Source organism: Oncorhynchus masou, chromosome 1 (genome assembly GCF_036934945.1).
Source record: "Oncorhynchus masou masou isolate Uvic2021 chromosome 1, UVic_Omas_1.1, whole genome shotgun sequence".
Lineage (NCBI taxonomy): Eukaryota > Metazoa > Chordata > Actinopteri > Salmoniformes > Salmonidae > Oncorhynchus > Oncorhynchus masou.
In genome coordinates this window covers 65,233,900-65,305,988 of record NC_088212.1, presented here as the reverse complement: position 1 = coordinate 65,305,988, position 72,089 = coordinate 65,233,900, and the positions used below count along the sequence as shown (strand labels likewise).

Below are 72,089 nucleotides of genomic sequence, written 5' to 3'. Positions count from 1 at the left end.
CCACGGGGTGAGATCTTGCGTAGAGCCCCAGATCGTGGGAGATTATCAGTTGTCTTGTATGTCTTCCATTTCCTAATAATTGCTCCCACAGTTGATTTCTTCAAACCAAGCTGCTTACCTACTGCAGTCTACTTCAGTCTTCCCAGCCTGGTGCAGGTCTACAATTTTGTTTCTGGTGTCCTTTGACAGCTCTTTGGTCTTGGCCATAGTGGAGTTTGGAGTGTGACTGTTTGAGGTTGTGGACAGGTGTCTTTTATACTGATAACAAGTTCAAACAGGTGCCATTAATACAGGTAATGAGTGGAGGACAGAAGAGCCTCTTAAAGAAGAAGTTACAGGTCTGGGAGAGCCAGAAATCTTGCTTGTTTGTAGGTGACCAAATACTTATTTTCCACCATAATTTGCAAATATATTAATTAAAAATCCTACAATGTGATTTTCTGGATTTTTCTTTCTCACTTTGTCTGTCATAGTTGAAGTGTACCTGTGATGAACATTACAGGCCTCTCTCATCTTTTTAAGTGGGAGAACTTGCACAATTGGTGGCTGACTAAATACTTTTTGCCCAACTGTATATAATCAATTAATACTATATATGAATTTTTAAAAATGAATTAAATAATATAATTATTAATTTTACCAGTAGATTGCCATCGATTTTCTGTTAATTACCCAAATTACTGAATATTTCTGTGCTAAATTACCGGTAGTTTTGCAATCCTAATCAGATTACATTGCCCATTTGCACATGTTCAACTGCCCTAGCTTCTTGTGATGCTAATAATGCTACATTTCAAATAAATGTAGCATTACTGGCATCACAAAAAAGTTAACATTTGATTGGAAGTTGAGTGGTTGTTTAAACTTCCCCCTAAGTGTAAGATGATTTATTATTAAGAACGTAATTTGTGTTTTAAGAGTTTATACTGTATTTTAGCTTCTGAAGAAAAAATATTCAACCACACAACAAATATTGAATGTGCACAGCAATCCTTTCACCGTTCTTTCTGATCCTTACAAACATGAACAAAAGCTTAGCTTCTTCCCCGTAAACGTGGATGACGACTAGAAGTTTGTCTCTGGTGTAAACACAGCTATAGTTGCCTGTCTTCTCTTGTAACATCCTTCATGGCGAAAATGGTGTCATCTTCACCTTTCTCCAAAAGAGTCATTCTTATCCCAACTCCATTCTTGCAAAGGTAAACCTTGTCCCCGTGTCGTTCCAGGCTGACAGTGCTACATTTAAAATCTATATTACCCCCTTTTCTCACCGTGAATGTTGGTACAAACAGACTTGGATTCAGCCATACTTTTGTAACAAAGCATTCAATCCCTTATATGTTCAGTTTCAAGAGTAGGTGTGTCATCAGAGCAATGAAGAGGTTCTGTTGTATTCATAGCACCATATGGCTAACTGATACAGTTGCACATGTAGCTATACTGTAAATGACAAACGACAAATAAGAGAAGAATTGCGCATGTATCTTTGCATAGACAAAAACTGTGTGAAATAAATGGCTTTTAAAAAGAAACTCCATCTAAAAACTACATTTTGGTATTTGTTTCATTAGTCCATTATTGGCATAGTCCCACAAGGTTTTGCATGTCAGCAATCAAGTTTTCAAGATATGTAACTTTCAAAATACTGAAATCTGACCCTTATCACGCATTTTGTGTTGTGATGCTGTGTTTGGCATTATATGATGCAAAATGCATCATGCCTGTCAGATTTCTGTATTTTGAAAGTTACATATGTTGAAAACTTGATTGATGACATGCAAAACATTTTCAACAATGCACTAATAAAACAAATACCATAAGATAGCTTTTGGGTCAATATCGTGTTCCTTCAATATACAAACAAGGCAAACAAAACAAACTGTCAAAATATTCCGAATGAATTTGTTTACAGTGAACGTCACTTCCCCATAGCGTCAGGTAATGTTACAACAAATGTATAGCAGCTAAAGCTAAAAACAGTACTATAAATAGCCATTGAGCAAAGTAACGGTGGTATTTGATTGTAGGTTGCTCATTAATTTCCTACATTTTCTCAAAAAAAGGCTGGCCCTGTAAAGCTAACTTGCCGCTTAGAGTCACCGTCATATTGTACTAGGTTGGCAGATTACAGTGCATTCTGTAGTGGTCCTTTTTAGCTTCAGTACCTGTGAAAATGAAAGAAAGTACACTTTTCAATATCTCTTGTTGTGCCACATTAGTATGGAGACGATAATAGACTTACTGTGCTTAAATCATGTATGTATCTTGGGCACTCGCTGCTTGGCTGTTTTGTCTAAAATATCTTAAACCATATCTTAGCATGTTAATAACTTTTTGCCAAAAGACAAATAAAAGCCAATTGATCATTTATACCCTACTAACATATAAAAGCATAATCCCTTGTTACAATTGTGCCATGTTTTAGGAGTACAGAAAAACTAGTGTTTACAAGTATTTAATGCTTCATGAATGTAGTTATACTTATGAGCAGTTATTAGTGCCTGAAATAATGTCTTATGCATGTTTCATAAGGTGTTATACACTGAGTATACCAAACATAGGAACACCTTCCTAATATTAAATTGCACCCACCCCTCTCCCCCCATTGCCCTAAGAACAGCCTCAATTAGTTGGGGCAAGCACTCTACAAGGTGTCGAAAGCTTTCCCCTGGGATGCTGGCCCATGTTGACTCAAATGCTTCCCACAGTTGTGTCAAGTTGGCTGGAAGTCCTTTGGGTGGTGGACCATTCTTGATACACATGGGAAACTGTTGAATGTGGAAAACACCAGCAGCGTTGCAGTTCTTGACACCAACCGGAGTGCCTGGCACCTACTAACATACCCTGTTCAAAGGCTCTTAAATCTTTTATCTTTCCCATTCACATCTCCGAATTGCACACATGCACAATCCATGTCTCAATTGTCTCAAGGCTTAAAAATCCTTCTTTAACCTGTCTCCTCCTCTTCTTCTACACTGATTGAAGTGGATTTAACAACTGATGTCAATAAGGTTTCATAGCTTTCACCTAGATTCACCTGGTCAGTCTATGTCATGGAAAGGTGTTCTTAATGTTTTCTATACTCAGTGTACGTATGCTTGTAATGCATTATAAAGAGAGTATTCATAGGAAGGGTTACCAAAAGTTATTGTCTGTCACTACTTCAGAAAACAGACATCATCATAATTACCTCTTTTTGAACAGCATGAACTAACAGCCACTACAGTCAGCAGAAGTATGACCACAACAGCTGAACTTATCAGTCGGATTACATTCACCAGTATCACATGATGCGCAGCCTCTGAAATAGAGACCAAATGTAGATGGATGCATCATCATTTAGACAGAACTTATTCTAAGTGTATCCATGTGGTCAATGCCATGGTATAAACCCTCCACCATCTAACACACCCTTAAACCTCCCCTTTAACATCAACAGGACAAATCTAACTTCAATGGAAGTAGAAAGTATATAATCGGCCAGAGGAATAGTCAATGTTACCAGAGGAAGCTGGTAGGAGAAGGTATAGGAGGACAGGCTCGTCGTAATGGGTGGAATGGAGTCGATGGAACAGAGTCAAACGTGGTTTCCATATGTTAGATGTGTTTAATACCGCTCCATTCATTCCAGCCATTGCAATGAGCCTGTCCTCCTATATCTCCTAATGAACCCCTAGAGCAGCAGGCCTGGACAATTCCAGTCCTCGGGGGCCTGTTTGGTGTCACACTTTTCCTCTATCCCTAGAAAACACACCTAATTTAAACTAAATGCATTTTTAACCGAAGATCATGAAAGTATGACACCAATCAGGCCCCCGAGGACTGGAGTCACCCAGGCCCGCCCTAGAGTCTATTGAAACACCGGTGCATCAATCTAAGTAACATAATAACAAAATCCTCAGCAACATCCGTCAGTTTAAGCGAGAGATAACTGTTTTATTGCACAGGCTGTCTCAATCCACCTCATCCGCCTGTAGCCCTATTCGTACGGGACTAGTATTACTATAGAACGTTGGTTATTATTACACCAGCATATCCGTTTTCCAGTGGAAGATTCGGATGGGATTAGTTTCACTAAACAGCCCGTGTAATTACTATTTTTTGCTCATTCAAAATTCACAGTTTTAATGGAAGCTTGGAGACTCTTCTAGTCATGAAGATATTTCAAATGTCTATGGAGAGCATGATATTGGCTTAATGTCTTTCAGTTCAGAGAAAGTCTAAATAATAATAAGAGACAAGAACTGTAACCTATGCAGATATTTAATTAACTGGCGTGTTTGGCAATTTATTAATTAAGGCACAATATCGTCCACTTCATCTTTTAAAAGGGAAGTATGGCACTAGGAAAGTTTATATGTGTCAAAACAGATGATTCATCTGTAGGCTATGTGCATAGCACTTTGTTTTAAGCATACATTTTCCCCATATTCTTACCCAAACTGGGTACAGCACCTGTTAAACTCTGCAATATCCTTCAAAACACAGGGATGAGGATTAGCTCAGTATAAGTATTATCAGAGGACCTGGCAGTTTGCCAGGGTTTTAGGGCTGGTATGATAACCTTCCGGCCAAGGCAGCAGCCTTGGATCCCCCAGCACCTCCACAGTAACAGCAGTAAAGACAGAGTCAGAAACAGGAGGACCAAGGCTGCTGCCAGTCCTGCTCTGCCTTGTCCTCCCATATTATTTAGTCCCTCTGTGAAGAACATTGACTCTGGTGTACAGTAGACGCTGTTTAACTTGTTGCTGAGTCAGAGTATGTAGCCTTTCATTACAAAGTCATATATTGTCTGAAAGTGTGTCTGAATGACAAGTATTCAACAAATTGGCAAATATACAGTATGGATAGCAATCTTATCATTACAAACATACATTATACACAAATATTGACAGAATCTTACCTTTCCATTCTCCATTGACATGAAAGACTATTACATTCTCCCCTGTTGACTTCAAGTGACTGGGTACAGGTTTATCTCTGGTGTACACACAGCTGTAGTTGCCTGAGTCTTCTCTTGTAACATCCTTCATGGTGAAAATAGCATCATTTTCACCTTTCTCCAGCTTCGCAATTCTTATCCCAACTCCATTCTTGCAAAGGTAAACATTTAACTTGTCCTCAGGTCCTCCGATGCCAGTAATGCTACATTTAAAATGGACATTTACCCCTTCAGTCACATTAGATGGTCCAAAGATCTTTGCTGGGTAGATCTCTGCATAGAAACAAATGCCAATAAGGGGTGAACTTAAGTGGAAGTTAGGATTTCCCCTAAATGTAAGTGTGTTTATTATTAAGAAGGTAATTTGTGTTTTAAAGGTATATACTGTATGTTATACATTGATGTAATTAAGTATTGATGAAACATTAATCAATAATCACTACAAAAATAGATACAGAAATACTTTACTTTTGTCTTCAGATTTTGCATCATCACATTTGACAAGGATGGATGCTGTGGCTGCGTGGAAAAATGTACACACTTAGAGAAAGTATTATGTTCAGGAAATGAACATCAATATTTCTCTGAAAATGTATTGTATTTCTTGAACAGTAGAACTTACTCACCGATCACAAGCCAGAGGAGTCCTACTGCTGCCATGATGTTGGCTGAGACTTCAGTGTGTGGAGTGATGGATTCAGATAATTGCAAGTTGACGTACTGTACCTTACCTTTTCAGACTAGTGATGGTAACCACACATTGAACGAATCGAAACCCGGAACACTGGTCTGTTTGGTGAGCTTTCTCAAATACTTTGGACATATTTAGGCATACTGCCATAACAAAGCCATTTCGTCATTACAGTGTCACACCCTTATGTTGCAGAGGAGAAGGGGCAAGGTACATAAGCTATCAATTGAAATCATCAGCAACATGTAGAACTTCATATCAAATTTGTTTATTTATTAAATATCACATTTTCATTAACATCTACAGGTTTTCCTTACAGAACTGCTAGTGGACTAATCTGCAGTTATGATATATAAACAAATATCTTGCATAAACCTGAACTGTTTACAGATTGGTTTATCAAACTTCCAAACTCCACATCTACAAACAGTATATATTTGGCTAATTATATGTTCAATACAGTTGATATGATTCAATTCTCAGTTTGTATACTTTATTGAACATTCTATCTGTCACCCATCCTACCAGAGCTTCAATTGACTGTGACTGCAACCATTTGATACTTTATGTATCCCACTGTAGAAGTAAGTTCAATTACAATTGTTCCATATGTTGCAAGTACTGTAAAACACATGTATTTTATAACCACATATTTCTTATGAAAAATGATTTATCTGTCAGTGCATTACTTCTGTTTGTCATCCAGAAAGAGACATCATGATTAGCTTACTTTTTGTAGACATCAGTAACTAACAGTCAGTAGAAGCATGACCACAACAACTGAACATATAATCGGATTTAGCATTGCAAAGGGAGGGTATACTACTGATAACTTGACAATTTAACAAGTAAACTACCAGAATTGTATTATCTTTCAAAGATTTTATGGAATCTATAACAAGACATCTAGTGGCCCTTTCCTGTATTTCAGATGATCACAGGTGTCTGTAATAGTCTCTGGACCTCTGTGTGGCCTTATCACATATAAATATGCAAAGTCATTTAATAAGATGACAAAGCTGTTAAACCTTATCCTAAATATAAACCATCAACTTGGTTGATGGTTTAATATGAGGGTTTCAGCATTAAATATCATTTTATATTTATGTATTTATTTGATTATGTCTATATGTATTTGTTGTCAATGTTTTGGCATCAAACTGTTGACAGTTGTGAAAAAAGTAAATAGTTGGAAGCATTGCAGAGTTAATTAAAAATAATGCCATTGTAGATTAATGCTTTTTTCATTAATTAGGCTATTTTCTCTTGAACCATTAGAAACTCATGGACAATATGGACACATACAGTGGGGCATAAAAGTATTTAGTCAGCCACCAATTGTGCAAGTTCTCCCACTTAAAAAGATGAGAGAGGCCTGTAATTTTCATCATAGGTACACTTCAACTATGACAGACAAAATGAGAAAATCACAGAAAATCACATTGTAGGATTTTGAATGAATTGATTTGCAAATTATGGTGGAAAATAAGTATTTGGTTAATAACAAAAGTTTATCTCAATACTTTGTTCTATACCCTTTGTTGGCAAAGACTGTAAGTCTTCACAAGGTTTTCACACACTGTTGCTGGTATTTTGGCCCATTCCTCCATGCAGATCTCCTCTAGAGCAGTGATGTTTTTGGGTTGTTGCTGGGTAACAGTGACTTTCAACTCTCTCCAAAGATATTCCCATAGGGTTGAGATCTGGAGACTGGCTAGGCCACTCCAGGACCTTGAAATCCTTCTTACGAAGCCACTCCTTCGTTGCCCGGGCGGTGTGTTTGGGATCATTGTCATGCTGAAAGACCCAGCCACGTTTCATCTTCAATGCCCTTGCTGTTGGAAGGAGGTTTTCACTCAAAATCTCATGATACATGGCCCCATGTGGTGTATGGTGTTATTTGGATGCAACTCAGCATTCTTTGTCCTCCAAACACGACAAGTTGAGTTTTTACCAAAAAGTTATATTTTGGTTTCATCTGACCATATGACATTCTCCCAATCTTCTTCTGGATCATCCAAATGCTCTCTAGCAAACTTCAGACGGGCCTGGACATGTACTGGCTTAAGCGGGGGGACACGTCTGGCACTGCAGGATTTGAGTCCCTGGCGGCGTAGTGTGTTACTGATGGTAGGCTTTGTTACTTTGGTCCCAGCTCTCTGCAGGTAGGTCCCACTAGGTCACCCCGTGTGGTTCTGGGATTTTTGCTCACCGTTCTTGTGATCATTTTGACCCCACGGGGTGAGATCTTGCGTAGAGCCCCAGATCGTGGGAGATTATCAGTTGTCTTGTATGTCTTCCATTTCCTAATAATTGCTCCCACAGTTGATTTCTTCAAACCAAGCTGCTTACCTACTGCAGTCTACTTCAGTCTTCCCAGCCTGGTGCAGGTCTACAATTTTGTTTCTGGTGTCCTTTGACAGCTCTTTGGTCTTGGCCATAGTGGAGTTTGGAGTGTGACTGTTTGAGGTTGTGGACAGGTGTCTTTTATACTGATAACAAGTTCAAACAGGTGCCATTAATACAGGTAATGAGTGGAGGACAGAAGAGCCTCTTAAAGAAGAAGTTACAGGTCTGGGAGAGCCAGAAATCTTGCTTGTTTGTAGGTGACCAAATACTTATTTTCCACCATAATTTGCAAATATATTAATTAAAAATCCTACAATGTGATTTTCTGGATTTTTCTTTCTCACTTTGTCTGTCATAGTTGAAGTGTACCTGTGATGAACATTACAGGCCTCTCTCATCTTTTTAAGTGGGAGAACTTGCACAATTGGTGGCTGACTAAATACTTTTTTGCCCAACTGTATATAATCAATTAATACTATATATGAATTTTTAAAAATGAATTAAATAATATAATTATTAATTTTACCAGTAGATTGCCATCGATTTTCTGTTAATTACCCAAATTACTGAATATTTCTGTGCTAAATTACCGGTAGTTTTGCAATCCTAATCAGATTACATTGCCCATTTGCACATGTTCAACTGCCCTAGCTTCTTGTGATGCTAATAATGCTACATTTCAAATAAATGTAGCATTACTGGCATCACAAAAAAGTTAACATTTGATTGGAAGTTGAGTGGTTGTTTAAACTTCCCCTAAGTGTAAGATGATTTATTATTAAGAACGTAATTTGTGTTTTAAGAGTTTATACTGTATTTTAGCTTCTGAAGAAAAAATATTCAACCACACAACAAATATTGAATGTGCACAGCAATCCTTTCACCGTTCTTTCTGATCCTTACAAACATGAACAAAAGCTTAGCTTCTTCCCCGTAAACGTGGATGACGACTAGAAGTTTGTCTCTGGTGTAAACACAGCTATAGTTGCCTGTCTTCTCTTGTAACATCCTTCATGGCGAAAATGGTGTCATCTTCACCTTTCTCCAAAAGAGTCATTCTTATCCCAACTCCATTCTTGCAAAGGTAAACCTTGTCCCCGTGTCGTTCCAGGCTGACAGTGCTACATTTAAAATCTATATTACCCCCTTTTCTCACCGTGAATGTTGGTACAAACAGACTTGGATTCAGCCATACTTTTGTAACAAAGCATTCAATCCCTTATATGTTCAGTTTCAAGAGTAGGTGTGTCATCAGAGCAATGAAGAGGTTCTGTTGTATTCATAGCACCATATGGCTAACTGATACAGTTGCACATGTAGCTATACTGTAAATGACAAACGACAAATAAGAGAAGAATTGCGCATGTATCTTTGCATAGACAAAAACTGTGTGAAATAAATGGCTTTTAAAAAGAAACTCCATCTAAAAACTACATTTTGGTATTTGTTTCATTAGTCCATTATTGGCATAGTCCCACAAGGTTTTGCATGTCAGCAATCAAGTTTTCAAGATATGTAACTTTCAAAATACTGAAATCTGACCCTTATCACGCATTTTGTGTTGTGATGCTGTGTTTGGCATTATATGATGCAAAATGCATCATGCCTGTCAGATTTCTGTATTTTGAAAGTTACATATGTTGAAAACTTGATTGATGACATGCAAAACATTTTCAACAATGCACTAATAAAACAAATACCATAAGATAGCTTTTGGGTCAATATCGTGTTCCTTCAATATACAAACAAGGCAAACAAAACAAACTGTCAAAATATTCCGAATGAATTTGTTTACAGTGAACGTCACTTCCCCATAGCGTCAGGTAATGTTACAACAAATGTATAGCAGCTAAAGCTAAAAACAGTACTATAAATAGCCATTGAGCAAAGTAACGGTGGTATTTGATTGTAGGTTGCTCATTAATTTCCTACATTTTCTCAAAAAAAGGCTGGCCCTGTAAAGCTAACTTGCCGCTTAGAGTCACCGTCATATTGTACTAGGTTGGCAGATTACAGTGCATTCTGTAGTGGTCCTTTTTAGCTTCAGTACCTGTGAAAATGAAAGAAAGTACACTTTTCAATATCTCTTGTTGTGCCACATTAGTATGGAGACGATAATAGACTTACTGTGCTTAAATCATGTATGTATCTTGGGCACTCGCTGCTTGGCTGTTTTGTCTAAAATATCTTAAACCATATCTTAGCATGTTAATAACTTTTTGCCAAAAGACAAATAAAAGCTAATTGATCATTTATACCCTACTAACATATAAAAGCATAATCCCTTGTTACAATTGTGCCATGTTTTAGGAGTACAGAAAAACTAGTGTTTACAAGTATTTAATGCTTCATGAATGTAGTTATACTTATGAGCAGTTATTAGTGCCTGAAATAATGTCTTATGCATGTTTCATAAGGTGTTATACACTGAGTATACCAAACATAGGAACACCTTCCTAATATTAAATTGCACCCACCCCTCTCCCCCATTGCCCTAAGAACAGCCTCAATTAGTTGGGGCAAGCACTCTACAAGGTGTCGAAAGCTTTCCCCTGGGATGCTGGCCCATGTTGACTCAAATGCTTCCCACAGTTGTGTCAAGTTGGCTGGAAGTCCTTTGGGTGGTGGACCATTCTTGATACACATGGGAAACTGTTGAATGTGGAAAACACCAGCAGCGTTGCAGTTCTTGACACCAACCGGAGTGCCTGGCACCTACTAACATACCCTGTTCAAAGGCTCTTAAATCTTTTATCTTTCCCATTCACATCTCCGAATTGCACACATGCACAATCCATGTCTCAATTGTCTCAAGGCTTAAAAATCCTTCTTTAACCTGTCTCCTCCTCTTCTTCTACACTGATTGAAGTGGATTTAACAACTGATGTCAATAAGGTTTCATAGCTTTCACCTAGATTCACCTGGTCAGTCTATGTCATGGAAAGGTGTTCTTAATGTTTTCTATACTCAGTGTACGTATGCTTGTAATGCATTATAAAGAGAGTATTCATAGGAAGGGTTACCAAAAGTTATTGTCTGTCACTACTTCAGAAAACAGACATCATCATAATTACCTCTTTTTGAACAGCATGAACTAACAGCCACTACAGTCAGCAGAAGTATGACCACAACAGCTGAACTTATCAGTCGGATTACATTCACCAGTATCACATGATGCGCAGCCTCTGAAATAGAGACCAAATGTAGATGGATGCATCATCATTTAGACAGAACTTATTCTAAGTGTATCCATGTGGTCAATGCCATGGTATAAACCCTCCACCATCTAACACACCCTTAAACCTCCCCTTTAACATCAACAGGACAAATCTAACTTCAATGGAAGTAGAAAGTATATAATCGGCCAGAGGAATAGTCAATGTTACCAGAGGAAGCTGGTAGGAGAAGGTATAGGAGGACAGGCTCGTCGTAATGGGTGGAATGGAGTCGATGGAACAGAGTCAAACGTGGTTTCCATATGTTAGATGTGTTTAATACCGCTCCATTCATTCCAGCCATTGCAATGAGCCTGTCCTCCTATATCTCCTAATGAACCCCTAGAGCAGCAGGCCTGGACAATTCCAGTCCTCGGGGGCCTGTTTGGTGTCACACTTTTCCTCTATCCCTAGAAAACACACCTAATTTAAACTAAATGCATTTTTAACCGAAGATCATGAAAGTATGACACCAATCAGGCCCCCGAGGACTGGAGTCACCCAGGCCCGCCCTAGAGTCTATTGAAACACCGGTGCGTCAATCTAAGTAACATAATAACAAAATCCTCAGCAACATCCGTCAGTTTAAGCGAGAGATAACTGTTTTATTGCACGGGCTGTCTCAATCCACCTCATCCGCCTGTAGCCCTATTCGTACGGGACTAGTATTACTATAGAACGTTGGTTATTATTACACCAGCACATCCGTTTTTCCAGTGGAAGATTCGGATGGGATTAGTTTCACTAAACAGCCCGTGTAATTACTATTTTTTGCTCATTCAAAATTCACAGTTATAATGGAAGCCTGGAGACTCTTCTAGTCATGAAGATATTTCAAATGTCTATGGAGAGCATGATATTGGCTTAATGTCTTTCAGTTCAGAGAAAGTCTAAATAATAATAAGAGACATACATTTACATTTAAGTCATTTACATGAACTGTAACCTATGCAGATATTTAATTAACTGGCGTGTTTGGCAATTTATTAATTAAGGCACAATATCGTCCACTTCATCTTTTAAAAGGGAAGTATGGCACTAGGAAAGTTTATATGTGTCAAAACAGATGATTCATCTGTAGGCTATGTGCATAGCACTTTGTTTTAAGCATACATTTTCCCCATATTCTTACCCAAACTGGGTACAGCACCTGTTAAACTCAGCAATATCCTTCAAAACACAGGGATGAGGATTAGCTCAGTATAAGTATTATCAGAGGACCTGGCAGTTTGCCAGGGTTTTAGGGCTGGTATGATAACCTTCCGGCCAAGGCAGCAGCCTTGGATCCCCCAGCACCTCCACAGTAACAGCAGTAAAGACAGAGTCAGAAACTGTCACGCCCTGGTCTATATTTATTATGTTATCTTCATTTATTGAGTCAGGCCAGGGTGTGACATGGGTTTATTTGTAGTGTGTTTTGTCTTGGGGTTGTGTGGGGTGTACAGATTGGTCTATGGCTGCCTGAGGTGGTTCTCAATCAGAGTCAGGTGATTATCGTTGTCTCTGATTGGGAACCATATTTAGGTAGCCTGGGTTTCACTGTGTGTTTGTGGGTGATTGTTCCTGTCTCTGTGTTTGTTGCACCAGTCAGGGCTGTTTCGGTTTTCGACGTTTGTTGTTTTGTATTGTTCGTGTTTTTTCATCATTAAAGATGTATCGAACGAATCACGTTGCATTTTGGTCCGATCCTTATTCCACCTCTTCGTCAGAGAAGGAGGTAGAAGAAACACGTTACAGAATCACCCACCACAAACGGACCAAGCAACGTGTCAACAGGCAGGAGCCACAGGAGAAGCAACAAAGGCAGCAACAGCGATCACAGGACTTCTGGACTTGGGAGGAGAAATTGTTCAGAGAAGGACCCTGGGATCAGCCTGGAGAATATCGCCGCCCCAAAGAAGAACTGGAGGCGGCGAGAGCTGAGAGGCGCTGGTATGAGGAGGCAGCGCGGCGACGCGGATGGAAGCCCGAGAGTCAGCCCCAAAAATTTCTTGGGGGGGGGGGGCTCAGGGAGAGTGTGGCAGAGACAGGAGTCAGACCTGAGCCCACTCTCCCTGTTTATCGTGAGGAGCCAAGGAGGAGACCAGAACCGGTGTTGGAGGTGAGCAAAGCAGAGACTGTGAAGGAGTTAATGGGAAAATTGGAGGAGAGAGAAATGAGGGAGTTGCTGTGTTGGTGCTTTTTGCATGGAATTCGCCCGACGAACGTGTCAGGGATTTGATGGCACCTGGGTCAGCGCTCCATACTCGTCCTGAGGTGCGTGTTAGTCGGCTGGTGAAGTTGGTGCCAGCCTCACGCACCAGGCCTCCTGTGCACCTCCCTAGCCTTGCACGTCCTGTGCCAACACTGCTCTCAAGATCTCCAGTACGCCTTCACGGTTTAGCCCATCCTGTGCCACCTCCACACACCAGCCCTCCGGTGGCAGCTCCCCGCACCAGGCTTCCTGTGCGTGTCCTCGGCCCAGTACCATCAGTGCCAGCACCACGCATCAGGCCTACAGTGCGCCTCGCCTCTCCTGCGCTGCCGGAGCCTCCCGCCTGTTCAGCGCTGTCGAAGCCTTCCTCCTCTACAGCGCTGCTGGAGTCTCCCGCCTGTTTAGCGCTGCCGGAGCCTTCCTCCTCTCCTGCGCTGCCGGAGTCTCCCGCCTGTTTAGCGCTGCCAGAGCCTTCCGCCTCTACAGCATTGCCGGAGTCTCCTGCCCGTTTAGCGCAGCCAGAGCTGCCACTCTGCATAGAGCAGCCAGAGCTGTCAGTCTGCATAGAGCAGCCAGAGCTGTCAGTCTGCATAGAGCAGCCAGAGCTGTCAGTCTGCATGGAGCAGCCAGAGCTGTCAGTCTGCTTGGAGCAGCCAGAGCTGCTAGTCTGCATGGAGCTGCCAGTCTGCATGGAGCTGCCAGTCTGCAAGGAGCTGCCAGTCTGCAAGGAGCTGCCAGTCTGCAAGGAGCTGCCAGAGCTGCTAGTGTGCAAGAAGCTGCCAGAGCTGCCAGTCTGCATGGAGCAGCCAGAGCTGTCGGTCTGCATAGAGCAGCCAGAGCTGTCAGTCTGCATGGAGCAGCCAGAGCTGTAAGTCTGCTTGGAGCAGCCAGAGCTGCCAGTCTGCATGGAGCTGCCAGTCTGCATGGAGCTGCCAGTCTGCAAGGAGCTGCCAGAGCTGCTAGTCTGCATGGAGCAGCCAGAGCTGTTAGTCTGCAAGAAGCCGCCAGAGCCGCCAGTCAGCATGGAGCAGCCAGAGCCGCCAGTCAGCATGGAGCAGCCAGAGCCGCCAGTCAGCATGGAGCAGCCAGAGCCGCCAGTCAGCATGGAGCAGCCAGAGCCGTCAGTCTGCCAGGATCCGCCAGTCAGCCAGACTCTTCCAGATCTGCCAGTCAGCCTGACTCTTCCAGATCTGCCAGTCAGCCAGACTCTTCCAGATCTGCCAGTCAGCCAGACTCTTCCAGATCCGCCAGTCAGCCAGGCTCTTCCAGATCCGCCAGTCAGCCAGACTCTTCCAGATCCGCCAGTCAGCCAGACTCTTCCAGATCCGCCAGTCAGCCAGACTCTTCCAGATCCGCCAGTCAGCCAGACTCTTCCAGATATGCCAGTCAGCCAGACTCTTCCAGATCTGCCAGTCAGCCAGACTCTTCCAGATATGCCAGTCAACCAGACTCTTCCAGATCTGCTAGTCAACCAGACTCTTCCAGAACTGCCAGCCAGCCAGGATCTGCCGCATTCAACTACCTGGCTGGGCTTCCTCTCAGTGCTGGGCTTCCTCTCAGTGCTGGGCTTCCTCTCAGTGCTGGGCTTCCTCCCAGTGCTGGGCTTCCTCTCAGTGCTGGGCTTCCTCTGTCCCGAGCTGCCCCTCTGTCCCGAGCTGCCCCTCTGTCCCGAGCTGCCCCTCTGTCCCGAGCTGCCCCTCTGTCCCGAGCTGCCCCTCTGTCACGAGCTGCCCCTCTGTCCCGAGCTGCCCTTCTGTCCCGAGCTGCCCCTCTGTCCCGAGCTGCCCCTCTGTCCCGAGCTGCCCCTCAGTCCAGTGGGGTTCTGGGTGAGGACTACTAGGCCATGGTCGGCGGAGAGGGTGGACAATCCTAGGACGCGAGGAGGGGGGACTAAGACATTCATAGAGTGGGTTCCACGTCCCGAGCCGGAGCCTCCACCATGGACAGATGCCCACCCGGACTCTCCCTATTGTTTTGATGTGTGTCCGGGAGTCCGCAACTTAGGGGGGATTCTGTCACGCCCTGGTCTATATTTATTATGTTATCTTCATTTATTGAGTCAGGCCAGGGTGTGACATGGGTTTATTTGTAGTGTGTTTCGTCTTGGGGTTGTGTGGGGTATACAGATTGGTCTATGGCTGCCGGAGGCGGTTCTCAATCAGAGTCAGGTGATTATCGTTGTCTCTGATTGGGAACCATATTTAGGTAGCCTGGGTTTCACTGTGTGTTTGTGGGTGATTGTTCCTGTCTCTGTGTTTGTTGCACCAGTCAGGGCTGTTTCGGTTTTTTACGTTTGTTGTTTTGTATTGTTCGTGTTTTTTCATCATTAAAGATGTATCGAACGAATCATGTTGCATTTTGGTCCGATCCTTATTCCACCTCTTCGTCAGAGAAGGAGGTAGAAGAAACACGTTACAGAAACAGGAGGACCAAGGCTGCTGCCAGTCCTGCTCTGCCTTGTCCTCCCATATTATTTAGTCCCTCTGTGAAGAACATTGACTCTGGTGTACAGTAGACGCTGTTTAACTTGTTGCTGAGTCAGAGTATGTAGCCTTTCATTACAAAGTCATATATTGTCTGAAAGTGTGTCTGAATGACAATTATTCAACAAATTGGCAAATATACAGTACGGATAGCAATCTTATCATTACAAACATACATTATACACAAATATTGACAGAATCTTACCTTTCCATTCTCCATCGACATGAAAGACTATTAAATTCTTCCTTGTTGACTTCAAGTGACTGGGTACAGGTTTATCTCTGGTGTACACACAGCTGTAGTTGCCTGAGTCTTCTCTTGTAACATTCTTCATGGTGAAAATAGCATCATTTTCACCTTTCTCCAGCTACGCAATTCTTATCCCAACTCCATTCTTGCAAAGGTAAACATTTAACTTGTCCTCAGGTCCTTTGATGCCAGTAATGCTACATTTAAAATGGACATTTACCCCTTCAGTCACATTAGACGGTCCAAAGATCTTTGCTGGGTAGATCTCTGCATAGAAACAAATGCCAATAAGGGGTGAACTTAAGTGGAAGTTAGGATTTCCCCTAAATGTAAGTGTGTTTTTTATTAAGAAGGTCATTTGTGGTTTAAAGGTATATACTGTATGTTATACATTGATGTAATTAAGTATTGATGAAACACTATTCAATAATCACTACAAAAAAAAGATACAGAAATACTTTACTTCTGTCTTCAGATTTTGCATCCTCACATTTGACAAGGATGGATGCTGTGGCTGCGTGGAAAAATGTACACACTTAGAGAAAGTATTATGTTCAGGAAATGAACATCAATATTTCTCTGAAAATGTTTGTATTACTTGAAAAGTACAAAATAGTCACCGATCACAAGCCAGAGGAGTCCTACTGCTGCCATGATGTTGGCTGAGACTTCAGTGGTGTGGAGTGATGGATTCATTGGTGTGGAGTGATGGAAATGCATTGTTGACATACTGTACCTTACCTTTTCAGACTAATGATGGTAACCACACATTGAACGAATCGAAACCCGGAACATTGGTCTGTTTGGTGAGCTTTCTCAAATACTTTGGACATTTTTAGGCATACTGTCATAACAACGCCATTTCGTCATTACAGTGTCACACCCTTATGTTGCAGAGGAGAAGGGTCCTGGTACATAAGCTTTCAATTGAAATAGTCAGTCACATGTAGAACCTTATATCAAATTTGTTTATTTATTAAATATCGTACTTTCATTAACATTTACAGGTTTTCCTTACAGAACTGCTTGTGGACTAATCTGCAGTTATAATACTATATAAACAAATGTTTTGCTAAACTTGACTTCACAGATTAGTTCATAATAATGAAAAATTATTCATTCTGAATGGTATATAATATGGCAATTTAAGGGTTTCAATACAGTTGACTGTGACTGCAAACACCATAGTTCTTTTGTGTTTTCCTTTTTTTAGTGTTGGTCAGGATGTGAGCTGGGTGGGCATTCTATGTTGTGTGTCTAGTTTGTCCGTTTCTATGTATGGCCTGATATGGTTCTCAATCAGAGGCAGATGTTAGTCATTGTCTCTGATTGGGAACCATATTTAGGTAGCTTGTTTTGTGTTGGGGTTTGTGGGTGGTTGTGTCCTGTCTTTGTGTCTATGCACCAGATAGGACTGGTTTCGGGTTTCATAGTTGTTGTTTTTGTAATTTGAAGTGTTCAGTTTGGATTTATTATTAAATAAGATGAACACTCAGCACGCTGCGCTTTGGTCCTCTCCTTCCCAGGAAGAAAACTGTTATAGTATGTATCCCACTGTAGAAGTAACTGTTTTAAATACATAACCCTTTATAGGTTCAATTACAATTGTTCCATGTGTTGTAAGTGCTGTAAAACAAATATATATTTTTATGGTATAACCACATACACTAAAATGACAAAAAGTATGTGGACACCTGCTCGTTGAACATCTAATTTCAAAGTCATTGGCATTAAAATGGAGTTGGTCCCCCCTTTGCTGCTGTTACAGCCTCCATTCTTCTGGAGCTAACAGCCTCCATTCTTCAATCACTAGATTTTGGAACATTGCTGAGGGGTCTTGCTTCCATTCAGCCAGAAGAGCATTAGTGAGCTCGGGCACTGATGTTGGGCAATTAGGCCTGGCTCACAGTCGGAGTTCTAATTCATCCCAAAGGTGTTCAATGGGGTTGACGTCAGGGTTCTGTGCAAGCCAGTCATGTTCTTCCACACCGATCACAAAAAAAAACATTTCTGTATGGACCTCGCTTTGTGCACAGGGACAATGTCATGCTGAAACAGGAAATGACCATCCCCAAAACTGTTTCCACAAAGTTGGAAGCACAGAATAGTATAGAGCGCTAGGATTTCCCTTCACTGGAACTAAGGGGCCTAGCCCAAACCATGATGAACAGCCCCAGACCATTATTCCTGCACTATGCATCCAGGCATGTAGCATTCTCCTGGCATCCACCAAACCCAGATTCGTCCGTCAGACTGCCAGATGGTGAACTTGATTCATCACTCCAGAGAACGCATTTTCACTGCTCCAGAGTCAAATGGTGGCGAGCTTTACCCCACTCCAGCCGACGCGTGACATGCACATGGTGATCTTAGGCTGCACTCCTTCTTTGACACAATGCCCACTTAACCCAGAAGCCAGCCACACCAATGTGTCAGAGGAAACACCATACACCTGGTGACCGTGTCAGCGTGCACTGTGCCCAGCCTGCCACAGGAGTCGCTAGTGCACAACAGGACAAGGACATCCCTGCCGGCCGAACGCTCCCCCTAACCCGGACAACGCTGGGCCAAATCTGCACCACTCCATGGGTCTCCCAGTCGCGGCCGGCCTGGAGCCTGGACTCTTACCCAGTGGCACAGCTGCGATGCAGTGCCTTAGCCTACTGTGCCACCCGGTTGGCCAACTGTAATTATACTTGAGGGGAAGAAAAAGAGGAGGAGCAAAGCCGCTGTCATTGATGTCTCCGTCAAGATTGGGAGGCTGCTGCATAAAAATAGGCCTACTAGCTTCCAGCTGCGATGGTGTTTCATCAGTTGAGCACGTGGTGGTATCTTTGCTGATGTGGTTATCAAATCAAATCAAATGTATTTATATAGCCCTTCTTACACAGCTGATGTCACAAAGTGCTGTACAGAAACCCAGCCTAAAACTCCAAACAGCAAGCAATGCAGGTGTAGAAGCACGGTGGCTAGGAAAAACTCCCTAGAAAGGCCAAAACCTAGGAAGAAACCTAGAGAGGAACCAGACTATGAGGGGTGGCCAGTCCTCTTCTGGCTGTGCCGGGTGGTGATTATAACAGAACATGGCCAAGATGTTCAAATGTTCATAAATGACCAGCATGGTCAAATAATAATAATCACAGTAGTTGTCGAGGGTGCAACAGGTCAGCACCTCAGGAGTAAATGTCAGTTGGCTTTTCATAGCTGATCATTGAGAGTATCTCTACCGCTCCTGCTGTCTCTAGAGAGTTATCTTCGTTAATTTGGCACGAGCTTGATCAGGTAAAGCTTTTTTGCTGCATTTTTGTGCACCACTTGGCATGTTTCATGGATTCCAAGGGAAGCCAGGCTTCCCCAAAAAAATGTGGCAAGAAAAAAGTCTAATAAATATAAAATAATGAATCTTTCATCTCTCTGTGTTTCATCAATTTCCTTAAATTCTTCTGAATGTATTTCACCGGGAAAAGCATCTGCACGAACGAAACAGCGCCCCTCTGTCTCAGTATGTGTAGAGTATCTATCTCACTGCAAGGGAAGCCAGCGAGCATTTGGCCTACCTTGATAAAAAAATAAATAATAGAAAATCAGCATTGAGTTAAACTGAGTGAGCTCTGCTGTGAATGGTCCTGACGCATCAATAAAAAAAATGTCAAGGAAAGCCAGTTTGGATTTGGCTTCAGACCAATCACATCAGAAGCCAAACGTCATTGACATGAAAAATAAACTTGAATTGTTGAATCTCGTTGTGTCGTTGTTCTCCGGTGGCTGGCTAGCTAGCTAAAATCATCCCTTTCCTAAATTAAACATGGATGGAGATAGGGATTTGGACTTGTGGTTTTACTTAATTCTCCGTACTGACCAATGATTAAAACGGGGAACCAACCATACATTTATACATTGTTCCCTTGACCTGAAAGGATAGGGGCAGCAGGTAGCCTAGTGGTTAGAGCGTTGGACTAGTAACTGAAAGGCTGCAAGATTGAATCCCCGAGCTGACAAGGTAAAAATCTGTCGTTCTGAACAAGGCAGTTAACCCACTGTTCCTAGGCCGTCATTGAAAATAAGAATTTGTTCTGAACTGACTTGTCTAGTTAAATAGGTAAAATAAAAAAATTAATAGAAGTTCAACATATAGCTACAGTCAATGTAGTATGCTAATATTAATACGCTGGCCTGATGCATCGTTACCCATGAAAGGAAGTTAGGCTTGCAAGCAAGCATTTTAGTCAGGTTGCCAAGGACAACCAAAACTGAAAGCGTGTACTGTATGACAGAGTCAAAGATGATGGCATTGGCGTTTCTCTACAAGTAGGGTGAGTAAACATGTTTGGGTTCCCCGGTGATTTTACCCACGCACCCCCACTGCCACATGGTCTTGTCTTTTGTTTATCAATCTCCATCTAAGTATGTTATTCACGTAACCTTTTTTAACTTGACACCCAATAGGTGAGGAGGCCGAGGCGTGATGCGGCCGGCACCTCTGAAAAATGGGCTTATTAGAGGCATGAAAACTATATTACCTGTCTGACTCACCTACTACCACGTAGACTGTGCAAAACAAACACTTCTCTTGCTACATGTGGAAATGATTTATTTAAAAAAGTAATACAATTTAGACATGTGTGAGATGACGGACGCATGGGCCCCCAGAGCTCGTGCCCCCCCCCACCCCCCCCCCCACACCCCACCCCACCGCCTTACGGGGGCTGCTGAGGTTTCCCCTACACCAGTGGTCACACCTTATGTTGAAGAGCAGTGTCATTAATGAAGACAGTCTGGTACGTAAAGGCCCATAAATTTGATAAAATTCACTGTTAACAGATTAATTTATCAAAATTCCATATGCCACATTTCAAAGAGTAAACCAATTTGGCAAATTACAAGTTCAATACAGTTGATATGATTAAATTCTCAATTTGTATAGTTTATTTAACGTTTATTGAACATCACCCATCCTACCAGTCAGAGATTCAACTGACTTTGACTGCAACCATTTGGTACTTTATGTATCCCACTGTATAATTAACAGTTTTAAAAACATAACCCTTTATAGGTTCAATTACAATTGTTCCATATGTACAGTAAAACATGTATTTTATATGGTATAACCACATAATTCTCAATAAAAAATATTTATCTGACAGTGCATTACTGTTTGTCTCCTCCAGAAAGCGACATCATGATCAGACTACCTTTTTTTAAAACAGCATGAACTAACAGCCACTACAGTAGAAGTATGACCACAACAGCTGAACTTATCAATCGGATTACATTGACCAGTATCACATGATGCGCAGCCTCTGAAATAGAGACCAAATGTAGATGGATGCATCATCATTTAGACAGAAATTATTCTAAGTGTATCCATGGGGTCAATGCCTTTGTATAAACCCTCCACCATCTAACACACCCTTAAACTTCCCCTTTAACATCAACAGGACAAATCTAACTTCAATGGAAGTAGAAAGTATATAATCGGCCAGAGGAATAGTCAATGTTACCAGAGGAGGCTGGTAAGAGGAGCTATAGGAGGACAGACTTGTTGTAATGGGTGGAATGGCATAGACAGAACAGAGTCAAACGTGTTTTTCATATGTTTGATGTTTAATACCGTTCCACTTATTCCATTCCTGCCTTTACAATGAGCCCGTCCTCCTATAGCTCCTCCCACCAGCCTCCTCTGATGTTAACCGCCTAAGTAACATCATAAAACAATCCCCAGCAAAATCTGTCAGTTTAAATTAGAGTTATCTGTTTCTTTGCATGGGCTGTCTCAATCCACCGCATCCGCCTGTAGCCCTAATCGTACGGGACTAGTATTACTATAGAACGTTGGTTATTATTACACCAGCACATCCGTTTTTCCAGTGGAAGATTCGGATGGGATTAGTTTCACTAAACACCCCGTGTAATTACTATTTTTTGCTCATTCAAAATTCTGTTATAATTGAAGCCTGGAGACTCTTCTAGTCATGAAGATATTTCAAATGTCTATGGAAAGCCTGATATTGGCCTAATGCCCTCCAGTTCAGAGAAAGTCTAAATAATAATACACATCAATAAGAGCCATGAACTCTAACCTATTCAGACAATTAATTAACTGACCCCCCCCCCCCCCCAAAAAAAGGCCAAATTAATTAATTAACAAAAAAAGTCACAAGTAAATCCTACCTTCGTAGACCTGGATGGCTACTAAATCCTTGCCTGTTGAGAACACCTGACTGGGTGCCAGATTATCTCTGGTGTACACACAGCTGTAGGTGCCTGAGTCATTTCTTGTTACATTCTTCATGAGGAAAATGGTGTCACCTTCCCCTTTCTCCAGAACCTTCATTTTCATCCCAACTCCATTCTTGCAAATGTACACATGAAACTTGTCCCAGGATCCTTTGATGCCAGAGATAATACACTTCAAATCTATAGTATCTCCATTTCTAACTTGAGACTTTGATCCAAAAACCATGGCGGGGTAGACAGCTAAATCATTTGAGAGTGAAAGAGAGCATTAAGGACAATTAAACATCTTTGTAATAAACATCTTTGGAATAAAACGGCTTAAACTGTAGATGAACGAAAATGATTTGAACTCTGCATTTTAGGATTAAAATGTCTTATCTATTTCCTCTGAGATGGCCAGTACACCTGCTGTTACTGTGATTGTGTAGAAATAATGGGAGATTTACACAACATGTAGTTCTAATAGAAATACATATTTTGATGCCAGAGATATTACACTTCAAGTCTATAGTATCTCCCTTTCTAAATTGAGACTTTGATCCAAAAATATTTGGGGTGTAGACAGCTACATCATTTGAGAGTGAAAGAGAGCATTAAGGACAATTAAGCGTCTTTGCAATAAACATTTGGAATAAAACGGCTTAACTGTAGAGGAACGCAAATGATTTGAACTCTACATTTTAGGATTTCAAAAATGTCCTCTTACCTATTTCCTCTGAGATGATCAGTACACCTGCTGTTACTGTGACTGTGTAGAAATAATGGGAGATTTACACAACAGGCAGTTTCAATAGAAGACCATAAAACATACAACTATTAGTAGTAGATTGACTGCATACTGAGTATGTACCATTTGTATGGATCATTTTGAGACCATATGCTTACTCTAATCTGTATTTGTTAAGATACTCACATATCATAAGAAATATGGAACCCATGATGTGACTTGTAGCCTTTTGCGATTCTCTAGGCCTATCTGACACTAGAAAAGACTGGGGGGGTAGGTAGGTATCATCATGTAGAGTCCGGGAAACAATAGGGGCCTATTAGAAGCGTCTTTGATCATGATGAGAGGTTGCATCACAGAGCTTCCAATGACCCACGTCACCCTGCTTATAGTAAAGACACACATAGTCAAATGTCTTAGGTCATTTCATCTAGTAGTTAAATAATAAATACCTGGTTGTTACTCATGTGTGATTCACTATAATAAGCACCGGTACTTAGGTATTACCTTTGAGTTCTCTCCCATAAGTACCACACACCTTTCTGATGAATACCAGGTAATCAAATCAAATCAAATTGTATTTGTCACATACACATGGTTAGAAGATGTTAATGCGAGTGTCGTGAAATTCTTGTGCTTCTAGTTCCGACAGTGTGTAGTATCTTACAAGTTATCTAACAATTCCCCAACAACTACCTAATACACACAAATCTAAAGTTGTGAATAAGAATATGTACATGTAAGTATATGGGCGATTGGCCGAGCGGCATAGGCAAGGTGCAATAGATGGTATAAGGTACAGTATATACAGTGCCTTGCGAAAGTATTCGGCCCCCTTGAACTTTGCGACCTTTTGCCACATTTCAGGCTTCAAACATAAAGATATAAAACTGTATTTTCTTGTGAAGAATCACCAATAAATGGGACATAATCATGAAGTGGAACGACATTTATTGGATATTTCAAACTTTTTTAACAAATCAAAAACTGAAAAATTGGGCGTGTAAAATTATTCAGCCCCTTTACTTTCAGTGCAGCAAACTCTCTCCAGAAGTTCAGTGAGGATCTCTGAATGATCCAATGTTGACCGTTAAAAGCGCAGAGAGCATCATGAAGAACAAGGAACACACCTGGCAGGTCCGAGATACTGTTGTGAAGAAGTTTAAAGCTGGATTTGGATACAAAAAGATTTCCCAAGCTTTAAACATCCCAAGGAGCACTGTGCAAGCGATAATATTGAAATGGAAGGAGTATCAGACCACTGCAAATCTACCAAGACCTGGCCGTCCCTCTAAACTTTCAGCTCATACAAGGAGAAGACTGATCAGAGATGCAGCCAAGAGGCCCATGATCACTCTGGATGAACTGCAGAGATCTACAGCTGAGGTGGGAGACTGTCCATAGAACAACAATCAGTTGTATATTGCACAAATCTGGCCTTTATGGAAGAGTGGCAAGAAGAAAGCCATTTCTTAAAGATATCCATAAAAAGTGTCGTTTAAAGTTTGCCACAAGCCACCTGGGAGACACACCAAACATGTGGAAGAAGGTGCTCTGGTCAGATGAAACCAAAATTGAACTTTTTGGCAACAATGCAAAACGTTATGTTTGGCGTAAAAGCAACACAGCTCATCACCCTGACCACACCATACCCACTGTCAAACATGGTGGTGGCAGCATCATGGTTTGGGCCTGATTTTCTTCAGCAGGGACAGGGAAGATGGATGGAGCCAAATACAGGACTATTCTGGAAGAAAACCTGATGGAGTCTGAAAAAGACCTGAGACTGGGACGGAGATTTGTCTTCGTGATCCAAAACATAAAGCAAAATCTACAATGGAATGGTTCAAAAATAAACATATCCAGGTGTTAGAATGGCCAAGTCAAAGTCCAGACCTGAATCCAATCGAGAATCTGTGGAAAGAACTGAAAACTGCTGTTCACAAATGCTCTCCATCCAACCTCACTGAGCTCGAGCTGTTTTGCAAGGAGGAATGGGAAAAAATGTATGTCTCTCGATGTGCATAACTGATAGAGACATACCCCAAGCGACTTACAGCTGTAATCGCAGCAAAAGGTGTCGCTACAAAGTATTAACTTAAGGGGGCTGAATAAATTTGCACGCCCAAATTTTTCAGTTTTTGATTTGTTAGAAAAGTTTGAAATATCCAATAAATGTCATTCCACTTCATGATTGAGTCCCACTTGTTGTTGATTCTTCACAAAAAAAGATATCTTTATCTTTATGTTTGAAGCCTGAAATGTGGCAAAAGGTCGCAAAGTTCAAGGGGGCCGAATACTTTCGCAAGGCACTGTACATATGAGATGGGTTGTGTAAGATATGTTAACATTATTAAAGTGGCATTGTTTAAAGTGACTAGTGATCCATTTCTTAAAGTTGCCAGTGATTTGGGTCTCAATCTAGGCAGCAGCCTCTCTGAGTTAGTGATTGCTGTTTAGCAGTATGATGGCCTTGAGATAGAAACTGTTTTTCAGTCTCTCACCTGTACTGACCTCGCCTTATGGATGGTAGAGGGGTGAACAGGCAATGGCTCGGGTGGTTGTTGTCCTTGATGATCTTTTTGGCCTTCCTGTGACATCGGGAGCTGTAGGTGTCACGGAGGGCAGATAGTTTGCCCCCGGTGATGCCTTGCGGTTGAGGGCGGTTCGGTTGGCGTACGAGGCTGTGATACAGCCTGACAGGATGCTCTCTAATACATTGAGTGAGATGGCTGGATGCAGCACAACTGCTTTTTATAACCTTTGTGATTGTTTACACACACATATCAGAAGAAAAGAGATAATGAAAATAATATATTACAATGGCTATACATCTTTCAAGAGAGAACCTGTGTGCATGAATATATTGTGATGAATTTAACAACAAAATGTATCTATGGTAAATGCTTGCTAATGCAGCAGCTTTTAGGAAGCAGTGACTTGGACAATTTCTATGACATGATGTTCTGATTACAATACAAACCAAACATGTATTTGTTCAATCAATTACAATGGGTTACTACTTTATCATCTTCTTTGACTTTCTAGTACTCTGTCACCTTGATTACTGTATCACTACAGTTAGAGACTCGAGCCTGTGGGATTCATATGTAGTGACTAGTGGTGCAGGGTGGGTATCTCAAGTGGACATTTGTTTTAAACAACATTTGATCGTTGAGTCTGTTTTAGGTAGGGCTTTGTAAGCTATGGGGAGTAACAGTGTTACGTTAGGCCTTTTTGAAATGTGTAACACTCGGTCTTCCTATTAACTTTCAAATGTGGGGTTCCAAACTCCCCAGGCCTGTGATACTGAGCTTTGAAAAAGCTAACACCAACACATTTAGAATGAGTAGAAATATTTCCAACAATGGTACCCAACAATGGTACTGTAGTATGTAGTACTCTAGAAAATGTCTTCCCTTTCAAAACTCTAATTCAAGTTCCACTACTTCATAATACGAAGTCCACAAAAATAGGCAATCACATCAACTAGAGTTTGGAAGAGAGCACGTGTAAAGTCTTTCTTTATGTTGTATGTCTTGTGATTATAAGAATGGAAGTCGGGGCATCTGATATCATTTGAACTTTATTGAAACCATTGCAGGGATCCATACATTGTTGTCCACGAGCTCAGTAGCTCAACTAGTGCACGAGTAAAACATGAAATGGAATACTGAGTGTGTCCATCATCAACATAATGAAAATGTGGAGTTGACAAATAGTCATGTCCACTACATTAAACCACAGCATGCCAGGAGTGAGTAGACAAGACAGATGTTGTATGTTTGTGCAAGATCAACAGTCCACATGTAATGTGTGGCTTGAAAATAGATTGCAGCTTGCCGTTGTTAAATGTACTGACAACAGCCTGTCTATGTTTGTGGTCTGGTACAAGGCTTCTGCTTTAGGCCCTTCAGTTGCTGCGTCTGAGAACAAAACCCACAGAGAACGTCAGGTCCACATCCTTCATTGTGACTTGACATGTAGATGGAAGCTATGTTTGGAGAGACCCCATGTGTTATTTTTATTCCTGTGTTCATCATTATACATTTTCACTTCAGTGCTTCTCTGTAAACAGCATTGCGGGTGAAATACTGTGAGACAGAGGTCATGGCTAAAAATAGGAATGTGACTGACTAGGTCTATATCTGGACAGGTTTTCTATACAAACAGCCTCTTACACCTCTCATGATCAGAAATAACACCCCCAACAGAGAAACTTCAAACTTACTACCTGACTTTCATGAAAATCCCCAAACTATACCAAAGTTCCCTGTGTCCCATATTTCAAGACATTGAACTCACCATGTTTGGACAGTAGTAACTAACAGCCACTACAGTCAGTAGAAGTAGCACCACAACAGCTGAATTTATCAATCGGATTGCATTGACAAGTCTCACATCATGTGCAGCCTCTGAAATACAGAGTGGATGGGTTAATTCACATATTTTGTCAATTTCTTTGGTCTCATAACATCTTCCTTTCATATAGTGCAAAGGTTTTAAGCTATACATTCTCACCATTAACCTGAAGAAAGGCTGAATTATTTCCATATAATTTCCTGCCTGTATAATCCAGGGGTTTTGTTTGCAGATCAAGCACACAACTGTAGTTGCCTGTGTCATTGTCAATAACACTTTTAATTGTAAAAGTTGCCTCCATCAGATTCACATCAAACTCCTCCATCTGAACAACAGTGCCGTTCTTGCAGAGGTAAGAGTGACTGGTCATTTCTATTCTCTGGGGGGTTCTAATAATAGTACATTGGAAATCCACATCCTCTCCCTCTCTTACAGTGCTTGAGCTCGAAAGTGATATGTCTGCAGGGAGAATCCGGTCTGCATGAGGTGGAAAAGAGAGAAATAGGAAAGGTGTGTTTGCAGTCGCATTGAAATGTGTGTATCAAAAAGTATTTGAAAGTATTTTGTAGGAGCCGTTTTGGCCTGTTTATGTGTTGTGTGTATGTTCCGTCAAGGGTTATTTTTTACTTGTTTTGTACACTAGAGGGCACTATATGATGGGGTCATGGGTCACTGGTCACATGTGCATATAGGTAGCACAGGTGACCAGGAAGGGTTAACACAGGTGAGAAGAGAGAACATACAGTTGTTACTGTATCACAGATATAGCTTAAAGAATGCATGCCTCTGCAACTTTTCTATAGGAATATGAGTTTTTGAGCTATTTATATTTTATATGCGCAATAAATGGGAACTTCACCCAAAAAGAGTAACGTTTGGAAAGCTGATTTCTTTTGGTGGATGTGTTATGGACAGTGTTGTAGAGCGTCTGCTAAATGACTTACATGTAAATGTAAATGTTATGTGTTATGGCTCTCCTGTGCTCGTGGCAAGTCATAGGAAATCGACACTACATGTATTGTATCCATATGTTCAATATTTCTAACAACAATAACATATCCAGAGAGTAAAAAGATCCTTACCCATAACTTGGATGGAAAGTGAATTATCTCCTTTTCCTTGCACTTCAGAGAGTGGATATTGGGTTTTAGGGAACACACAGCTGTAATTGCCACTCTGTTGGCTAGTTACACTTTTTATGGTGAAAAGGGTATCATATGTTTCACTTTTGTCCACATACACTGCAACCCCATCCAAACACAAGTACACATGTACCACTTCTGTTTCATCCTTGCGCCCAAATGTACTACATTTTACTACTAGGTCACTGCCCTCCATTATTCTTGTTTCTGTCCCATAGATCTTTGCTGGAAAAATGTCCTTAACTAATATTTGAAAAAGGGAAAAGTAGTGAAACATGCATGTACAGTATTTTTGTGTACCATATTATATTGAAAACATCATTCCTGTTGGTTATTTAAAGGTGCTACACATAGGTTATAAAGAAAAAAAACATTGGCATTGTAATTTCATAATATATCTGCAGCAAATAGTGGAATGATACTGTTTCATCAGTATTAATTACACGTCAGTGTTGTGATTGGCTGTGATATTTGCCTATTGATTCCTCACGCCAGAGCGGCATGTGTTGTCAAGCTGGGAAAGCTTGTTCTGATTTTGTGGCTGTGTAGACCAAAACTGCTGTTTGAGGCTGGTGGACCAAGACCGAAACAAACTTGTTTTGGTCCAAAAGCTTCAAACAGCTGTAAAAATGATATTTTTGGTTATTAAAAGTATATTTCACAGCGATTCAGATGGTACAATTATTACGTACACTACTCAGTGCTTGTTTTGTCACAAACTGAAACTGAGCGAACAGTGTAGAGTTATACCAACCAGGAAATGCGCAATTGCCACTAGAAACAGCCACAAAGTTAGAACAGCTTTCCCGGTTTGACAACAGACAGCAGAACAAAATCAATAGGCGAATATCACAGCCAATCACAACACTGGTGGGTAAGTAATACTGTGAAACACCATAATTACACTATTAGCGGCAGATATGTTATGAGCATTTTCGAAAATTTAAAATACAAATATTCAACAACAACAAAAAATCCTATGTGTAGCACCTTTAAATTAGAATTCAATCTTAAAAAGTGTCAAAAACATACTAGAACTTTTTTTGTTAACGATAATGTTAATGAACGTTAATGAAATAAAGTTGACATACCTTTTGTTTGGGCTATGGCCTCTTTTGACAAAGAACCTTTGAGAAAATACATTTGGCAATAAATGGCAAAACGTGAAAGAAATTGAAAGTTAATATTGTTACAAAAATATGATAAAAATAGGTTAATTTTTAAAAATATACTCACCCAAGATAAAGATGAACATGATCATGGTGTTAAAGTTTTGTTGAAACATTAGATAACTCTCTCAACCTTGTGTATTTCTGGTGTGGACCTAAAGACCAGTTTTCTATCGAGACATACATCTTTACCAAATACGGGCAGAGGTGTAGTCTACTGAATGATGTAATTTCCTCATTTGGAGTGAAACTGGATACACTTTCCCCACAGGATGAGGCCAAACACATCTTTAATTGTGTGACTTTCTGGTCTGCATGACTCAAAACACAGACAACAGGAAGGTTTAAAATGAAATATACAATATTTATTACTTGCCTATCACCATACATTCATTGAACAAAATAAATTAAATTATGTACAGTTTATTGAACATTTTACCCACCACTCCACCCACAAAACAAAAGGCCTGACTGATATCGACAACAACCTAGTCTGGTAGGTTCAATGAACATTATTCTAAGTTAAATTATAATTGTGTCATGAGTGAGGAGCACAGGGAAATTTAGGCATACTGTAGATTACATGTAATAATTGTCAAGAAAATAGTAGTGTTATTCTGTCTGTGCATCACCACTGTACTGTATGTCATCCAGGAAACAGATCATTATATGTTTGGACAGTAGTAACTAACATATAATACAGAACAGAAAGACATACGTATTAATGCAGAAGTTGCCATATAGTCAGTATAAACAATTGATTATCCATCCATATACAACACAAAGTAGGTCCTACCTTCTCCCTCCTTGTAGACCTGAATGATGGCTAGATTGACACTTGTTGCGTTCACTTGACTGAGTTTTAGTTTTTCTATGATGTGCTGTAACACACAGCATGATATGCCTTGAGTCCTCTCATTTTACATCCTTAATGGTGAAAATGCTATCATCTTCACCTTTCTCCAGCTCTCTTACTCTCATTCCACTTCCATTCTTGCAAAGGTAAACATAGATCTTGCTCAACGGTTTTCTGGTGCCTGTAGTGCTGCACTTCACATCGACTGTCTTTCCTTCTGTGGGTACTAGCTCCAAAGAGCTTTGCTGGGTAGATATTAGCTTCATCATTGGAGAGTGAAAAATACAATTTATGAATAAAAATGTACATCTCAGAAGTTCCAATGTTTAGAATGAATCTTCTCAGACATTGACTACGTATAACACAATAAAATGACAGTTGGATCTGTTTGAGTGTTAGAATTCCATTATGTAAGTGTACCTGTCTCTGCCAAGTTAACCAGTAAAGCTGCAGTTAGAAACAAATAGAGATAACAGTTTATACAACCAGGTTGTATATTGAAAAACAATTGCCCATTGGTTTGCTTTACCTTGATCAATATTGTGAAAATACTCACATATTGTGAATAAGATAGGACTCATGGTGTGATCTTCAGCCTGTTGTGATGTTTTCACACATAACATACTGTGTCTATAACCATGTAGCTATGTGAATTATGGGAAACTGAATAGGGACCGAATTAGAAGCGTCTAACCTTCATGCAAAGCTTTATTACAGAGCTTAGACCGAGTTCTGGGCAGCTCATTTTGAAGAAACACATCCGTCCTCTGACCTCATCTTCATTGTTTATGATGTACACATCAGCAATTCCATTATGAGGCATTTAAATTGTTTAACTTGGGTCAAACGTGTCTGATACATTTTAATTAATGATTAGCCTTGCAGTGCAAGTATAAATTCCTGATATAGTTGTCAGTAGGTTGTGGTTGGACTATGTCTATGTTGTACATCAGTGGATATGCACATATAAATCAAATCACATTATATTGGTCACATACACATGTTTAGCCGATGTTATTGCGGGTGTAGCAAAATGCTTGTGTTCCTAGCTCCAACAGTGCAATAATATCTAACAAATCATATTTAATCAATATGTTAATATTACATACAGTTGAAGTCAGAAGTCTACTTACACCTTAGCCAAATACATTTAAACTCAGTTTTTCACAATTCCTGACATTTAATCCTAGTGAACATTCCCTATCTTCGGTCAGTTAGGATCACCACTTTTAAGAATGTGTAATGTCAAAATAATAGAAGAGACAATTATTTATTTCAGCTTTTATTTCTATCATCATATTCCCTGCGGGTCAGAAGTTTACATACACTTAATTAGTATTTGGTAGCAATGCCTTTAAATTGATTAACTTGGGTCAAACGTTTTGGGTAGCCTTCCACAAGCTTCCGACAATAAGTTGTGTGAATTTTGGCCCATTCCTCCTGACAGAGCTGGTGTAACTGAGTCAGATTTGTAGGCCTCCTTGCTCGCACAAGCTTTTTCAGTTCTGCCCACAAATTTTCTATAGGATTGAGGTCAGGGCTTTGTGATGGCCACTCCAACATCTTGACTTCGTTGTCCTTAAGCCATTTTGCCACAACTTTGGAACTATGCTTGGGGTCATTGTCCATTTGGAAGACCCAGCTTTACCTTCCTGACTGATGTCTTGAGATGTTGCTTCAATATATCCACATAATTTTCCTCCTTCATGATGCTGTCTATTTTGTGAAATGCACCAGTACTTCCTGCAGCAAAGCACCCCACAACATGATGCTGCCACCCCCGGGCTTCACGGTTGGGATGGTGTTCTTTGACTTGCAAGCCTCCCCCTTTTTCCTTCAAACATAACGATGGTCATTATGGCCAAACAGTTCTGTTTTTGTTTCATCAGACCAGAGAACATTTCTACAAAAAGTACGATCTTCGTCCCCATGTGCAGTTGCAAAATGTAGTCTGGCTTTTTTATGGTGGTTTTGGAGCAGTGGCTTCTTCCTTTCAGGTTATGTCAATATAGGACTTGTTTTACTGTGGATATAGATACTTTTGGCTGTGGGGTACCAATGGTGTTTATACTTGCGTACTATTGTTTGTACAGATGAACGTGGTACCTTCAGTCATTTGGAAATTGCTCCCAAGAATGAACCAGACTTGTGGAAGTCTACAATTTTTTGTCTGAGGTCTTGGCTGATTTATTTTGATTTTCCCATGATGTCAAGCAAAGAGGCACTGAGTCTGAAGGTAGGCATTGAAATACATCCACAGGTACACCTCCAATTGACTCAAATTATATCAATTAGCCTATCAGAAGCTTCTAAAGCCATGGCATCATTTTCTGGAATTGTCCAAGCTCAAAGGCACAGTCAACTTGGTGTATGTAAACTTCTGTCCCACTGAAATTGTGACACAGTGAATTATAAGTGAAATAATCTGTCTGTAAAATATTGCTGGAAAAATGACTTGTGTCATGCACAAAGTAGATGTCCTAACCGACTTGCCAAAACTATAGTTTTGTGGAGTGGTTGAAAAACACATGCTAATGACTCCAACCTAAGTGTATGTAAACTTCCGACTTCAACTGTATATGTTAATATATGTATTATTTATCACCAGGGTTTCTAGTTGCATAAAATTTAAAAAACTGTAAGATTCACAAATTTACGTATGGCTTATTTTAAACTACAGTGTATCCTTGCATGTTTTAGTGGAGGCTGTAGTATGGGTGACAGCATTACATATTGGTTAGACCAAGTGAGCCCATCTTCCTGGTTTCCAAGGGTGATATTCTAAACTGATTGTCCCAACTGAAACTGTGCCTGTAAGACAATTGCATTTGTTTTCAGTTCCAATAAAGAAGTACACCACATTCCGTTTGCGATTTTTTTTAAAGATATAATATGAGGGAGAATGCAACAGTATATACAGCAATAATAATTAATGTGGTACTGAAGATGTCCTGTCTTTTTGCATGATTTGTCATACGCAACTTCTGCATCTGGACCTTGATTTGCTGCATCTGTGGATGAAAAGACCCCAACATATTGTATCAGGTCCAACAAATCCTTCATCACATTAGATGACAGCTGTGTGTGCAGAGAGACTTTCATTTTTTTTTTACCTTGCATTAGACATTCTCAGTTTTCAGGGTATTGTAGGATCCAAGATGAGGTGGGACAATGACATTAAGACAATGATTAAATAGGTTTATTACAGAAGCAATGCTAAATTGGAGAGTGTACACCACATTATACACCACAGCTCTGAGGACATTCAAAGGAAACACAAGTCTATTCTCTGCCCAGAGGAAATACACCCTGATCATCTTGGTTCTCTTTATGTGAAGTACCAACACAAAATATATGGTTTCTTGTGCCAACTGCTACTTATGTCAGAAATGACACCATTGACAGAGAAAGTGAGTCAATATATTTTTCATGGTCAGATGGATACCGTGACAAAATCTGACTCGTTCTGCCTGCCATGTATGGAAATCCAAAAGTACACCTAACTTTACGGTGGAGAGTACAGTATACATAATTACTATTTCAAAATTTTGAACTCACCTCAATAAAATGAAAATGTGTGGAAAAATAGAAGAGAAATAAATTGAATTTTGAATTATAACTAGAGTCATTATAATCATTAGTTATCATTAGTCAAAGCTCATTTGGAACTCAGAGCTCACTGGAATTTCTTGGTATATGACATTGTCTGTTTTGGAGATAAGATGGAAGTTAAATATATTTAATTAAAGCAATTTTTGCAAAAGTTTTTCACCCACTGGCCTGGAGTCTGTTATATAACCATTTACCCAGCATTTTAATTTTCACAATATAAATATAAATGCATTTCTTAGCATTTCTCACCCAGGTTGTGTTATGTCTCAATCTCATCACCTGTTTTGAAGATTAGAAGATGTTAAAACCATTAATTTAGACAATATTCACTCAAGGCATTGCATATTAGTTTAGTCATATCCACTTACCCAGTATCAGAAATGTCAGAATAACCTTTTTTTTTTAAATGTTTTAAAATATACAGCATCATTATAATCATAATTTTATTATCATAGCATTTCTCATCCAAATGTTGTATCGCCTGTTTGGGTGATTAGAAGATGAAATATCTAAGTCATAAAAGATAAATAATAATAAAAAATAAATAAAAAACGTTTTTTATTCAAGATGTGTCAGAGTCTATCTCGAAGATAGCGAAGGAGTCAGGCGCAGGACACAGGTAAGAGTAAATAAACACTGTATTTACTCCATCCAAGAACGTAACAAAAATCCCGTTACAAAACAAGGACAAAACAGGATTCGAACTCCAACACACGAAAGACAATCACGCACAAAAACAGAAAGGGAAACCAGAGGGTTAAATAAGGAACATAATTATGAGATGGGAACCAGGTGTGTAAACAGACAAAACAAAAGGAAAAATGAAATGGATCGGTGGCAGCTCGAAAGCCGGTGACGTCGACCGCCGAACGCCGCCCGAACAAGGAGAGGGAACAACTTCGGTGGAAGTCGTGACAAGATGCTAAAAACCTTAAATAAAAAATATCCCAAACAAGTTTTTAATTTACCCAGTATTGCAAATGTAAGAATGAAAAAACATATTATTATTATTAACATCATAATGAGTACATTTCTATGCATCATATTATATAAGCAGTTCTCATACACATTCTGGTACACCTCCCCACCTGTTTGGTGGATAAGAAGAAAATGATCACAATAAGAAATGTAGACTGTTTTAAAGCAAGGCAATGAAACTTATTATGTTCCCTAGCAAGAACATGTCCCTGAGCAACAACGTAAACGAAACAGGTGGGGTTTTAGGAGGGGTTCTGAATGACACTCATGGGTGTATCCACTGAAAGTTGACTACCAACAATGGGAATCTAAAAGACACCCACCACGAGCGCCCACTAAATTTCCCCAAGAAGAGGCAAATAAAAGAAAAACCCACACCAAACAGGGAGCAAACCAGCAAAGTGGAGTGAAACAAAAACAGTGATAATGGATGGTTTGTCAAGAAATCAAACTAGGAAGAGCCAACTAAAGGTGCTAACCCTTCGCTTCTCCCACTAGAGCACTGGGACAGCCACTCTTAAATAGTACCAGGTGAAACACCTTCACACGAACGAGATGGCAACCAGCACAGGTGTAACACATACTTTTTTATTTTCTATTTTTTTATTTAACCTTTATTTAAATAGGCAAGTCAGTTAAGAACAAATTCTTATTTACATTGGTGGCCTACCCCGGCCAAACCCTGACCCAGACGACGCTGGGCCAATTGTGTGCCGCCCTATGGGACTCCCAATCACAGCCAGTTGTGATACAGCCTGGAATCAAACCACGGTCTGTAGTGACACTTCTAGCACTGAGATGCAGTGCCGTAGACTGCTGTGCCACTCAGGAGCCCAAACTAAATAACGAGGTGGCACCAATCGGTGGGCCCTACATGTTACCAAGCTATACGTGCTTCAGTCCAACCTCACATCAAATGGAAAAAAACTAAACTTTTAATTTAATGACATTTTACTTAGTATCAGCCTGGTCAGTATTTTAAAACACACTTACAGCTAAACATTATCCCACATTTTTTGTCTTACCTGGAACACTTTTTTAGAGCAAATTCATCACTGAGAAAGAAACAAGATACTGTGCATTAGAAATTGGTTTCATTTTAACCCGGGTGGTTCGAGCCCTGAATGCTAATTAGTGACAGCCATGGTACATCAGATCATATACCACATGTATGACAAAACATAAATTTTTTTCTGCTGTAATTACATTGGTAACCAGTTTATAATAGCAATAAGGCACCTCTGGGGTTTGTGGTTTATGGCCAATATACCACAGCTAAGGGCTGTGTCCAGGCACTCCGCGTTGCGGTATGTGTAAGAACAGCCCTTAGCCGTGGTATATTGGCCATATACCACACCTCCTCTGCCTTATTGCTTAATTAAAGTATTCATATGATTCATATACACCTTTGTGTTTCTCCATTGCTTCATTACAGTAGAAGTACAGAATGTAGTCTGAGACAATTATATTCAGAGAAATAATTTTGATATAATTAAGTAAAATGTCAAATATACATGATTTTCCTACCTGGATTCTTCCTCCATGTTTGAAGTTCCGTCTAAGACAAAGAAATATCCCAGAATGTGAAATAAATGTTAATTAATAGAACATTAGATATTTTGGAAAACTTAAAAAACATACCGGCACCCTCCCCTGTCATTGGCACATTGTTCTACTCCTTTTGTGGTGTTCTGGAGGAAATATACATGTGAACCATTCAATCATTATACATTATCATGCTAAACAAACTAGCTATGAAAATGTAATGAAAACTATACGCTTACCTTCCACATTAACATTGTAAAGCTCCTGTCATAAAATGAATGTAACATTATTGGTTAAGTTCTATCATAACAATGATATGGAATGTATTAGTTTGATAAACATCATTCTATATGAATTAGCAGGGGCGCAACTTTGGTTTTAGAAGTGGGGGTGACATAATTATTATTATTTATTTTTGAATGTATCCAGTTGGATAAACACTCCAAACAGCCTACCCGACTGCTCGTAAGCGTCTACATGGTCCTAAAGCACACCGTTACCTCGTTTTGTATCACATTCCAATGATAAAACTGGGTGGAGGACAAAAATGCAATTTCAGAATTTCTATGACATGATGTTCTGATTACAATACAATACATCAAACATGTATTTGTTCAATCAATTACAATGGGCTACTACTTTATCATCTTCTTTGACTTTCTAGTACTCTGTCACCTTGATTACTGTATCATTACAGTTATAGACTCGAGCCTGTGGGATTCATATGTAGTGACTAGTGGTGCAGGTTGGGTATCTCAAGTGGACATTTGTTTTAAACAACATTTGATCTTTGAGTCTGTTTTAGGTAGGGGTCTGTAACCTATGGGGAGTAACAGTGTTGTGCATTGTGACTTGACATGTAGATGGAAGCTATGTGTATTTATATTTCTGTGTTCATCATTATACCTTTTTACCTCAGTGCTTCGCTTTAAACAGCATTATGTGAAATGTTGAGCTATTTTTGCATCAGCAGTTGTCACAAAGTGCTTATACCGCAGCCTAGCCTAAAACCCCAAAAGAGCAACTACACAGATGTAGAAGCACAGTAGCTCCACTCTTGGAAAAAAAGGGTTTCAAAAGGGTTCTTCGGCTGTCCCCAGACACCCTTTTTAGTTACAGGTAGAACCCATTTGGGTTTCATGTAGAACCCTCTGTGGAACGGGTTTTAAATGGAACACAAGGGTAGTACCTGGAACAACAAGCGTTCTCCTATGGGGACACCTGAAGAACCCTTTAAGGTTCGAGATAGCACCTTTTTTTCTAAAAGTGTAAGAAAAACACCCTAGAAAGGAAGAAACCTAGAGAGGAAACAGGCTCTGACAGGTGGCCAGTCCTCTTTTGACTGTGCTGGTGGACATTATAAGAGTAAACTGCCATTAAGAACAGATCTTTCTTCAAAATGTTCAAGCATTCATAGATGACCAGCAGGGTCAAATACTAATCACAGTGGTTCTAGAGGGTGAAACAGGTCAGCACCTGAGGATTAAATGACGTGCGAGAGAGAAAGAGGGTCGAAACAGCAGGTCAGGGACAAGGTAGGGTCCCCCCCCTTGGGTTGTGCCGTGGGGGAGATCTTTGTGGGCTATACTCGGCCTTGTCTCAGGATGGTAAGTTGGTGGTTGAAGATATCCCTCTAGTGGTGTGGGGGCTGTGCTTTGGCAAAGTGGGTGGGGTTATATCCTTCCTGTTTGGCCCTGTCCGGGGGTGCCATCGGATGGGGCCACAGTGTCTCCTGACCCCTCCTGTCTCAGCCTCCAGTATTTATGCTGCAGTAGTTTATGTGTCTGGGGGCTAGGGTCAGTTTGTTATATCTGGAGTACTTCTCCTGTCCTATCCGGTATGCTCTCTCTAATTCTCTCTTTCTCTCTTCCTTTCTCTCTCTCGGAGGACCTGAGCCCTAGGACCATGCATGAAGGACTACCTGACATGAAGACTCCTTGCTGTCCCCAGTCCACCTGGCCGTGCTGCTGCTCCAGTTTCAACTGTTCTGTCTGTGATTATTATTATTTGACCATGCTGGTAATTTATGAACATTTGAACATCTTGGCCATGTTCTGTTATAATCTCCACCCGGCACAGCCAGAAGAGGACTAGCCACCCCACATAGCCTGGTTCCTCTCTAGGTTTCTTCCTAGGTTTTGGCCTTTCTAGAGAGTTTTTCCTGGCCACCATGCTTCTACACCTGCATTGCTTGCTGTTTGGGGTTTTAGGTTGGGTTTCTGTACAGCACTTTGAGATATCAGCTGATGTACGAAGGGCTATATAAATAAATTTGATTTGATTTGATTTAGCATGTCCGGTGAACAGGTCAGGGTTCCATTGCCGCAGACAGAATAGCAGAAACTGAATCAGCAGCACGACCAGGTGGACTGGGGACAGCTATGAGTTGTCATGCCAGGTAGGCCTGAGGCATGGTCCTATGGCTCAGGTCCTTCGGGAGGATGGAGGGAGAGAGAGAGAGACTTACCCCGGACAGGGCCAAAAACTATACCAAAGTTCCCAGTGTGTGCCATATTGCCAGACATAACCCAGGTTTGGACAGTAGTAACAAACAGCCCACTACAGTCAATATTATGGCCACAGCTGCTGATCTTATCAGTCAGATTACGTTGACCACTCTCACATGTGCGACCTCTAAAATACAGAGTAGATGGGTGAATTAGTCTTTATTTTGTCTCTTCACCTCTTCCTTTAAAACCTGCGTTTTTTGTTGTAAATTCTTACCATTAACCTGAAGAAAGGCTGCATTTATCTTTGAGGGTTTTTGATTGCAGATCAAGCACACAACTGTAGTTGCCTGTGGCATTCTTATTACAACTTTTAATTGTAAAAGTAACCTCCGTGCACTTTACATCAAAGACCTGCATCTGAACAACAGAGCCATACTTGCAGAGGTAAGAGTGAACGAAGTAACTTGAAATGCCCATGTTCCTGGGGTCTGAAATAGTACATAGGAACTCCACATCCTCTCCCTCTATCACAGTGCTAGAGCCTGCATGTGATATGTTGGCAGGGAGTAAACTGTCTGCATGAGAAGAGAGAGGAAAATGTGTGTTTGCAGTCACATTGATACACAGTATCTATATAAAAAATAAAGAATGCTGTATTCTTAAGTGCAGTACATTTCTAACAGCAAAAAGGTATCCAGTGAATAATATGATTCCTACCCATCACCTGGATGGAAAATTAATGATCTAATTTCCCTTGTTTTTCAGAGAGTGAATATTGGGTTATAGAGAACACACTCCATTGGCTAATGACACTTTTCATGGTGAAAAGTGTCACATTTAAGTCACATTTGTCCACATACACTGCAACCCCATTCAAACACAAGTACACATGTACCACTTCTGTTTCATCCTTGCGCCAAAATGTACTACATTTTACTACTAGGTCACTGTCCCCCATTATTTTTGTTTTTGTCCCATAGATCTTTGCTGGAAAAATGTCCTTAACTAATATTTGAATATTTGAAAAATGGCAAATAAAATATAAACATAACACATATTATGCAAGTGTAGTATTTAGAATGTACTCATCTACAAAAATGGAAAATACATACAAGCACTTTTGTTAAAGGGGGCAAACAGCTGTTGAAACAATAACAAAGCGTCATCCCCACCACTGTTTTGGTAAAAAGCTGGGGGATGGGTTTGGAGAAATGTGAACACTCTTAAATTCGTAGACAGAGCTATGGATGAAAGGATTGACCATCCTTGATGTTATAGTTTTAACCATGTTTTGAGGCTATACAGTGTATGCTTACATTTACTTTGTTTACAAACAGTGGAGTAAAACAAGCTTTACGTTTTAGGTTCTGATGGGGTAGAATAGTTCAACTAAGCTCATGTTTATAAGTTATATTCTTCAAGAATGAATGTGTACATAACCTTCATTTATTAGTCCAGGATCGGACGAAGCAACTGCAGATTGGTCCTTGAATGATAACAACGTTAACGAAGAAAAAAAATGACGTACCTTTTGTTTGGGCTATGGCCTCTTTTGACAAGGAAACTTTGATAAGAAAATACATGTGGCAAAAATGGAAAAACGTGAAACAACTGGAAATGTCACCCAAATATGATCAAATAGGTTAATTGTTTGAAATATACTCAAACAGGATAAACATGAACAGGATCATGGTGTTAAAGTTTTGTTGAAACATTAGGTAACTCTCTTTACCTTGTGTATTTGTGGTATGGACCTAAAAACCTACTGTAGATTATGTGTAAGAATTATCAAGAAAATAGTATTGCTATTCTGTTGTTGTTACGACTGTACTGTATGTCATCCAGGAAACAGATCATTATATGTTTGGACAGTAGTAACTAACATATAATACAGAGTCTCACAGCATGTGCAGCTTCTTCATGGACCTCTTGATGAACATCTTCTGAAATACAGAACAGAGAGACATACGTATTAATGCAGAAGTTGCCATATAGTCAGTATAAACAATTGATTATCCATCCATATACAACACAAAGTAGGTCCTACCTTCTCCCTCCTTGTAGACCTGAATGATGGCTAGATTGACACTTGTTGCGTTCACTTGACTGAGTTTTAGTTTTTGTATGATGTGCTGTAACACACAGCTGTATATGGCTGAGTTCTCTTGTTTAACATCCTTAATGGTGAAAATGGTGTCATCTTCACCTTTCTCCAGCTCTCTTACTCTCATTCCACTTCCATTCTTGCAAAGGTAAACATAGACCTTGCTCAATGGTTTTCTGGTGCCTGTAGTGCTACACTTCACATCGACTGTCTTTCCTTCTGTGGGTACTAGCTCCAAAGAGCTTTGCTGGGTAGATATTAGCTTCATCATTGAAGAGTGAAAAACATAATTCATGATTAAAACTTAAGTTTCAGAAGTTCCAATGTTTAGAATGAATCTTCTCAGACATTAGCTGTACTGTAACAAAATTACAGATTTGACTATTTGTGTTTTAGAATTCCATTATGTAAGTGTACCTGTCTCTGCCAAGTTAACCAGTAAATCTGCATTTAGAAACAAATAGAGATAACAGTTTGTACAACCAGATTGTATATTGGGGACAATATGTGGCCATAAGTATGCTTTACCTTGATCAATATTGTGAAAATACTCACATATTGTGAATAAGATAGGACTCATGGTGTGATCTTCAGCCTGTTGTGATGTGTTCACACATAACATACTGTGTCTATAACCATGTAGCTATGTGAATTATGGGAAACTGAATAGGGACCGAATTAGAAGCGTCTAACCTTCATGCAAAGCTTTTATTACAGAGCTTAGGCCGAGTCCTGGGCAGCTCATTTTGAAGAAACACATCCGTCCTCTGACCTCATCTTCATTGATTATGATGTACACATCAGCAACATTGAAACGTGTCTGATACAGTGTAATTAATGATTAGCCTTGTAGTGCCAGTGTCATTTCCTGATATAATTATCCGTGCATTGTGGTTGGACTATGTATATGTGGTACATCAGTGGATATGCAAATATAAGTCCAAATGTTAATATATGTATTATTAATCACCAGGCTTTCTAGTTGCATTGAAGAAAACACAAAAAACTGTCTGCAAGATTCACATATTTAAGAATGGCTTATTATAAACTTCAATGTATCCTTGCATGTTTTAGTGGAGGCTGTAGAATTGGTGACAGCATCACATATTGGTTAGACCAAGTGAGCCCACAGTCTTCCTTGTTATCAAGGGTGATATTCTAAACTGATGTCCCAACTGAAACTGTGCATATAAGACGATTGTATTTTCTTTCAGTTCCAATAAAGAAGTACACCACATTCACAGTTCGAGAACATTAAAACATATTTTATAAGAAGGAGAATACAACAGTATATCCAGCAATAATACTTAATGTGGTACTTTAAAATGACTCCATTTTTGAAATATCTTCCACGGATATTTTAATAGAATGCATCGCAAATGTCAGGTCACCAAAAAATTTGGCATCATCGTCAACTTGAACATGAAGGGAGTAGTCCAACGGAAGACACACATTGAATACACAATACATAAAATACATCATTATAGATACTGTAACCATGAAGTACACATGCAGTACTGCTTTGAAATAATGCAGATCTAATGATGATTAAGGCATGTATTGATGACGTCCGGTCTTCTTGCGTGACTGGGCATACATATCTTCTGCATCTGGGCCTTGATTTGCTGCATCTGCGTATGAAAAGTCCCCAACATATTATATCTGGTCCGACAAATCCTTCATCACATTAGATGACAGCTGTGTGTTCATTCTTATATCAGAAATGTTTCAGTTTTCATCCAAGATGAGGTGGGACAATGACATTAAGACAATGATGAAATAGGTTAATCACAGAAGCAACGCTGAATTGGAGAGTGTACACCACATTATACACCACTGCTCTGAGGACAAGTTCTCAAGTCTGTATTCTCTGCACAGAGGATATACAGTGCCTTGCGAAAGTATTCGGCCCCCTTGAACTTTGCGACCTTTTGCCAAATTTCAGGCTTCAAACATAAAGATATAAAACTGTATTTTTTTGTGAAGAATCAACAACAAGTGGGACACAATCATGAAGTGGAACGACATTTATTGGATATTTAAAACTTTTTTAACAAATCAAAAACTGAAAAATTGGGCGTGCAAAATTATTCAGCCCCCTTAAGTTAATACTTTGTAGAGCCACCTTTTGCTGCGATTACAGCTGTAAGTCGCTTGGGGTATGTCTCTATCAGTTTTGCACATCGAGATTCCCATGCCCATTCCTCCTTGCAAAACAGCTCGAGCTCAGTGAGGTTGGATGGAGAGCATTTGTGAACAGCAGTTTTCAGTTCTTTCCACAGATTCTCGATTGGATTCAGGTCTGGACTTTGACTTGGCCATTCTAACACCTGGATATGTTTATTTTTGAACCATTCCATTGTATATTTTGCTTTATCTTTATGTTTGAAGCCTGAAATGTGGCAAAAGGTCGCAAAGTTCAAGGGGGCCGAATACTTTCGCAAGGCACTGTATACCCAGATCATGATGTAAACCATTCTTATCTTGGTTTGCTTTATGTGAAAAAAATGTGACTGAATGTGTCTGTAGTTTCATATGCAAACTACTACTAACCATCAGAAATTACACCATTGACATAGAAAGTGAGACAAGATATTTTCCATGGTCAGATAGATACCGTGAAACAAAACCTGACTCGTTCTGCCTGACGTATGGAAATCCCAAAAATAACTTACTATTATTACTATTTCAAATTATTGAACTCACCTTGAACACGCACTATAACGTGTTTAATTTTCCGTGTTTCAACCTGAAATATAAAATTACAACAGACGTGGAAAAGTGAAAAAGGAAGAAATTGAGTGTAGCCCTGTAAGCCTCTATAATTAAGAGTCATTATAATCATTAGTTATCGTTAGTCAAAGCTCATTTGGAACTCACAGCTCACCGGAATTTCTTGGTAGGTGGAATCCTCTGTTTTGGAGATATGAAGATGGAAGTTAAATATATATCATTAAAACAAGTTATTTAGCAAAAACAATCACCCAAGGCCCTGAAATCTGATAGATCACCATTCACCCACTACTGTAAATGTCAGAATATAATCATTGCATTTCTATGAAGCTTCAAAATATCTAAACATTTCTCACCCAGCTCATGGTATGTCTCAATCTCAACACCTGATTAGAAGATGTTAAAACCGTTAAAACAATTAATTATTTTCACTCAGGGCTTGGCATAATATTTCAGTCATTACCATTATCTAAGCATTTCTCAGCATTTCTTAGAAGATGAAATATCTTATTTTCTTAACAAAGCAATGTATTTAAATATCCTTTTTTTTACCCAGTATTGCAAATGTAAGAATGAAAAAACATACCCGTTTTTAATTTACATCATAAGCAGTATATGTTTATGCAGCATCATATTACCTAAACATTTTTCACCCAGATCCTGGTACTCCTCCCCACCTGTTTGGGGGATAAGATTCAAATTATATTTTATAATAAGAAATATAGACTCCTGTTTTAAAGCAAGGCACTGAAACTAAATTCATGATGATTTACTTAGTATCAGCATGGTCAGTATTTTAAAACACACATTTAATTTAAAGCATAGTTAATGCAGCTAACCATTATCCAAACAAAAACAAATATTATCTTACTGGTCTCACTGTCACAGGCAAATTCATCACTGAGAAATAAACAAGATACAGATTATTATAAATTGGTTGTTGTTGTTAGATTGTCATATTCCATTAAATATTAATCTAATTCATATACACCTTTATATAGAAGCAGCACACTTTACATTATTGTTTTTGTATTTATGTAATCTAACACCTTTGTGTTTCTCCATTGCTTCATTGCAGTAGAAATACAGAATGTAGTCTGTGACATTTATATTCAAAGAAACTAATGCAAATAGATACAAATAAATTATTTTGATATAATTAAGTAAAATGTAAAATATACATGATTTTCCTACCTGGATTCTTCCTCCACGTTTGACGTTCCGTCTAAGACAAAGAAATATCTCAGAATGTGAAATAAATGTTCATTCATAGAACAATAGTTTTATCGGAAAGCTTAAAAAACATACCGCCACCCTCCCTTGTCACTGGCACATCGTTCTCCTCCTGTTGTTGTGTTCTGGAGGAAATATACACGTGAACCATTCAATCATTATACATTATTATGCTAAACAAACTAGCTATGAAAATGTAATGAAAACTATACGCTTACCTTCCACAATAACATTGTAAGGCTCCTGTCAAAAAATAAATGTAAGATTATTGGTTAAACTCAAGCTAACTATCATTACAATGATATTAGAACGGCTCCGGATAGTGCATTCAATCCAGATACGGAATGTATTAGTTTAATAAACATTATTCTACACGAATTAGACCTGTGTATCCAGAGTAATGTCCATGTTAAATGGCCTGACCTTGTTTAATGAACAGCCACCATATGCCCACTATCAGTGATAAGACCAGAAGAAAACAGACGCAGAACACGAGTGTGATTAAGTGACTCCAGGACACTGGAAAGCAAAACAGGTATGTTGTTAAACATCTCACTTCCATAGTAACAACGTACTGCAACCATCAACCATCAACAATGATTGTTTAATAACAAAACTAGTTACGTAAGAAGTGACGATATTATTTAAATATAGAAGTATTTAGAGAAGCACCGTACATTCTTACCATTAACCTGTAGAAATACTGCATTATTTCCATATAATGTTCTGTCTTTATCTTTGAGGGTTTTTGATTGCAGATCAATCACACAACTGTAGTTACCTGCGTCATTCTTATTAAAACTTTTAATCGTAAACGTTACCTCCGTGCTCTTTACGTCAAACACCTGGATCTGAACAACAGAGCCATACTTGCAGAGGTAAGCGTGAACTAAGTCACTGGTATTTTTTGTTTGAAAACTTGGGTCTGAGATTGTACACTTAAACTCCACACCATCTCCCTTTCTCACAGTTCTTGAGCCTGCAAGTGATATGTCTGCAGGGAGTATACGGTCTGTATCAGCAGGAAGAGACAGGAATCATGTAAGGTATAAAATATTGCAGTCACATTGAAATATACATGTATCAAAAACATTGAAAATGATAGTTTATCCATATACACTGAGTGTACAAAACATTAAGGACACCTGCTCTTTCCATGACATAGACTGACCAGGTGAATCCAGGTGAAAGCTATGATCCCTTATTGATATCACTTGTTAAATCCACTTCAATCCGTATAGATGAAGGGGAGGAGACCAGTTAAATAAGTATTTTTCAGCCTTGAGACAAGTCAGACATAGATTGTGTATGTGTGCCATTCAGAGGGTGAATAGGCAACACAAAATATTTAAGTGCCTTTGAAAGGGGTATGGTTGTAGGTGCCAAGCACACCGGTTTGAGTGTGTCAAGAACTGCAACACTGCTGGGGTTTTTCACACTCAACACTTAGTGTATCAAGAATGGTCCACCACCCAAAGAACATCCAGCCAACTTGACACAACTGTGGGAAGCATTGGAGTCAACATGGACCAGCATCCCTGTGGAACGCTGTAGAAACCTTGTAGAGTCCATGCCCCGATGAATTTAGGATGTTCTGAGGGCAAAAGGTTCGCAACTCCTAATGTTTTGTCCACTCAATGTGTGTCAAATAATGTCGAAGAGCAATAACATATCCAGACAGTAAAAAGATCCTTACCCATCACCTGGAAGGAAAGTGAATTATCTCCTTTTCCCTGCACTTCAGAGAGAGGATATTGGGTTTTAGAGAACACACAGCTGTAATTGCCACTCTGTTGGCCAGTAACACTTTTCATGGTGAAAGAGGTGTCTTCTTGTATAGTTCTCTTCTGTTCCACTGCAACCCCGTTAATGCACAAGTAAACATATGCCACTTTTTCTTCCTTGCGCCCATGTGTACTACATTTTACCACAAGGTCACTTCCCTCCATTATCGTTCCTGTAGAAGTCCAATAGATCTTTGCTGGAAAAATCTTCTTGGCTAATATTCCAGAAAATAAAAAGTATTTGGCTCATAAAATATCTGCAACATGTAAACCGTTTATGTGTAGAGTATCATATTATAATTATCTAAAAGAGAATTCAATCATCTTCAATAATGAATAATGAATTTGACCTGCCTGTGGTTTGGACCATGGCTTCTCTTGACAAGGTACCTTAAGAGGAGAAAACACATTCAAAAGATACAACATAGACCAATTTAAATAGCAAAATGTGAAATACATTTGAATTCAATTAAAACTAAATCAATATCAGGTTCATTTTCATAAATATACTCACACAGGATGAGGATGAACATGATCATTGTGTTCAAGTCTTGTTGAAACACTTGTTGGTTGGCTCTTTCTACCTTGTGTATTTGTGGTGTGGACCTGAAACTAGACAGGGATTCTTTTAGCTGAGACATGTTAACTAAGAACAGTGAATACGAATGACGTCATTTCCTGTATTTGTAGGACTGTCGCAGCTACAGGATATGTTTGCACCACAGACCTGGAGGATGACATGTATTATTTAACATTGACCATGTGTAAATCAAAAGAACAACAGGTGCACGGAATCAATGATCTCAACTTGCTTTCCTCTCAAATGAAAATATGCTAAATGATATCATACTGACAAAAAAACACTGGGACAATTGTTAAGTGTGACCGTCAGGGACAGAACGCATGCATGTATACCTGCATGCAACACAACTCTTCAGGTCTCAGACAAGGATGTTCATCACACAAGTGTTGTCATGGAACCATCGCTGTTCTATAAATGCACTCACCCCCCCCCCCCCCCCACAACCTTCAGTCTTTAGTACTGTGTCTGTTACAGATCTCCCCCTCAGATAACTAGTTCACTGAAATGAGCCCTGAGTGAGCTTTAATTCAATCAATCAGCAGGGGGAATGTTATCAGAAGGGATGGAGTACTACTCTCTATCATAGGTACCATAGGCCATAGATATCTATAACTCATAATTGTGCATTTCCTCCTCTTGTACTCCCAACTGTTTTTTGAATGATGGTACAACATAACAAGAGATCTCAACCACATCCTCCTTATTAACAGAGAGTATAAGTAGTGTCAAGTTAAAGCAGGAGAAATGCTCTTTGGCATAGCGGTAGGATGGTGACATGAAGACCGTAGCCCAGGCCTCAGACTAATGATGTACTTCATCACCAGGTCTCCATATTGATTGTGGTCCAATAAAGCAGAAGGGGGCCCAGGACAGAGAGGGGAGGCAGGCAGGGAGCTAGAGAGGCGGGGATGGGAGGCCAGGCTAGGAGGCAGAGAGGCAGGGAGGATGTAACAGGGTTATACCCAACCTCTACATGGCCTTGTCGCTACTGATAATCACATCTACATCCTGCCTGCCAGCTGGACCTCCAAACTCAATTTTCATAAGGGCGAGAAATATCGATTTGGGAATGCAATGAGTTTACAGGTAGGTTAGCATGTGTTCAGTCCACTGCAGAAGTCACTTCATCCTACGACCATGGATCATGGCAGACAGATGTTTCTGTTGAAAGAGCCTTTGGAGAGCTGTTTTCAAAGTTGTGTGTGCTTCTCCAGACCAAATAAAAAAACTGAACATGAAGATACAAAAGCTTGTGTCTTTGATTGCAAACATATGGTAAGTGACCACTGGATCATATTGTGGTCACTTGTAGTAGCAGATAATAACCACATGGTGTCACCCCTCACAGCACAATGAAAATCATTTCAGGTTGCTTTCATAGTTTTTCCACATTCAACCATATGGTGTAATAATGTTACCCATCCTGCCTCATAGCCTTTTAATGTTCAACAGTTTGTGATTTCTATGAATAGCTTATCTGTATGTTATATGACACCGTGGTTCATTGAAACCTTAATGAGCATTAGAATCAGATTGAAATGGTGCTGTATAGTTGTAGTAAATAAGAACATACAGCATGTGTTTTTAGAAATACATTAATATTTCACAAATAAACAATATCAAAATGACTCGGTGATATTCAACATTTGAAAACATGATATGACTTCAATAAGCTGTGAAATTGACTTGAGATACTTATGTACTTTTGGAAAGCCCCCTTTAAGCAGTCATTGCTATGTACATGTTTGGGATCCTTTGGTCCAATAGATGTTGCTTTAGCCACGGTCCTTTTGTTGACGATAGTGTGGTTCTTTGTGCCAGTCATAATCAAGTGACACTATGATGAAGTCATTTACACAAAGCAAACAAAAAGGGAATGGGTAGTCAGCAGTACGGGAGTTATACGTTCCCATGGTTTCAGAGTCTGGTCCTCAGGAGCTAAGTGATCACTACTACACCACACTTTAGCAATAAGAAACGTATCTACATACTGAGAAGTGACATGGAACAGCTGGCAGCAGCTTGCCTTCCTCCATAATCTGGTTCCCTTCCGTTCACAGTATTGGTTCGTCTCAGCTTCTTTGGTCCGCATCACTGGGTGATACACAAAATGACTGTGCATGTATGATTTAAAACACTCAGTCACTGTGTAATTGCTGTGTGTATGAGTGGGTCACATATTGAACAATAGGAGGGGCTGGATAAAGAGCCCAGCGGTCCCCAGGATACACACCAAGATGAACACCCACAGGAATATCCTGTCGATCACCATGGCAACGTACTTCCAGTCATCCTGGACCTGAAAGACAGTTGTCAGAGACACTAAATGATAGACCTTGAATATTTTCTTAGCTATTACGAATGATACACATGTGATACGTCTCGACTTACCTCCTTGGCTTCGTTCTGTATTCTCATGTTTTCGGCGATATACTTGACACTTTCCATGGCCTCCCTGACCTCCGGTGAGAAGTGAGGGGACAGAGTCCTCAGCCTGCCATCCAGAGACTCTGAGCTGGAGCAGGAGCTTCCACCACCTCCACAAACCCCCCCAATCCCAGCAGACCCTCCTCCACTGTGGGTCCCGATGCTCCCCACCCCTCCACCCCCTCCTCCCGTCTCAGGGGGCAGCTTGGTGGACCTCTGGCGCCAGCAGCAGTTGCAGCGGCCATCGCGACACAGGAAGCTGGAGCCCGCATTAACAAAGTCACCACCACCACCCCCACCAAGGCTACGGTTATTGAGGTTGGTGAGCTCCGTGCTGATGAAGAGGCGCTGTCGCTGGGCCAGGCTTGGGAGCACACTGGCAGCCACGGTGGAGACCAGGGCCTGGGGCTTCTGCTGCCCCTGCATGGTTCCTGTGGGGTAGACCACACAGGGCCGCGAGGCTGGGGGCGTCAGCTGCTGAACCACCCCCCCAGGCAGCCTCTCAGGGTCCCTCTCCGGCCGGGTCATGAACATGACCCTGGGTAGAAGCCCCAGGAAGACACTGCGCACCCAGCACGGCATGGTGTGGGTCTTGGGCGTGCGGTAGTGCACGTTCAGCACGAACACGGTGATGACAATGGAGAGGGTGACGAAGATCATGGTGAAGAGGAGGTACTCCCCGATGAGGGGGATGACCAGCGACGTAGACGGTATGGTTTCGGTGATGACCAGGAGGAACACAGTGAGGGAGAGGAGGACAGAGATACAGAGGGTGATCTTCTCCCCACAGTCAGAAGGCAGGTAGAAGACCAGCACAGTGAGAAAGGAGATGAGCAGACAAGGGATGATCATGTTGATGGTGTAGAAGAGAGGCAGCCGTCTTATGTACAGGGAGTAGGTGATGTCTGTGTAGATCTCCTCACAGCAGTTGTACTTGATGTCATGTTTGTAGCCCGGGGCGTTGATAATCGTCCACTCGCCACTCTCCCAGAAGTCATGGAGGTTGATGGTGGAGCCAATCAGAACCAGGTCTATCTTGGCCTTGTCATACGTCCAAGAGCCAAACTTCATGGTGCAGTTCTGGTAGTCGAAGGGGAAGTAGGTAACGTCAATCTTGCAGGAGCTCTTGAAGATGGCCGGAGGGATCCAGGTCACATCCCCATTGTAGCGAAGCAGGGCCTTGGTCTTATCGTCCACTTGGAAATCTCCCACTGCACTGTGGCGCAGAGAGAGAGGGGAGGGGGGAGGAGACAGCGAAAGAGAGAGAGAAAAAAACAGTGGGGGGGGGAGAGAGAGAGAGAGAACAGGGATGGATGAATCATTGAAGATTTCACTGGAAGGATGTAATATAAACAACAGACTATTGTCCCTCAGCTATATTCATCAGAAAGAAGCCCTGGGGCTCCATCATTTGATAACACTGTCTAATAGACTTTACATTCACGCCATTAAGAATATTTAGTAACTACATAAATGATCTACAGTATATGATGGTGTAATATAAGAAATGAGTGTCATGTCCTGGTTTTGGATCATCTACTGTCATTTCAACGTCATCGAAGAAATCCTTGAACTCAGTTATGCACGGTACATATTATTAATGCAATTGCATGGATCAATATTGTTGTGTAGACGTAACTCTTGTTTAACTCACTTATTGTACAGCACGATGTCTGGCTTCCATATCCTGCTAGAAGGCACTCGAATGAACTCCACTCCTCCAAAGTTCTTGGGATCCCACCTCAGTTTGTAGTCATTCCAGATCTGAAGAGGTCATAGGTTGTCTCATATCATTAGATAATAGTCTTATAAAAGCCACACACATTTCAAATTCTACATTCTATATGTTTGATCCATTGACAATTAACGGATGGTCACCTTTTTTGAACCGCATATCCACATCTGTGTTGAACCCTCATACATCTTATACATGGCCATCTGTTCGTCAACATACCTAGTATAAGGGACCGTGTGTATATGGTAACAACTCAGTCACAGTCAATACAGCCGAGCCAGTCACAAGAGGGTTGTGAAGAACCACTTAATCGAAAAATGTGGCCATCCGTTAATTGAATGGTTAATTAGACTAAACAGTTATGGCTTTCCTTTGACCTAAGAGGGAGAATATATAAGTGACACAGTCCTACAGCAGAGAGGTTGTGTCTCCCCTGAGACCTTATCAATGACCTCCAGGTCCACAGCTACTATTTTATCTAATTAACCGTTCAATTAAGGATGGCCACATTTTTCGATTAAGTGGTTCTTCACAACCCTCTTGTGACTGGCTCGGCTGTATTGACTGTGACTGAGTTGTTACCATATACACACGGTCCCTTATACTAGATATGTTGACAAACAGATGGTCATGGATAAGATGAATGTTAAACACAGATGTGGATATGTGGTTCAGATTAATATGGATCTAATATGGATCTAGCTCCGGTTCATTTCTCTCAGAATGAGCTCATCCCAGCGTGTATTACAGCAATATCAGCAGCACCAACCATGTGACAAAACCAGCAAACCATGCAACAGTACAGTCCCTTGTATTATCTGTAGCACTACACCATGTGATCATATACTGTGCCTTATCTCTGGATAGAAATGTAACCCAGTCGTGTCACATCATCTCTGAGTAGAAATGTAACCCAGTCATGGTACATCATCTCTGAGTAGAAATGTAACCCAGTCATGGTACATCATCTCTGGATAGAAATGTAACCCAGTCATGGTACATCATCTCTGAGTAGAAATGTAACCCAGTCATGGTACATCATCTCTGGATAGAAATGTAACCCAGTCATGGTACATCATCTCTGAGTAGAAATGTAACCCAGTCATGTCACATCATCTCTGAGTAGAAATGTAACCCAGTCATGTCACATCATCTCTGGGTAGAAATGTAACCCAGTCATGGTACATAATCTCTGAGTAGAAATGTAACCCAGTCATGGTACATAATCTCTGAGTAGAAATGTAACCCAGTCATGGTACATCATCTCTGAGTAGAAATGTAACCCAGTCATGGTACATCATCTCTGAGTAGAAATGTAACCCAGTCATGGTACATCATCTCTGGATATTATCTCTGGATATATTCTCCAGATATCATCTTTGGATATCATCTCTGGATAGAAATGTAACCCAGTCATGGCAGGGTAAATCTATGGCTCATAAACCTTTGTCATAAGGTTAATATCCGGAGGGTTAAAAGCATTTTCCTGATGAATAATGTAAGAAATCATTATGGCCTCCAGGAATCACGTATGATAGTTTATTTAAATATTATTATCAATTTATTTTTTGAAACCTTTATTTAACTGGGCAAGTCAGTTAAGAACAAATTATTATTTACAATGATGGCCTACCCCAGCCAAACCCTAACCCAGACGACACTGGGCCAATTGTGCACCGCCCTATGGGACTCCCAATCACAGCCGGTGGTGATACAGCCTTGATTCAGAGCATGGTCTGTAGTGATGCCTCTAGCATTGAGATGCAGTGCCTTAGACCACTGAGCCACTCGAGAGCCCAGTAGGTCAGGTAGATGTAGTGGAGTGATTTGTTTAAACAGTAATTCATATACACATACAGTAGGAGATGGATGAAGATTGTACTTACATGTCTCAGCCACAGGTTTGTCTCCATAATCTGGTTAACTTCATCCTGAGAAACAGAAAATAAGAATTTACTCTCAGAAGGACAAGTTGACCAGAGGCTAAATGTGGGGGTTCATGAACTGTAGGAATATTTCAGAGTTAGAAAGGGGGCACACTGTCAGGAGAAATCATCTTCCATACAGGATGGCAGGGTGAACAGAGCGTTCTGTCCTGGGTCTAACTCTGGCTGGAGTTACACAGGGAGGAGGACACTACACTAAGAGGAGAGGAACACCTGGGTCCTCCAGCCCAGAGGCATGCCATACACTATATGATTGGTTCAACCTCTAGGCCCTCAGTCTCCAGGCTGTCTCTCAGGATGTGCTAGTTAGGGTCTGACACTGTCTCAGCTCAGGTGGAAGGGAAGAGGGGAGTATGGAAAAAGAAAAAAAATAGAGAAAGAAGGAGAGAGAGGGAGATCCTCAATTGGGCAAAAGTCTGTCCTTTCCTCGACTCCTCTGTCCTCCTCTCCTTCATGACCCAGAAACTGATAAATGGTTGAGTGGTCGAGGAGAGTGTCAATAGGTTAGTAGGTGAACAGAGAAGTGTCCTCCACTCCTCTATATCCTCCTCTCACAGAGGACACCTTTCGGGTGGCTAGTGTGGAAGTGTTTTAGAATCTGTGACATACCCTTTGAATCATCTGCTGTTTTTTTACAAGGAGAAAAGTATCTTGTTATCTATAAAATGTTTTCTACAACCAGCTTAATCAGTTTTGACCACTTTACACATGTATTTAGAGATTCCACCCCTATTAACGTTATTTGCCTGAGTGGAGAAGGAGAGTCTCATTTCATACAAGCGCATTTGTTTCCACGTTTCGAACAAAAAACAATTTAGATTTTCCCAGACAGACAGCGACAGACAGACAGACCAACAGACCGATGGACAAACAGACAGACAGAACCCAGCTCATAACATTAACCATTCATGTGTCCTGATGAGCTCCCAGGAGACACTCCAGGTGTTGGCTCTAAGATGAGGAAGACTGCTGCAGGTCGATACAGTACAGGTGGTTCTGGGGTTGCAGAACTAGGCCAGCCCTGTATGTCCCTCCAGGCAGACTGTGGAACCAGTGAATGTATATTATTTAAATGAGAGATTATGTCTGAGCCACCTGGAAGAATAGGCGTTTAAAAAAAGCTAATAGTTCAGCTGTAAGTAGACTGAAGTATCCCAGTTGTAGAGTGGTGTGAGGCGTGGGGGGGAAATAATGGTAATCCATCAAAACAGGAAGTTCTTCTGTGCTGTTAAATGGGCTGAGGTCAGGGAAATATGAGAAATACTCTTATCTCTGTGTCATGTTCAGTAAAGAGAGGTTCTGGCTTGGAGCCCAGTTCCTCCAAAGGAAAGCTCTACAGAGGATATTTATTGAAATGAAATCGACTCGTTGTGGTCCTGTTTTATTCCATATTTAACATGAACTTGCTCACAATGTGGAACCATAATAAACACAGATCTTGACAAGACATGGATAAGTGGTCCTTAACTGAATGTACCTAGCTTCTATCTGTTACACTAATCTCACAGGTTATTCCACTGCTAGTTGTATAAGGCCTGATGTAACACAAAGTGGCCCAAATGTGTTGTTCTTCTATGTTATAAAGTATACACAGGGAGTAAGTTCCTGAGTAATTGTATGTGGCAATACCCAGCACATCAAGATCCCTGTTACATAAGGGTCCAGACAGTATTGTGCTAGAGTAATACATCTGTTTATTTGTGAATGACGCCCTTCCTCCCTCCCGTTTTTTGTGTAATTAAAGTAATCCACTCTGGGGCAGTTTGAGGCTGGCGAAACAGCTGCCGCTCTCCTCGTCCAATCTCCTCACAATGCGCCCGGCCAAAACCAGGCATTAAAACCAGGGGCACTCATTCGAAGTGGCAGTGATTGAGTGAAAGGGTTTGCCTACTCAAAGATGGGAGGAGTGAGGGAAGAGCTGAAATTTCCCATATTCTCTTGGCCAACCACACACCCACGCAGCCGTTCGCTGTGACAGGCTCTGTTGGGTCCAGGCTCAGGCTGATATCACCCACTGGCCCCAGAGAGTCTCATTTACAGCAGGACACATCTCAGGTGTCCTGGATAGCACCCGAACCATGAACAACTCTTCACATTGGTCCCTCATATGAGACCATTCACATATAGTTGAGTTTGACCCCTGCATCCTCCCATACAGCTGCTCTCAACATGGGCTTTCATCAACCTGAATCAATGCATATTAATTTAAGAGAATGCACAGAGGCACTGTGCTCAATACGTTATTTATGGAATGAATTGTTTCTCCCAGTCAGAGCCTGGCCTCTCACAGACTGTACTGTGTGATATACGCTCCACTGTCCGAGAGTGGAACTCTCAAACACCAGGGAGACATACAGCACAGCAGAGGCACTGAGGACGCAGTCAACATCTCTCTCTCTCTCTCTCTCTCACACACACACACACACACACACACGCACACACGCACACACGCACACACGCACACGCGCACACACGCACACACACGCACACACACACACACACACACACACAAACACTCTCTCACTCTCTCTCACACACACATACACGCTCACACACACACTCACCACTTTCACCAGCTGGGACATGGACACCTCAAACTGCACGATAACTGGTTCAGACACATTCTCCACTGGGCGGATGTACTGATTGTAGCTGGAGAAAATCCCTGAGAACAACCTGTGTTCTGCCTCAGAGCAGGAGCCTCCTGAATAAGAGAGGTGGGGGTGGAGGGTAAGACATAGACAGCGTCAGTAAAACTTAAAGCACCTGTTGTATCCTATGGTGATGGAGTGGACAAGTCATCTTTCAGTATTCTTGTGGAAGAGTAGACTGATCCTGGGTGACTAATTATTTTGGCCTTATTTGGTGTTCTCCTTGGCCAATGACAATCCCTCAATTGTCCCTATTTTCTAACTATATACTATATTTTCGTCCCTGAGTTAATTCAACGGGTTGGTTAGTTTATTCGTTTTCAGTTAGACAGTCTTTTCCCAGCTTAGATTGCCAAGCAGGGAGAGTGGCATTATTTTCTTTGAAGGTCAGATTTCATACAGTAGCCTAATGCAAACGACTCAGACACTAGGTTACCTTGGAATCAAAGATATCACACATCTGAGTGACCGTAGATTTACATCAAATATCAGCAACATGCTTTGTTTTTCAATAAAATAAATAAATGTACAATCATTTATCAATGGTTTATATATAATGAATGACACGTACCGTTTAAAATAAAATAAAATAGGTGCGACAAATATGGGAATGGTTTATAACGTTGGCGTAATTGCTGAAAGTATTAGGATATAGCCCATAACGAACAAAACGTCAGTTCTCCTGATTTTGAGGTTCACTAAAAACATCAGGAAACCACACAAATCAGATATTTAAAATGTCTACTTCTTAATCAATGACATCCACGCCAACAAATGTAAAATGTAAAAAAAACAATAAGCCAATAACTAAAATATAATATTTAATTTATATTAATTGTGCCCTTTATAGCCGTTCCAAGTATCCATGCAACAAATACTCCGTTTTATCATTGTCATTATTGGCCATCATTATGTTCGGTATCTGATATTACTTTAATTGAATACAGTATGATTGCACTTAAAGCAACAAGTAGAGGGCTCATATCAAGGTAAACTATACACTACTCACCCGACAAAAGGGGAAAAAAGAACGAACAGGAGGGAAAAATGAAGAAAAATTGGGCGTTCATTGTTAAGGATTGCAGAAAATGAATCCTCAATCTATCAGGACACGGACGACAGAAGGAGGCAGAAGAAGAGAGAAAGTGGGAAGTGGAAGTAATAAAAGCGCGCGGTGCCGACAAGCTGCTACAGATGCTGGGGAGCAACGAGTGAGGGAGGGATGCAGGAGAGGGAGGGTGCGAAACCAGGGTAGTCAATCATAACGTCGCCACTTTAACCCCCACGGCCGGGTAATTTCAGGAATTGGAGTCACCTCGCCATTAGACTGCTTTCATATTCGACGTTTGTATATACTGTATGTATCACTAATAACGAACGTCATGTATTTGATTTCTGGCGTAGGCCTGTAGAATGCAGTCTGTCAACTCAACAGAATCGATAACTGATCGTTCAATTCTATTTGGGTGGGGCTAGGATACTATTTGGGTGGAGGTATGAGGACGTTACTGGAGTTAAAAAGTTTACAAATTTAAACGAAATTTCTTGTTGACAGTGAGTCAATGATTCGTTCAGAAGTATGAAAGCAGCTGAATATACCCGGCAGACTTGGTGTAGTCTGTTGTATAATGTAAAGTGGCACACCATGTGACTTAGAACTGAGGGGAAAAGTACAGTATCTGGGGTTTCAAAGGCAAGACCACTTCAATTCACGCGAAGCAAGATTTCCTCACCATGGACAGAGGTATACTGTTGCACCATCAGTCATCGACGTCTTGTGCTGACTGTTAACCTTTTACGGGCATTATACAATCTACTATTGTTCTTCAAGTCACAATGGACAGAGGAAGAGCCAGGTAAAAGGTTAAACAGCAGCGTTACGATAAAACACTTACAACGCACCAATGCACAAAGTGTGTGCAAGGTATTCAAGCAAAATTCCTGGAAAAATATGATGGGAGGTAGTTCCAAGAGAGGTTATCGATTGAGTCTGAAAGACGCTCTCAACTGTACTCACACCAAAGCCCAGGCCAGGCACCCCCACCCCAAACCCCCTCTTGACAAGCAACCTTCACACACCTCATATCGGAGGCTAGACTTCCATTAACCTGCAACCCCATTTTAATGTATTACTTTGGATGCAGCTTCAAACTATCAATCCACCTTCATTAAGAGTAGGAATCCTGCCTATTGCCAAGGTCTCTCCTAAGGTATGTCAAACATAATAATGGCCTGCTGCTGTAAACAACTCTGTGGGCTGTGTTAACATGTTACATCTGTGGTTATCGAGCTGATGAAGCAGATGTGTGCTGTTATGTTATTGTCATGCCAGTGTGGCTGTATAGATAAAGCATTATTTACAGTTATTTGAACACTATTATTGTAATTCCACCCCCAACATTCAGACAAAACAAACACCAGAAAGATTAACATCAGGATATATAGTACTACAAACATTGGCAAGACAGACCAACAAAGATGATAAAGATCGCATTTATTAAAAGAGGCTACTCTTTCGGAGAGGTGTAAGTAACTCTATTGGCATAAAACATACATATATATATATATATATATATATATATATATATATATATATATATATACATCATTAGGTCAAAAGCACCCAGCTTGCACACTTCCTAGAAGTCGGTGCGATATACCAAAACACCCCAGCAGGCAGGCTGCTGTTTAAACTGTCAGTGTAATCACATATCATCCGTTGAGGTAGGAGATTCACATGTTTAATGAGTCAGGAACAAAGCTGCTTTTCCTTGTCATTAGCAGCTGATGTGACAGAAAGTCGGTGATTAACAGGGCTCTGGCGATTGATCAAAGGAGAGATGGATACCTTTAGCAAGAGAGTCCGTGCAATGTCAAAGGATGTGTTGCCAGAGTGGGCATCTACAATGTGGCCAGTAGATGGCACAATATGTAACTTCTCGTGTGGCTGTCAATGTTTCACTATTAGGCTTACTGCCTTTATGTTTATGCTTCTGTCTTTATGTTTCTGTTCATGAATAAATCAGGGAACGTACATATAACCAAATAAAAAGTACAAATATGTTTTTAAACTGGAACTGTTTATTGCATCAAAATCCTACATTTGTGGGGAATATCCCCCGTAATTCACAGGTTATAGACTTGTAACTCATACACCAACTAATTTTATATATGGGGTGTATCAGTTAGGAGGCCTCTTTATAACACCCTAGCTTGAGTCATAATGTTCTGAGCTACATGATTTTGCCCAATATCCATCTTATCAATGTGACCTAATATTCTGATTTGCACTTTGAAAATTGCTTTAACTGAGTCAAGCTATTTTATCTAATCACACTGAACATAATTTCATGAAGTACTCCACCACTTTAGACTTTATTGGGTGTTAATGAATTTAATCAAACTCACTGAACTTTTTTATACATTTATAGATTTTTTTTATGACACTTTTACATCTCAACAACAGGGTGATATAACATGGATAGGAGTCAAATGATATCTGACATATCTCTCTGTATTATGTGGGTTATTACTCCACCTGGGTAATGCTTGTACTTTCAGTCTAGTTTTCGAGGGACATCTTTGTATCTCTGCTTCAGCTACATGAAAAAAAAGTCTTCATTGTACCGTTGTGTCACGTTAGGACCAGGAAATAGAAACAGAAAGAGATACAGAGACTTGTATTGCTGTAGGCCAAATGGCATTGGTTGATGTTCTATGGCCCTTATGTCTATGCATGACCCCCATACCTCTTGGGGGGGTTCAGGTACGGGGTGTGTCTGAGCTGGGCTGCTGGATGGGGACTATTGAATGCTGAAATAGAGGCTGGAGGAAGAGACCCAGGGTTCCAGTCACACACACTATTATAAAGATCCACAGGAACATACGGTCCACCACCATTGCCACATACTTCCAGTCCTCGATCACCTGGGAACACACAGAGAACAAGGTATGGTCACATTACTGTCATGCACCTGTGACATGCAGAAATTGGGTATGGAGTACAATATGTGATTGAGTAAAAAATTATGCTAATGTAATATAAGATGAAGAGACAAAGCGAAATCACCAGTCTAAATATTACTGAGCCAGACCTTGTAGAAGCTATTGACCCTTTCACCCCTCTCCTCTGCTGTTCTTAGCAGTTTTTGAAAGTGGACATTTTTCAAGCCTGGTCACCTCACTTTTACATTGATTTGTTTAAGAAAACGACCTATTACAACAGTCTGGGTTATTTCATTGGATTTTATTCTCAACTACCTCACATTCTTCATTCCTGGTCTTTGAGGATCACAGCGTGTGCAGGCTTTTGTCCTAGCCCAGCACTTACACAACTGGTCCAGCTGATCAAGGTCATGATCATTAGTGGAACCAGGTGTTAAAGTACTAAGCTGTACACACTACGTCTCTCCAGGACCAAGGATTAAAAAAACACTGCTTTGAGCTCCTTTCACAACACTAACCCCATGGACACGGTCATGGTTTACTTACATTCTGGTTATCATCGTCCCCCATCATGTGATCAGCCACGAAGCGGACCCCGTCCACTGCCTCCTGGACATCTCCCCCCCAGTCTGGGCTGCCTCTCTGGCGGAGGTCCTGGGAGGAGGGGAAGCTGTTGGGCAGGAACTCAGTGGAGCGGGCCTCCCCCTTCCTGAAGGTGTGGGTGTACCCCAGTGGAGCTGTGACTTTGTTGTAAAAGTGTCCCGGGGAGGCGAAGGCCGAGGCAGAGGAGAGGAAGGCAGAAGAAGAAGACATGGCGGCAGAGGTGGCTGTTTTGGACGTGGTGGTGGCAGGGTAGCCCAGGTCCGCCAGGATGGACCTGCGAGCTCGGAGTTGTCTCTGCTGGCGTAGCCGCTGGCGGGCAGAGTTATTCTGCGGGCGTCTCATGAAGAGCAGATGGGGCAGCTTGTTGAGGAACACTACCTTGACCCAGGAGGGCATGGTGTGTGTGCTGGGGGAGCGGTGGTGCACGTTGAGCACACACACACTGGTAATGATGGAGAAGGTCACCAGCACCATGGTGAACATTAAGTACTTCCCGATCAGAGGCACGTCCAGCGAGGTGGGAGGGACGATCTTGGAGATCAGGAGGAGGAACACAGTGAGGGCCAGGAGGACTGAGATACACAGTGTCATCTTCTCCCCACAGTCAGACGGCAGGTAGAAGACCAGGATGGCCAGAGAGGTGATGAGGACACAGGGGATAATTAGATTGATGGTGTAAAACAGAGGCTTCCTCTTGATGATGAAGTCATAGGTGAGGTCCACGTAGGTAGGATCCAGAGGGTTAACCGTTCGCCTGCCCGGTAGGGCCAAGATGTCCCATTCCCCACTGGGAGTGAAGTCGTCCATGCTGGCCACCCCTGTCTTCAGGACCAAATCGAGCTCAGTGTGGTCGTAGGTCCATGACCGGAACTTGAGCGTGCAGTTCTGCTGGTCAAAGGGGAAGTGCTTTACCTCGATCTTGCAGGCACTCTTATAGATGGCCGGAGGCAGCCAGACGATGCTGCCGTTGAACTGGACAATGGCATTGGTGAAGACTGTTACCTCATAGGTTCCATCCGCACTATGGAGAGAGTGATGAGGGAGGTAGGGGGAGAGGACAGAAATGTATTATGTCTTTATGAGAAAATGTATTACAATCACAAGTTAGATTTTCGTGATCCATAAATTACATGAGAAAATGTGTTCATCATTTGGAAAATATATCTGGACAATGAATATTTACTTGTTATAGAGCACAATATCAGGTAGCCAGATGTGTCTGGAAGGAATACGAAGCTTGTCAATGCCATCATATTGAGATGGGTCCCATGATAGCCTGTAGTCATCCCAGTGCTGGAGAGACAGGGGGTTACATATTTTACATTGTAGTTATTTCACACACACTCTTATCCAGAGCAACTTGTATAAGCAATTAGTGTTAAGTGCCTTGCTCAAGGGTACATAGAGACATGTTTCACCTAGTCGGCTCAGGGATTGGAACCAGCGACCTTTCGGTTACTGACCCAGTGCTCTTAACTGATAGGCTACCCTCACTGTTCTGACTGTTACACTCAGTCACATAAGGACTCTCTGCCAACACCAGATCATTTCCAATTACACAATTAATTATCATTGAAATGAAAAGTGGTGAAGGGTGTGGGCACAATTATCATTCTGTTCTGTTCCGGATTGTCTGAGTCAGAGGCATAGTTCTGCTTCAATTCAGGTTCAATGAGAAGGACACTGGAGCTGGAGACGGACGAGGGGGACAGACTAAGTAATGAATGATTCATAGGATAGGACCATAATCTTCACACTTACCTGTGTGAGCCAAACATTGGTGGTCATAATCTGCTCTCTCTCATTCTGGAAATTAAAAAGGCGGAGTGTTAGCTTAATTTAAAAACAGATTATTTACTATACAATACACAAAGCATGTTGATTGACAAAACACACATACAGACTCCAGCACACATTCCTCTAGTGCACATGCTTGATTTAGAAGAGAGTAAAAGTGAGAGATGCGTTTCCACGCTGAATAAATTCCCTGCACATGGGGTCAATTGTTAAGATAAATGACACCCTCGCCTGGGACACATCTGCCATCTGAGCGCCGTTGGACCTGTTGATAAATCCACAGAGCGCTTGCATCAACTCTGAACAGCAAGTAAAACGAACACCCCTAAATAGGAGTGGGCAGCAGAGTGGGCAAACCTCCAATGCACGCAACAGCACAATGCTTTAAAACAAATATGTCACACTTCTCATAGCATTACACTTTACAGGACATTCAAATTTCAATTACCAAAGAGGAGGACAATAAGAAGCCATAAACAGAGAATGTATGTGTTCTGGTCATATTCTCTGGGCCATGCCAGGGCAGGGAGGAAGGGAGGACCCTGTAAATCAGTGTGGGACTCCAACGTCCTCTCCTGAGGCAGCTTTACAGCTCATTCTTAGGCAATGTGCTGAAGTTTCAATCTGGACATGACAGAGACGGAGAGCCCTGCCAGATCCATCCTATACCCATGCTGTCATTAGGGCCAGGGACTTTCAGTAGAATGTGTGTAAGTAATTAACATGGTTGCCACTGACTCCTCTGAGCTCTGCTCTCCCTTTCTGTTTTCTCATCTCTGCTCTCTCCTCTCCCTCTGTGGTCTCCCTCATCTGCCCCATCTCTCCTCTCCGTTTCAGGGCCTCTACCTGGCTCTATGGAATGGCTATCATGAGACTGACCACACTGATGAGTTGGGCCAGGGACACCTGTAGTTTGACAGTGACTCGCTCTGTCCTGTTCACAGCTGGGCGGATCAGCTTGTTGTAGCGATCGTTTCTAAGCAGCCAGTTCATCAGACGCTCCTCTGAGTCCGCACAACTGCAACCTGTGGAAAGAGTCAACAGTGATTTGGAGATAATTGCGGGAAATAGACAGAGTTGGTACCTTTATTGCAATTGTGATATGACAATGAAAAAACTAGATTACTGTGTGATTAAAAAAAGACCCACTGGCTGTATCTGTTGTGTTTAGTCACTGGTTTTATAGCTGGACTGTCACGCCTGTCTTTTTATGTTGTTTAATGGAGCATGTTTCATAACCCTGTATGGACTGGATGAAGACTGTGTTGCTGACTTCAGTCTTTCAGTCTTTCAGCTCCCCAACCCAGGACAAAGAGGAGCAGATCAAAACACCTAATGTGACACTTCCTGGTTTTTATACCCTTGCACCTGGAAGTGTTTAATATCACTCCAAACAAACTGAATGTCTGATAGGGCTTGGGCTGTGTTAAAGAGATGAGGAAAAAATATATGAGGGCTTTGGAGCTTTACTGCAGAATAATTTATTTCCACGATATGGGAGGGAATGTGTTTCTGCAGAATGTTAACAATTCTGCTGTTGCAGAGCCAGAGCCTAAAGCCACATGATCAGCCATGAGCTCCAGCCATGAATACCACCACGATGTGTAAGTCAGTTTACCCCCCCCCCTCCCCGAAAGAGGAAGGACAGGGAGGCGTAGATGATAAAACGCTCTCTCTTCCACCAACAACCCTCTCTTCCCCCACCAGCCCTCCTCTATAGTGAGTAATGCTCTGTCATACAGTAGCAGAGAGTAGCTGAGTAGAACAGTCAGGAGAAATCATTTTGGAGAAAAATGCTTCGTCAAATGGTACATACCCTGAAGTAATCTTTACAATAGCTGCTATGACTGTTGCACTGAAAAATATTAATTTGAAGATTCATGGTTTGATATTTGGTATTTTATTAGGATCCCCATTAGCTGTTGTGATAGCAGAAGCTACTCTTCCTGGGGTCCACACAAAACATGAAACATGAACTAATACTTAACATTAATAGACAAGAACAGCTCAAGGACAGATACATACATACATTTAAAATGTTACGTAGCCTACATTTTAGGACATACACACAATATCTATATCAAATAGTGGAGAGGAGTTTTTTTTAAACCTGGTTTGCTGTTTACTTGAGCAATCTTGGATGGAAGGCTCTTTATAATACTGTACATTTTCCTACATTTGTTCTGGTTTTGGGGACTGTGAAAAGACCTCTGGTGGCATGTCTGGTGGGGTAAGTGTGTGTGTGTCCGTGCTATGTGTAAATTGACTATGGAAACCATTTGTAATTTTGAACACATTGTTTCTCATAAAAACAAGAAGTGATGAAGTCAGACTCTCCCCTAATTTTAGCCAAGGGAGTCTGGAATGCATAGCATAGTTTCAAATGTACAGATTATGGTAGGCAAAAATAAGATACATGTTTATACTATATATCTCTTCCCAATAGTGTATTATCAGACAGGCCCATGTGCCAGTTTGTGCCAGGCAATTACCATAAATCCTAATTATTGAGGAATAGTTTCATGTAGAGTTGAGAGTTCAGGAGTGTTCAACAGACAATAGACTGGTGCATGTTTTCATGGGTACCCTATCATCAGTCACCTGGCTGGACTCCCATCAAACACAATGGGTCCTCTACAAGACAGATGGCATATTGTCAAACATCCACACTCCTTACCCAGAGGTGAAGGGCACTGGCCAGTGGGAGAGCAGGCAACTCAAACTACTAATCACTACCTGCTGAGAAGGGCTATTACACTGTCCCTGTGTGTGTGTGTGTGTGTGTGTGTGTGTGTGTGTGTGTGTGTGTGTGTGTGTGTGTGTGTGTGTGTGTGTGTGTGTGTGTGTGTGTGTGTGTGTGTGTGTGTGTGTGTGTGTGTGTGTGTGTGTGTGTGTGTGTGTGTGTGTGTGTGTGTGTGTGTGTGTGTGTGTGTGTGTGTGAGTGTGTGAGTGTGTGTGTGTGTGCGTGTGCGTGTATCAACAGGGTCTTGAAAAGGGGAGACAGCCTATAGGGAGGAGGTAAGAGACCTGGCGGTGTGGTGCCAGGACAACAACCTCTCCCCCAATGTGAGCAAGACAAAGGAGATGATCGTGGACTATAGGAAGAGAAAGGCCGAACAGGCCCCCATTAACATTGTTGGGCTGTAGTGGAGTGGGTCAAGAGTTTCAAGGTCTTTGGTTTCCACATCACCAACGAACTATCATGGTCCAAACATACCAAGACAGTCGTGAAGAGGGCACGACACCACCTTTTCCCCCTCAAGAAAGTGAAAAGATTTGCATGTGTCCCCAGATCCTCAAAAAGTTCTACAGCTGCACCATCGAGAGCATCCTGACCGGTTGCCTCACGGCCTGGTATGGTCCTTGCTTGGCATCTGAGCAGAAGGCGCTACAGAGGGTAGTACGTACGGCCCAGTACATCACTGGGGCCAAGCTTCCTGCCATCTAGGGCCTATACACTACGCGGTGTCAGAGGAAGGCCCAAACAATTGTCAAAGACTCCAGTCACCAAAGTCATAGACTGTTCTCTCTGCTACAGCACGGCAAGCAGTACCAGAGCGCCAAGTCTAGTTCCAAAAGGCTCCTTAACAGCTTCTACCCCCAAGCCATAAGACTGCTGAACAATTAATCAAATGGCTATTCACATTGACACTGTTTTGTATCCAAATCCGGCTTTAAACTTCTTCACAACAGTATCTCGGACCTGCCTGGTGTGTTCCTTGTTCTTCATGATGCTCTCTGCGCTTTTAACGGACCTCTGAGACTATCACAGTGCAGGTGCATTTATACGGAGACTTGATTACACACAGGTGGATTGTATTTATTTATCATTTATCATTAGTCATTTAGGTCAACATTGGATCATTCAGAGATCCTCACTGATCTTCTGGAGAGAGTTTGCTGCACTGAAAGTAAAGGGGCTGAATAATTTTGCACGCCCAATTTTTCAGTTTTTGATTTGTTAAAAAAGTTTGAAATATCCAATAAATGTTGTTCCACTTCATGATTGTGTCCCACTTGTTGTTGATTCTTCACAAAAAATACAGTTTTATATCTTTATGTTTGAAGCCTGAAATGTGGCAAAAGGTCGCAAAGTTCAAGGGGGCCGAATACTTTCGCAAGGCACTGTATATACATAGTCACTTTACCCCTACCTACATGTACAAATTACCTTGACTAACCTGTATCCCCGCACATTGACTCGGTACCGGTACCCCCTGTATATAGCCTCGTTATTGTTATGTCATTTTCTCGTGTTATTTTTTATTTTACTTTTTAAATATTTTCTTAACTATATTTCTTGAACTGCATTGATGGTTAAAGGGCTTGTAAGTAAGCATTTCACGGTAAGCTCTACACCTGTTGTATTCGGCGCATGTGACAAATAATATTTGATTTGAATGTACATTCCTTTTAATGGCAACAATTTAAAAGTGTGGCGTTGACATTATGTTGATTGGCAGGAGAGGGCAGCGGTGTTAATAGAGTGACTGAATCAGCAATGGTTGACTTTTAAAAAGGTTACTCTGCTCTACGCTCCAGAATACTGTATTCTCAAATATTGCATCTATGACGAGATTTGGAGGTGCATAATGCACCCTGTCTTTTGACCCAATAGAAAACAGCAGGCAAAAACATCCTGTTATCTGGATTTCAGTGTTGGCCCTGAAGACATGCCAGAGGTCCTACTGATTACAGAACACTGTGGCATTTAACAGTATGGTTAGAATATTACTGCCAGGTTCTCCACGCTGAGCACAGACAGACTATGTAGCCTGGTCACCAGCCAGGTCTGTGTGCTTTAGCCATTTGCCCTGGCTTTTTCAGGCCATACATGTTATAACAACGAACCAAACAAGATAGAGTGGACAAGTAAAATGCTACACATAGCATCTATCCCAGCTGTCAAATTCGCTTGCAAGAAGGTGCTGTAAATGGCCAGTGTACTGTATAGGCAAAGTGTGATATATGATCCTTTACTCTCCCAGTGACTTCCCTCTCTTCTTGAGAAGGACCGGTCAGAGCTCCTTAATCATTGTTATTGTGGCCAATTGATGCCCATTTGTTGGAAACCTTTTAACCAAACTCCTCCTCTAACCACAGCACAGTGAATACACACATTTTTTCTATGATAATACCCAGAATGCCCTTATATTTGCTGACTGGTTGTAAAGGCTACTGTAACAGGTTTGACTTAGTGCCTCAGGATAAGAGAGAGCATTTGCATTGAAATATACAGTATACAGTGCCTTCTGGAAGTATTCAGACCCCTTGCCTTTTTCCACATGTTGTTACGTTACAGCCTTATTCTCATCAATCCACACACAATACCCCACAATGACAAAGCAAAAACAGGTTTTTAGAAGAAAAACAATATTAACATTTTTTTAAATTCAAATCAAATCATTAACCAACAATGCAGTTTTAAGAAAAATACCTAAAGGAAAATAAGAAATAAAAGTAACAAATAATTAAAGAGCAGCAGCAAAATAACAATAGCGAGGCTATATACAGTGAGTACCGGTACAGAGTCTATGTGCGGGGGCACCAGTTAGTTGAGGTAATTGATGTAATATATACATGTAGGTAGAGTTATTAAAGTGACTTATGCATAGACAATAACAGAGAGTAGCAGCAGTATAAAGGGGGGGGGGGTGCAAATAGTATAGCAGGGCAGAAATTTAGCATGTTGAAAGTCACTGAGCCCTTCAGTAAGGCAATTCTACTTCCAATGTTTGTCTATGGAGATGCCATTAGTCTGGGTAGCCATTTGACGAGATGTTCAGTAGTCCTACGGCTTGGGTGGTAGAAGCTGTTTATAAGCCTCATGGACCTAGACTTGGTGCTCCAGTACAGCTTGCCGTGCGGTAGCAGAGAGAACAGGATGACTAGGGTGGCTGGAGTCTTTGACAAAAAAATAATATTTTACCATTATTTTACCAGGTAAGTTCAGACCCTTTAATCAGTACTTTGTTTGAAGCACCTTTGGCAGGGATGACAGCATCAATTCTTCTTGGGTATGACACTACAAGCTTGGCACACATGTATTTGGGGATGTTCTCCAAATTTTCTCTGCAGTTCCTGTCAAGCTTTGTCAGGTTGGATGGGGATTGCTGCACAGCTATTTTCAGGTCTCTCCAAAGATGTTTGATCAGGTTCAAGTCCGGGCTCTGGCTGGGCCACTCAAGGACATTCAGAGACTTGTCCAGGCCTCCGACCTCACTAATACTGAATGGAAGCATGTCCCCGCAGCAATGTTCCAACATCTAGTGGAAAGCCTTCCCAGAAGAGTGGAGGCTGTTATAGCAGCAAAGGGGGGGAACAACTCCATATTAATGCTCATGATTTTGGAATGAGATGTTCGAGAAGTGATGTTACAGAAAAAGGGGGGGAAAAGAAATATATATATATATATATATATATATGTTACGTATGGTATGGTTACATAAGACAGAAGGTTATTTAAGGCAAGGAATGAAAGGTGGGTGGGCATATAATGCGAACATCTAATGTAAACCCATTCTGTACAAATGTGCGCAACCGCAACATTCAAACGAGGCTACAAAGAAAACTAATGGGACTGTAGCGACTGTGTTGATCGACATTTTTGAGTCATAAGTTGGACAGATCAAGTGAAAAAAAGCAATTTTCCCACACATCTCCTCTCCTTCTCACGACCACGCATTAGTTTCGCTTCCCCACCCGATATTTGGGGCTCATTGCCTGCTTGAATTGTGCAGAAACGGGCAGCGTTTAGGTCATGTAATTGATTTTGTTGGAAAGGGGATAAATTGTGCTTTACAATGGTATTGGCATTGCAGTTGATCTGGAAGTATTACGTTTTTGGGGCGCTAAAATAAGGGCAATTGTACGGACCAAGGCGATGTATGAGTTTACGTTAGCAACCCAAAGGTTGAATTTTCAGTCTTATCACAAACAATTAGCTAATTATCATTTTTTTCCACTACTTGCTACGTTTTTAGCTACTTTGCAACTACTTAGCATATTAGCTAACCCTTCCCTTAACCATTTCAGCTAACCCTTCCCCTTGAACTCCTAACCGTAACCCCTAGCGTAGCTAATGTTAGCCAGCTAGCTAGCATTAGTGTTAGCTACGTTGCCCCAACAAATTGGAATTCGTAACATATCATACCTTTTGAAGATTCGTAACACTTTGTACATTTGCAAAATCGTATCATATTGTAGGTTTTGCATATTGGTAATATATCATACACATTGTAATTCATAACATATAATTTGAAATGGATGATGGATATCCATAAATTAATGCATTCCATACCAAACGTAATGTATCATACTGAATGGAGTGTGTCTGATTAAAGATAATAATAATTCAATAATAAGAAATGCTCTTAGCCCAGGTTGGCTGATTAGCCTGTGAATGTTCTTCACTGCTTGTCCTATGTGCGAATCAATAAAGGGTAATACAAATATTGTTTTATTCTCTTGACAGTATTGTATCTAATTTATTTAAGACATATGATTGTTGAAATTAATGCATCAATACATGTTGAACGATGTTCCTCTTTGATAATAAAATAAACACCTTTATGCACTCATGGAAATTTGGCATTAAATTAAATAATTTCTTACATGCACTGTTGGTGAATTACAAAAGTGAAACTCCTTTCTGAATATGTACAGTTATAACAACAAGAACAACAACCCGTTGTAGAGAGATTTTTCAACTGAACTGACAATTCAATCGAAATTCACATACATTAAATACTTACGTTTTAACAAAGTGAAAAGGAAAGCGAGGAGAGCGAGAGTCCGAGTCATTTTGACAACAGTGCCACGAAATCCATCCGTGTCCTCATTCAGGAAGCCTAATAATAATAATAGGATCTAACGTGTTTACCGAGCATTCCCAACTCCTAAAAAGCTCCAGACACGCGCGCCTGTCCGGCTCTACAAATAACGACACCCCCGTGTCCTCATTCAGGAAGCCTAATAATAATAATAGGATCTAACGTGTTTACCGAGCATTCCCAACTCCTAAAAAGCTCCAGACACGCGCGCTTGTCCGGCTCTACAAATAACGACACCCGCATTAGTTAGAACAAATGTTTACTGAAAACTGTGTGTCCGTACCAGGTTGAGATTTGCAGCAGCGTTGGGATAGAAACGAGACCCTTTCCCCAACATACACCGTTCCACCTTCCTTACTCGTTGCGCATCGCTCTCACACACACCATGATCTCCTGAGCGCAAATCTTGGATGACTAATTGCTATTTTCCATTCTTCCTTCAATGTTGATACAGGTTAACCATGTGATCTGTTATATGTTATAGGCAGATTTCGGTGATACTACTTAGGCTATAAACAATAACATTTATGACAATAAAAATGTGTTGTTTTCTTCATGTATTAATCCACAACAAAATCTATCAATCAAATGTATTTATAAAGCCCTTCTTACATCAGCAGATGTCACGAAGTGCTGTACAGAAATCCAACCTAAAACCCCAAACAGCAGGCAATGCAGGTGTAGAAGCATGGTGGCTAGGAAAAACTCCCTAGAAAGGCAGGAACATAGGAAGAAACCTAGAGAGGAACCAGGTTATGAGGGGTAGCCAGTCCTCTATCAAATCTATATTCATATGACCATATGTGACCATATTGCCATGGGTTGAATCTAGACCACTATATGTATGCTAGTACAAAAAAATAAATAATAATAAATAAATATATATATATATATATATATATATATATATATATATATATATTTTCCCAATATCAAACCTGCCACATAAGTCACCAAAACACCAATTAGGTCACAGCATAACCTACAGTAAGTTACCCTAAATGAGGATTTCTCACTTAACTGACAATCAAGTGGACTGGAGCCCTTTATGACACTTTGTATTAGTGTCCATATTGTGTTAGACGATCAGAAGAGTGTCTGTCCCCTCATCAGATGGCATGAGTGTGCTGCACTTGGTGGGACCTCTCTCTCGCTCTCTCCCTCTCGCTCTCTCACTCTCGCTCCCTCTTTCTCGCTCTCTCATACTCTCTCTCTCCCCCATCTTTCATTGTCTCTGACTTTTCCAACATGCACTTAGCTGTACCAGCCTATAGCCTACCTGCCTCTTTCAGTCACAGCACAAACACTCACTTATCCAACACTGACACAGACTCTGACCTCAGTTCCATGGCTTCCATGTCTGGATGCCCTGGCCAGATAACCACAGCTAATTCAAATTGTTTGTTTCCTGCTACATATCTTCTCTGGCTACCATGGTGGTTGTGTGATAGATTTACCGTCTGCACACTGCTCAACCCCTCATTATTATGGCCAATGAAGAAGCTGTATCAGAG

The 72,089-nt window shown here is 41.0% G+C and overlaps 3 protein-coding genes and 1 long non-coding RNA gene across 5 annotated transcripts; all 4 read right to left on the bottom strand.

Annotated features, from left to right (window-relative positions):
- Window positions 1-4,968: 4,968 nt before the first annotated feature.
- Window positions 4,969-5,636, bottom strand: LOC135558310 (uncharacterized). The gene is made up of 3 exons (XR_010458345.1): window positions 5,569-5,636; window positions 5,411-5,461; window positions 4,969-5,215 (listed from the first exon to the last, which is right to left on the bottom strand). It is a non-coding gene; the product is annotated as an uncharacterized LOC135558310 (long non-coding RNA).
- A 36,944-nt stretch (window positions 5,637-42,580) lies between these two features.
- LOC135558155 (uncharacterized) lies at window positions 42,581-47,724 on the bottom strand. Of its 2 annotated transcripts, none has more exons than XM_064991921.1 (14): window positions 47,571-47,724; window positions 47,411-47,446; window positions 46,969-47,271; window positions 45,958-46,284; window positions 45,696-45,791; window positions 45,491-45,515; window positions 45,348-45,397; window positions 45,234-45,264; window positions 44,911-44,939; window positions 44,678-44,716; window positions 44,396-44,425; window positions 44,194-44,219; window positions 44,013-44,055; window positions 42,581-42,937 (listed from the first exon to the last, which is right to left on the bottom strand). In XM_064991921.1, exons 1-14 carry the CDS (start codon window positions 47,695-47,697, stop codon window positions 42,855-42,857), a joined length of 1,245 nt encoding a protein of 414 aa, XP_064847993.1. In that variant the 5' UTR covers window positions 47,698-47,724; the 3' UTR covers window positions 42,581-42,854. The 2 variants fall into 2 exon arrangements, with proteins under 2 accessions (XP_064847993.1, XP_064848046.1); XM_064991974.1 differs by having other exon boundaries at window positions 42,889-42,937; window positions 44,187-44,219.
- Window positions 47,725-49,710: 1,986 nt separating this feature from the next.
- Window positions 49,711-57,541, bottom strand: LOC135558045 (neuronal acetylcholine receptor subunit alpha-3-like). The gene is made up of 6 exons (XM_064991834.1): window positions 57,408-57,541; window positions 56,312-56,451; window positions 53,688-53,732; window positions 51,721-51,830; window positions 50,031-51,282; window positions 49,711-49,938 (listed from the first exon to the last, which is right to left on the bottom strand). Exons 1-6 carry the CDS (start codon window positions 57,466-57,468, stop codon window positions 49,813-49,815), a joined length of 1,734 nt encoding a protein of 577 aa, XP_064847906.1. The 5' UTR covers window positions 57,469-57,541; the 3' UTR covers window positions 49,711-49,812.
- Window positions 57,542-59,525: 1,984 nt separating this feature from the next.
- LOC135557965 (neuronal acetylcholine receptor subunit beta-4-like) lies at window positions 59,526-63,754 on the bottom strand. The gene is made up of 5 exons (XM_064991745.1): window positions 63,623-63,754; window positions 62,708-62,752; window positions 62,130-62,239; window positions 60,890-61,967; window positions 59,526-60,325 (listed from the first exon to the last, which is right to left on the bottom strand). Exons 1-5 carry the CDS (start codon window positions 63,734-63,736, stop codon window positions 60,161-60,163), a joined length of 1,512 nt encoding a protein of 503 aa, XP_064847817.1. The 5' UTR covers window positions 63,737-63,754; the 3' UTR covers window positions 59,526-60,160.
- Between the last annotated feature and the right edge of the window lie 8,335 nt (window positions 63,755-72,089).

Excerpts from the sequence above, each read along its gene's own strand:
- LOC135558155 (XM_064991921.1), bottom strand. The coding sequence starts at position 47,697 with ATGTCTCAGCTAAAAGAATCCCTGTCTAGTTTCAGGTCCACACCACAA. Across the intron at positions 44,220-44,395 it reads TGAGACATACCATGAGCTGG|AGGATTCCACCTACCAAGAA; the intron begins GTGAGAAATGTT and ends TCTCCAAAACAG. Across the intron at positions 44,056-44,193 it reads CCACCTACCAAGAAATTCCG|GTTGAAACACGGAAAATTAA; the intron begins GTGAGCTGTGAG and ends TTTATATTTCAG.
- LOC135558045 (XM_064991834.1), bottom strand. The coding sequence starts at position 57,468 with ATGAACGCCCAATTTTTCTTCATTTTTCCCTCCTGTTCGTTCTTTTTT. Across the intron at positions 53,733-56,311 it reads TGTCCCAGCTGGTGAAAGTG|GATGAAGTTAACCAGATTAT; the intron begins GTGAGTGTGTGT and ends TCTGTTTCTCAG. Across the intron at positions 51,831-53,687 it reads CAAACCTGTGGCTGAGACAT|ATCTGGAATGACTACAAACT; the intron begins GTAAGTACAATC and ends TGACCTCTTCAG.
- LOC135557965 (XM_064991745.1), bottom strand. The coding sequence starts at position 63,736 with ATGAACTGGCTGCTTAGAAACGATCGCTACAACAAGCTGATCCGCCCA. Across the intron at positions 62,753-63,622 it reads TGGCCCAACTCATCAGTGTG|AATGAGAGAGAGCAGATTAT; the intron begins GTCAGTCTCATG and ends TTTAATTTCCAG. Across the intron at positions 60,326-60,889 it reads GGGACGATGATAACCAGAAT|GTGATCGAGGACTGGAAGTA; the intron begins GTAAGTAAACCA and ends GTGTGTTCCCAG.